Below are 72089 nucleotides of genomic sequence, written 5' to 3'. Positions count from 1 at the left end.
AACAACAACAAATAAGAGTAACATGTTTATGTTAAGATTTGCAGTTTCAAAAGTACCTTCATCATGGCAATTTGTGATTTTGATAGTTCAAATAATACTATCACGCTCATTCTGAAGATGAGAAAACGGAAACCTGGAGAGTTTAAGTAATATATCGTGTAACAAAAACTGCTAGGTTAAGGATTTGTACTAGAAAATCTTTTCTGTTTCTGTTAATATTTGATGTTTTAATGAAATATGAACAAGTGCATTTTGATTTTTTAATTATATTTACTTGGTGCATGTAATATGAAGTTAATCATCAAAATATATCCATAGAAAAAGATGTCATTTGGTCAAGAATTTATATTAATAAATAATAGATCAATAACCCAAATACTACCCCAGTATGCACAGAATCTTAAAGAACCTAGATAAGGCTTTTGGTTTACTGAAAATCAGATGTTCTTTGAAGCATTTATGAAAGAAAAATTATATGAGTTGCCCAGGGCAATACTGGTGAATGGTGCAGCCATATTGATGAGTCCATGAATTTATCCCCATTTTAAAATGTATATATCTTATTTCTTTGTTAGGTTAGAGACTGAATGTTACTTATACTAGTACAGTATTGTTATTCATTCCTCTAAGTCATTTTGACTCTTCATGACACCATTTGGGGTTTTCTTGGAAATATATCAGAGTGGTTTGCCATTTCCTTCTCCAGCTCATTTTATAAATGAAACTGAGGCAAACATGGTTACAGCATCTGCCCAGGGTCAGATAGCTAGTATGTATCCAAAACCAAATTTGAATTCAGGGAGAAGGGTCTCCCTGATTCCAGGTCCAGCCCTCTTTCCACTGTACCACTTAGTATAGTGTAGTGATGCTTAATAAATGTTACTTGAATTAATTACATTATAATTTGGGGGATGTCATCTTTATTAGCTTAGGTTATATTTGCTTAGAGGAAATGATAAAGTCTTTGAATTTTCTTTTTTCCTCATTTTTTTCCTCACAAAGTTTTGACTCTATCTTAAATGAATCAGAACAATCAGAAGTATGTGAAGATGCAAATTTAGTTAAGAAAATATATAACAAGAAATATGGTTACATTGCTTTAAATTTATAATGCACCTTTAATTATTTTGTTTTGTTTTCTTTATATTTTTTAGTATCTCACAAACATCCTATTGCATTATTTGTGTCTGTTCATATATGTTTGCATGTGTGTGTATGTGCATGTAGCAGGAGAACAAGGTCAAAGTCAAAGCAGCAATGTATTCTAGACCCTCACTTTCCAGATCAATAAACTGAGATCCAGAGATATGAAGTCACACAGATAATAAGTAGGAGAGTTGGGATTTGAAATAGGTTTCTCGCGAACTTAAAACAGTGTATAGTCTATTACACCACAAAATGGTATATTTGTATGATTTTTCAAAATTTATTCAATTATGTTTGATTTATTCAACTACAGAGATAACTTAGTCTACATTATCTTTGGAATCAGAGTACCTGAACTCAAGTTCTACATTACACTTTTACTCTCTGTGGGATCTGAGTTGAAATTTTCTCATTTATATAATGATGGAGTTAAATCAGATGACCTCTAGAGTTCCCTTTTGGCTTTCTGTCTATGGTCCAATAGAAATACAGGGAGATATATTCTTACCTATTACATTGGCTGCTGTCAGGGAAGATACTCTCCAGAGAATACAGATAGAAAGAGTTCTTATCAGGGGAGCGAGTCTCTAAATTTTCTTATTTGAAGATGACATATTGTCATTTTTTCCATGTTGGTTGAGGCCTCTTCATTAAATCCATGCTTATTTGAAAGGTATTAGTATAAGCACCAAGTGTGAAATAAATAAAATGTATGGAGAAATATTATTTCCTCGAGAGCAATATCCAATATGATGACTAGGTCTTTTAGCAGATCAGTATCTTAATAAGGTTATGTGGATGCATACTGAGATAGGTTCAGAATTGTATAGGAGGAAAATATTGTATTTAGATTTAAATTATGAAGCTGTTCAATGATTTCCATGATGGCAAATTTATCACTGCCATAGAATTATTTAATACAAACATTCTCCTGATGATTATATATGAATTTTTAGGAACATCAACCATAAACTTAAAAAAAATCAGAATTGTAGGTGATCCAAAAGGCATTTGAAAAAGGAAAAGTTGGTAAGAATAGACTCTATTGCTGTACATACATGAGCTGACAAAAATATAAGCAAAATATACGCAAAGAATTTTAAGGGCTTGAGGAATACTAGAAGCTTAGAGTTTTTAAGGAAAAAAAAAACTTTCAGGAACTGGCACCTGAGTTAAATTTTGAGAAAATCTATTCATTCTAAGATGCAGAAGAGAAGATATAAAACACTCCATCTAAGGGAAATTTTTTGTAGAAAATCATGAAGATAAATACTGAATGTTTTATACAAGGCTTAGCAAACGGACAAATGGTCAGAATGTATACTACGGGTACTAAAATGATGTGTAATAAAATTGTAAATGTGGACTGGAGTCAGTTTGAAAAAGGTTTTATATTTTCAGGGAAGTATACATTTTAAATTCAGTTAACAGGGAGTCATTGGATGTATATCCTTTGACCCAGCAATATTGTTTATAAGGCTGTATCCCAAAGAGATCATGAAAATGGTCAAAGACCTACATGTATAAAAGTATTTACAGCAGTTCCAAGAAATGAAAATCAAAGTGATGTCCATCAATTGAGGAATGACTGAACAAGTTGTGGTATATACATGTAATGGAATATTATTGTGCTATGAGAAATGATGAAGTCAGACTTTAGAAAAATCTAAAAGAATTATATGAACTGACGCTGACTGAAGTGAGCAGAACCAAGAGAACATTATACACAATAACAGCCACAATGTGTAAGGCTGATTTTGATGAACTTAGCCCTTCTCAGCAATGCAAGGACCTAAACCATTTCCAAAGGGCTCATGATGCAAAATGCCATCCACATCCAGAGAAAGAACTAGGGAGTCAGAACACAGAACGAAGTGGACTATTTTCTCTTTGTTATGTTTTGTTTTGTTTCTCTCATGATTTCTCCCATTCATTCTAATTCTTCTATGCAAGAGAACTAATGTGAAAATGTGTTCAATGTATGTATAGAGCCTATGTAAAGTTGTATACCATTTTAAGGAGAAAGGGGGAGAAAATTCAAAACTTGTGGAAGTGGATGTTGAAAACAAGTAAGTTAATAGTTTTCAGGGAAAAATAAGGAGTCATTGTAGCTTTTATCAACTCTTAAGTGACATCGGCAGACCTGTGCTTTATATTGTGGATATATTCTGGAGGGTCACACAGAAGCAAGTAGGCAAGCAGACAGTAAATAAGTACTAATGCTGAAAATGAAAGATACTTATAGGGACAGAGTATTGAAGTCTAGAGAATAAAGGCCTTTTTTTCCAAAATGGAATGCCTAGAATGTGACAAGTGCTATACAAATATACATTTTAATTTTCCCCAACAACTGTAACAGGTAGGTCAACACAGAGAAGTAGGTGCTTTGATTATCTTAATTTTTTCTTTGCAGAAACTGTGGAAAAAAGAAGTTAAATGACTAGTCCACAGCCACACAGCTAATAAATATATGAATTCAGAGTTGAACTTGGATCTTCCTCTCTACAGGCCCAACACTCTAACCAACACATTGCCTAAGCAGGAGTTCAATTAAAAGATTTATACACAACAAGAGATGGTGAGAAACTAAATTAGGGTGGTTATAATGTGAATAGATATAACGGGGCCAGACATGAGAGATATTGCAGAAGTAGAATTGGCAAGATTTAGAAACTGATGAGATTTTGCAGTGGAAAGGTTTAAAAGACTGTGACAAATAAATGATGATTTCAATATTGTAAACCTCAGTGACTGTAAAGAAACAGGGAGGTTAGAAAGAAGATTAGGTCATGGGGGAAAGATAATGAGTTCTGATTTGGATGTGTGTAGTCAAGTTGTTGAGTGAAGAATTTATTATGCGCTTACTAGGTGACAAGAGGTGTCCTAAATGTTAAAAATACAAATACAGGGGGGCAGAGCCAAGATGGCGGAGTGAGAGCAACGACTCACCTAAGCTCTTGGACAAACTCCTTTGGATACTTCTGAAAGGAAAATCTGACTAAATTTTGGAGGTGCAGAATCCAGTGGGAGACAGACTGTGATGGATTCGGAGCCCAGGTTAGAGTGGAAGGTCCACGGGAAGGATCTGTTCCACGGGGGTGAGCCCCCAGCACACAGTGCAGCATGGTCAGTGCAGCAGGGCGGAAGGGACCTGAGAAGCCCGAGAGTGGCAGGCGAAACCAGCGGAGCAGGAGACAAGCCAAACCGAGCCAGTCAGAGCCGCTGAGTGCCAGATATCAGCGCAGCAGCTACTGAAACCTTCACCCTGAAGATTCAACTTTGGTAAGTCACCTACTTAAACTTCCAGGATCCAGGATGGTGGAGTGATCAGTAAATGCTCTCTCCTCCTCTCCATGACCGTGAAAGAACCATAAAATATTTCCCCAGAAAAATCCTGCATCAGTGGGAACAGCAGAAGGGAGCAAATAATCTTATAACACCAGAGGCTAGGAAAATAGCTAAGGGGGGATTCCTTCTACCGTGGTGGAGGTGAACCAGAAGAACAGAGGACCCAGGGCAGAGAAAACTTGCACTAAGACCCAGGCAAGCCTCAGCGCCAGGAGAGGAGCCCCAGGAGGGGTGGGACCACAGATTAGCATCTAGGCATGCCTCAGCCCTCCAGGGGAAAAGGGAAGACAATAGGGAAGTTGGGATCACCATCCCTTGAGCTTGCCTTTGCCTCAGTTCAGTTGAGGAGATCTCCTGTGACCAGACCACTCCTCCCACACACTTAACAAGCTAACCCCAGGGTTGATCAGGGAAACAAAAAACAAAAACCTGCTTTTAGCTTTTTCACACATCAGCTCAACACAAAGTTCTGTAGCTTCTGACTGAAAGAATCAGAAGCTACAACACTCAGTCAACATCATGAACAGGAAAAGGCAGATGAAGGGTGAAAAAACCATAGAATCTTTCTATGGGGATAAGGACCAAAAGAGAAACACCAAAGAGGTCAGAGCTGAAACTGTACTTCCACCTGAAACTTCAGAAGGGACTATGAACTTCTTGCAAGCACAAGCAGCTCTCCTGGAACAGCTTAAGAAGGAAATAGAAGAAAAACTGGCCAATGATTTTAAAATTATAAAAAAGAATTCATTGATGAGAACATCATTTTGAAAAGGATAATTGAACAAATGGAAAAGGAAGTTCAAAAATTAACCGGAGAAAATATTTCCTTAAAAGGAAGAGTTGATCAAACGGAAACGGAAACCCAAAACCTAACTGGGAAAATTGGTCAAATGGAAAAGGAAATACAAAACCTAACTGGGAAAATTGGTCGAATGGAAAAAGAAGTACAAAAATTAACTAGAGAAAATAGCTCCTTAAAGGGAAAAACTGGTCACATGGAAAAGTAGATGCAAAAGTTAACTGAAGAAACCAATATGATAAAGATTAGAATTGGGCAAGTAGAAACTAATGACTCAGTGAGACAGCAAGAATCAATCAAACAAAATCTAAAGAATGAAAAGAGAGAACAAAATGTAAAATATTTAATTGGATAAACAACTGACCTGGAAAATAGAACCAGGAGAGGAAATTTAAGAATTATTGGCCTGCCAGAAACCCATGATGAAGAAAAGAGTCTGGACAATATCTTCCAGGAAATCATCAAGGAAAACTGCCCAGGAGTACTAGACTCAGAGGGCAAAATAGTCCTCGAAAGAATCCACCCTTCCCCTCCCAAAAGGGATCCCAAACTCAAAACCCCAAGAAATATCGTTGCCAAATTCCAGAGCTATCAAGTGAAGAAGAAAATACTACAAGCAACCAGAAAGAAACAATTCAAATATGAAGAACATACAGTTAGGATCACACAGGATCTTGCAGCTTCTACATTAAAAGATCGAAAGAATTGGAACCCAATATTCCATTAGGCAAAGGAGTTGGGACTTCAACCAAGGATCAACTACCCAGCAAAGTTCAGCATAACATTTCAGGCAAGGAGAAAGTCATTCAACGAAATAAGGGATTTCCAGAGCTTCCTGATCAAAACGCCAGCACTCAATAGACAAGTTGATCTTCAAATGCAGGTCTCAACAGAATCATAAAAAGGTAAACCGGGGGGAAAAACAAAAACAAAAAAAAAAAACTTATTACTCAATTAGGGCAAACTTTATACCTCCCTGTAAGGAAAGATGATACCTGTTAATCTTGAGAGCTCTGCAGCTATTATGATAAAAGAGATATACATAGAGGGAACAGGTATAAACTAAATGATGTCATGTCAATAATTTGATTTAAGTATGAGAAGGGATTGTAATAGGAGGTGTGAAAAGGAGGAAGCAGAAAATGGTAAATTACATCACAGGAAGAAGTACAAAATTATAGAAGAGGGAAGAAGGGGATCTCATCTGATTTGTTTAAAGGAGGGAACAATAATCTTAAGTAGATAATCCTAACTAGCTCTATAGGTAGTAGGAGGGGAAGGGGAAAGAAAGGGGAGGGAGGCTAAAAGGGGGGGAAGAAGCAATAAGAGTAAAGGGGAGTAAAAGGGAGGGGGGCTAAAAGAAGGAGGGGAAGGCTGCAGGAGGACGGGTTGAAAAGTGAATACTATTGAGGAGGGGAAGGGAGACGGGAGAGCTAAAAGCACAAATGGCAGGAAAGAGGATGGAGGGAAATACACAGATTGTAATCCTAACTGTGAATGTGAATGGAATGAATTATCCCATAAATGGGAGATGGATAGCAGAATGGATTAAAAGCCATAATACAACAATATGCTGCTTACAAGAAACACATTTGAAACAGGGGGATACACACAGGATAAAGGTCAAAGGGTGGAGCAGAATATATTGTGCTTCAGCTCATGTAAGAAAGGCAGGAGTAGCAATCCTAATCTCAGACAAAGCAAAAGCAGAAATATATCTGCTCAAAAGGGATAAGGATGGAAACTATATCCTGCTAAAAGACACCATAGACAATGAAGCAATATCATTACTAAACATGTATGATCCAAGTGGTATAGCATCCAGATTCGTAGAGGAGAGGTTGGGGGAGTTGAAGGAAGAAATTGACAGCAAAACTATACTAGTGGGGGACCTCAACCTACCCCTCTCTGAACTCGATAAATCCAACCTCAAAATAAACAAGAAAGAGCTTAAGGAGGTAAATAAAACTCTTGATAAGGTAGATATGATAGGTCTTTGGAGAAAATTGAATGGGAATAGAAAGGAATATACCCTTTTCTCAGCGGTACATGGAACATTTACAAAAATTGACCATTTACTAGGACATAAAAATCTCGCAGTCCAGTGCAGAAAGGTAGAGATAATCAATGCATCCTTCTCAGATCATAATGCATTAAAAATTACACGTAATAAAAGGCCATGGAAAGAGAAACCAAAAATCAATTGGCAACTAAATAATGTAATCTTAAAGAAGGATTGGGTCAAAGAAGAAATCATAGAAACAATCAACAATTTCATTCAAGGGAATGACAATAATGAGACAACATACCAAATCTTATGGGATACTGCAAAATCAGTTATTAGGGGAAGTTTTATATCTTTGAATGCTTACATAAATAAAATAGAGAAAGAGTAGACCAGTGACTTGGGCTTATTGTTGAAAAAGCTAGATAAAGACCAAAGTGAAAATTCCCAAGTAAATACCAAATTAGAAACACTGAAAAGCAAAGGAGAGATTAATAAAATTGAAATTAAGAAAACTATTGAATTAATAAATAAAACCAATAGTTGGTTTTATGAAAAAACTAATAAAATTGATAAACCTTTGCTCAATTTGATTAAAAAAAAGGAATAAAATCAAATTACTAATATTAAAAATGAAAAGGGTGAACCCACCTCCAGTGAGGAGGAAATTAAAACAATAATTAGAAACTACTTTGCCCAACTTTATGCCCACAAGTTCGATAATGTAAATGAGATGGATGAATATTTTAAAAAATACAAATTGCCCAGATTAACAGAAGAGGAAGTTGAATACTTAAGCAACCCCATCTCAGAAAAAGAAATTTAAGAAGCCATCAATGAACTCCCTAGGAAAAAATCTCCAGGGCCAGATGGATTCACAAGTGAATTCTATCAAACATTTAAAGAACAGTTAATTCCAATACTATATAGACTATTTTTGAAAATTGGGGAAGAAGGAGTCCTCCCAAATTCTTTCTATGATAGAAATATGGTTTTGATACCCAAACCAGGAAGAGACAAAATAGAGAAAGAAAATTTTAGAAAAATTTGCCTAGCGAATATAGATGCAACAATTTCAAATAAGATTTTAGCAAAACGAATACAGCATCTTATCACGAGATTAATACATTATGATCAGGCAGGATTCATACAAGGAATGCAGGGCTGGTTCCATATTAGGAAAACTATTAGCATTATCGATCACATCAACAACAAAGCTAAAAAAAACCACATGATTATCACAATAGATGCAGAAAAAGCTTTTGACAAAATACAACACCCATTCCTATTAAAAAAACTGGAGAACATAGGAATAAAGGGAACTTTCCATAAAATAATAAGCAGTATCTATCTAAAACCTTCAGCAAGCATTATATGCAATGGGGATAAGCTAAATGCATTCCTAAGAAGATCAGGGGTGAAAGAAGGATGTCCATTATGAACACTATTATTCAATATGGTACAAGAAATATTAACTATAGCAATTAGACAAGATAAAGGTATTAAAGGAATAAGAATAGCCAAAGAAGAAACTAAGTTATCACTCTTTGCAGATGATATGATGATTTACCTAGAGAATCTCAGAGATTTAAGTAAAAAAGTACTTGAAATAATAAACAACTTTGGCAAAGTTCCAGGTCACAAAATAAACCCCCTCAAATCTTCTGCGTTCCTATATATTAGCAACAAAGTCCAACAGCAAGAGATAGAAAGAGAAATCCCATTTAAAGCTAGGGTAGACACTATAAAATACTTAGCAGTTTACCTGCCAAAACAAACCCAGAGATTATATGAACACAATTACAACACACTTTTTACACAAATAAAGTCAGATTTCAGTAAGTGGAAAAACATCAGTTGCTCATGGGTAGGCCATGCTAATATAATAAAAATGATAATTCTACCGAAATTAATTTACTTATTTAGTGCCATACCAATTAAACTATCAGACAACTATTTTCTAGAGTTGGATAAAATAATATCAAAATTCATTTGGAAGAACAAAAAGTTCAGAATATCAAAGGGACTAATGAAAAGAAATGCTTGGGAAGGTGCCCTAGCACTACCAGACCTCAAATTGTATTATAAAGCTGCAATTATCAAAACCACTTGGTATTGGCTAAGAAACAGAGAGGTAGAAAAGTGGAATAGACTTGGCACTCAAGACACAGTAGGCAAGGAATATAGCAACCTCCTGTTTGATAAACCCAAGGACCCCAGCTTCTGGGATAAGAGCTCACTGTTTGACAAAAATTTCTGGGAAAACTGGATAACAGTGTGGTGGAAATTAGGAGTAGACCCATGCCTGACACCGTACACAAGAATAAAGTCCAAATGGATACATGATTTAGGTATAAAGACTGATACCATGAATAAACTGGAGAAGCGAGAAATAATGTATTTATCAGATTTATGGAGAAGGGAAGAATTTTTTACTAAAGAAGAAATAGAAAGCATTATGAAATGCAAAATGGATAATTTTGATTACATTAAACTGAGAAGTTTTTGCCCAACCAAACCCAATGCAACCAAAATCCGGAGGGATGTAGTAAATTGGGAAGGAATTTTTATAGCTAAGCTTGGGGATAAAATCCTTATTTCTAGAATATATAGAGAACTGACTCAAATGTATAATCATACAAGTCATTCCCCAATTGATAAATGGTCAAAGGATATGAACAGGCAATTTTCAGAGGAAGAAATTAAAGCTATCTATAATCATATGAAAAAATGTTCTAAATCACTTTTGATTAGAGAGATGCAAATCAAAACAACTCTGAGGTACCACATCATACCTATAAGATTGGCAAACATGACAGAACAAGAAAATGATAAATGCTGGAGAGGATGTGGGAGAGTTGGAACAATAATTCATTGTTGGTGGAGCTGCGAGCTCATCCAACCATTCTGGAGAGCAATTTGGAACTATGCCCAAAGGGCTACAAAAATATGCATACCCTTTGACCCAGCAATATCGCTACTAGGACTGTATCCCCAAGATACCATAAAAATGCGATAGGGTCCCACATGTACAAAAATATTTATAGCAGCACTCTTTGTAGTTGCCAAAAACTGGAAGTCAAGGGGATCTCCATCAATTGGGAAATGGCTAAATAAATTATGGTATATGAATGTAATGGAGTACTATTGTGCCATAAGAAATGATGAACAAGAAGACTACAGAGAGGACTGGAAGGACTTATATGATCTGATGCTGAGTGAAAGGAGCAGAACCAGACGAACTTTGTGCACAGCAACCACCACAGTGTGAGAGAGTTTTTTCTGGGAGATTTGGAATTTCATAATAACACAAGAACTTATTAAAAAAAAAATCCCAGTGGTGGTTTTCTAAGGCAAAATGCCTTCCACAGTCAGACAAAGGAATATGGAAGTCATTCGCAGAATGTAGGAGATCATGTTTGTGTGTGTGTGTGTGTGTGTGTGTGTGTGTTTGTGTATCATGTTTTGATTTTTTATATGATTTCTTCCATTTATTTTAGTTCGATTACATAGCATGACTATAGTGAAAATGTACTCAGTAGGAAAGTATATGTAGAACCTATACAGAATTGTATGCGGTCGTGGGGAGGGAGGGGGATAGTGGGGGGTATGTGTGTGGGGATAAAATCTTAATTTTATGGCAGTGATTGTTAAACATTAAAAATTAATAATAATAAAATAAAATTTAAAAAATAAAATAATATAGAAACACAAATACAATGGGGGACAAATGTCAATCATAACATTCTAATGAGGCAAAATGGCACATAAAAGGGGGGGAAATGAAAGCAGAGGATGCACATAAGTGCATAATGGAAAAATCCAGTGAATTAAAGACAAATGATATATCCCTCTTTTCAAAATGGAGATTATAGGAGACATATAGAGACATACCAAAGAGAGAACAAGACTGGAGGTGACAAAGTCTGGAAGTAAAGCATGCCTGTTCTAGACCCTTCCTTCATATGGAGATTCTGGAATGAACTCAGCAGTGGGATAACGGAGTCACAGAGGTAAAGAGAAACACTGATAAGGCATGCTAATGAATTTGGGATGCCTATAGTGTCGTCCAATTGGAAATTACTATTAAAATAGGTATGGGGAATTGATACATACATACATACATACATACATACATACATACATACATACATACATATATATATATATATATATCGAGAGAGAGAGAGAGAGAGAGAGATGGTTGAATGGATGGATGTAAGAGTGTGTGTGTGTGTGTGTGTGTGTGTGTGTGTGTGTGTGATGGAGTTGGGGGGGGGGAGGCACCGGGCTAACGAAAAAAGTACTAGGTCTTCTATTGTGCTTACCTCCCACCCTCATATGAGGGATATGACTCTTCTGCTGCTTCTCCACTGCATTTCTTGCATACCAGTCAATGCCTTTTGCTGTCTGTAGAACATGTGTTAGTCTTCATTTCAAGCTAGCAGTGGGAATGAGAACAGAAATAAGAAATTCCCAAGGGTGCTAACTAAGGAATACCAGTTTTCAGACTGCTCCCAAATTTCACCCCCCTGCCACATACAGCCATACTTCCACAGAATATGCTAAACTTGTTTTGTATCTACAGTTTGGATCTACATTGTTTTCTGCTTTGAGGAAGATATAACAATATCAACCAATAAAATCTCTCTTTTGTACATCTCTATCTCCATTCCGATAGGACAGTTTCCATTAGGAATAAGATACATCTCTTAACCTGTGCACTTCAGCACCCTTTGATTCTCCCTTGGTTGCAATTCCCCAATGAAACACAGAGGTTAGTTAGAGCGTTGTCTTAATTCTTATTTTTAAAGGGCAAAAATGTACATAAATTCTATATAAGTGGATCAACTTTGGAACAAATACATATTATCCCAACAAATAAGAGAATAAAGGGAAAATGGAATCATGATTTTGAATCTGACTAGATTTTCTTCTTGACCCTTGAGTCTGCAGAGTGGACAACCTCATTGATGCAGTTTGAATATCACTTTGAGAGATAGGTGGCTATAATGCTAGCTATGTTAGCATCTCTGGCTTGGTCTGTGTCAGAGAGTCAGGTACTAGGGGTTGATTCAGCCATGTGGCATGGTGGCAGGAGCAGCCATTGCAATGCAATGCCTACTTATGACCATTTATCTTGTTTTTAGCTCTCAACACTCTTGTAATGAGTAGGCAGGGGAAGGGTATGGGATGAAATGTAAATTATCATGGGTTCCATTGAGGATCATTGGCAAATTTCCTTCCTGTCAGTGGGTAATAGCTTGCAATTAACTCCTACACATGAAAATCGTTTCCATAGAAATGATAACTAAACCCAAGATAGGTGTGTTTCCATAGAGAAGGAAAAGGTCCAAGAAATGGATAGTAATGATGTAAAGGAAACTAGAATGATGAGAAAAATGGAAAAAAGAAAAAAACAGGAGAGAGTAGTGTCATAGAAGAAAATTGCAGAGTATCGATTGAAAGGAGATTGTGATCAACAGTATTAAATGTTACAGATGTCAAGAAGGATGGAGACTGAGAAGAGGCCATTGCATGTTATAATCAAATAAGCATTAATAATTTAGGGGGAAAAGGTTTCAGATGAGTGATGGAGTCAGAAGCTAGATTGAAAGTACAAAAGGAAAGAGAAAAGAGGATGCAGAAGAAACTGATATAGATAATATTTTTTCTTACAAATTTGACTGTGAAAAAGGAAAGGATGTATAAGATGATATCTTAAAGGAATAGGAGGAACAAATTATTGACAGTATTAAGGAATTTTGACATACAGAACAGGGAAAAAAGAATACTCATGGTTATTGTCTTCAATTTTCTTGGTAAATATTAAAAAATATATTTTCTCCAGCAAGGTGAAATAGAGAAGGTGTTATGGGATTTCTGAAGCAGAAGTGACTTGGGACAGTCATTAGGGTAAATAGGACAGTGAGTCAATTATGAAGTACTGATAATAAGATCATATATATATATGCATATATGTGCACATATATATGTAACCTTTACAGTTTGGAAAGTAGATAATATATATGTAATCCTATTTGATCCTCAAAACAATCCTGTGAAGTATATGTTATTATTATCCTATTTTGCAATTAGGAAATAGAGCCTGAGAAGTGTTTAATGGTTTACACAGGATCACATAGTTAATAATTGTCTGAAGCAAGATGTGAACTCGAGTGTTCCTGATTCCAAGTTTAGTTTTCTCTCCACTGTACCACCTAGCAGCCTGGAATACTAAAAAAAATATTGATTTCTGGTTCCACTGACAAGCAAATTGGTCCCTTTGGAAAACATTCCCTCCAAAAAAAAAGAAGGAAACTACACCAGATATAAAACAAGTATCACCAAATCCTCAGCATGAGTAGGATAAAATAAGATTCTTGTGAATGAATAGCTTTGTGGTAGGCATTATTTTTAAGACTGATGACCTCTGAGTTCAGTTTTAATGTGGGGATGAAATGAAGCACTCCTGATTCACTGAATATTTAACAGGGGAGGAGGATTACTTTCCCCTTACATGAAAAAATGTGACAGGGATAAAGTGGCACTTAGCTTTTCTAGAAGGACTCCTCCTCATATCCAGATATAGCAACTGATATGATTTATTTTATCTATGAAGTCTGAGATGTCCTGAGCCCATGGAGCTTGGACTTTTTGTTAACCCTAGACCAGGAAGCTACATCAAAGAAGTTGGAGCCAATCAGGTTTCTTGAAAGAGAGGAAGTTATACCAAGGAAGTTGCTACAGAAGGTGGGGCTGATGGAAGTTGTGTTGCAGGAAAAAAATGTACTAGGGAAGTTGAGGCTGAAGAAAGTTGTATGGTGGTTGTGTGTGAGAAAGAATCTGTCAGAGAGACCAAAGCCATAAGGAGGAAAACTCTCATCCTATCACAAACTGAGAACTTTAAGACTCAAAAGACTCACTCAGGACTTGTTCCCTTCATATACTTCCCTTCATACTTGTTCCCTTCGTTATATTAGACTTCATATACACCGCAATGAGTAAAAGTTACATGTTTGCAGGCTTGTAGGGGCCAAACGTAAATTTTGGAACTCTGGGGCTGTAAAGACTTTACTGATGCATCCACTCCCCACATTAAAAAGAAAGAAAGATGAGAGAAGCTCTCAATGGAAATAAGACTGAAATTAGATAAATGAAAGAGATCAATACATAGAAGCATTGAGAGACATAAGACATCAAGAAGGAAGTCAAATATATCGGAGTCATGGAAAAAGATGGGACCTTATTATAGTCTAAAAAGTGACCAAAAGAATATGAAAATAGCGTTTTCCTGTATGCCTGCTTTCCTTTTTGTTACATGTATCTATGGATGTATGTGTATAAAAACAGGTATTCTCTGCTCATTTATGTGTATGTTATGTTATATATAACATTCTATTCTATTTTATAGGCTCTTTTACAACAAAGCATCTCCCATGTATATTTGAATTAGAATCTCTTGGAAAGTGTAACTCAAAAAATTTTCTCAATTACCTTCTAATAATAAACAGGCATAGCACAAAACAGGAATATGTGTGCTCATCAAATACACTTCTCACATGATGGAGAAATTAATCAGGGATGGATTCTGGGTGGATGATGTGATCTGCCCAATATCCTTCTTTGTATGACATTGTATTGTTTGCATCCACCTCCCAAGACTCTGGACAGCTTGATGGAGAAAATATTGAATCACTGACAGGAGTATGCTATGTTCATTCATGCAACAAAGACCAAGTAAATGAAGAATATTCACATTTTAACGTGCATTTGGATGGATATTCTATGGAGCTTATCCAAAAGTATACGCATCTATGATAGAGAGTACAGATGGACAGTAAGGTAAGCCAACACTTGTACAAAGCAATGTGGATCACTTTGGGGAAATTATAAAGCTCTTTTACTGACCTTAAACTAATTCTTGAGAGAGTAAAAGCCTATCTATTCAATATTAACATTTTAGAAAGATTGTTATATTACAGTGAGGTATCTTTAGTTAAACAGAAGGAAATGGAAAAGTACATAGTTATTGTGAGTGGGCATAAAACCAGCATCCATATAACCTATAGCCACTAAGGTCATGGAGCAGTTCAAAACTCTTAGCTCCAAATTCATACTGAACCTAGTTTCTTCCAGAGCTACAATGCAAGTCAGTATCCCATAAGAAAGTGGGTACTGTAAATGGAGCTGGAATCAAATCTTCCACTTACTTTCTCTAACCTTTTTAAATCAAGTCATTTAGTCTCTGTGAGTCTCAGTTTCTTCACAAGTAAATTTATGTTGGGCTAGATATTCTCTAAGATCCTTTCTAATTTTAAATCTACGATTGTGTACTATAATGTGTCCAGAACTACAAATCACAATATTACAATTTAGAATTTCAAACTCCTTTCCCAACCCACAAGGAAATCAGTGTAGACATGTCAACACTATTTTACACATGCAAGAAGTGGCAAAAATGACACCAAAAGTGACATGTATGGTCAGAAGAGCAGGCGGAAGAGGAATTAAATGAAAACCAGGAATGAAAAAAGGACATTCTACGTACAGTGTTATACTGGTAATCCCTTAAAATATAAGAATCAGAAAAAGGCATCCAAAGTATTATGGAGGAGAGGGGTGGAGCCAAGATGATAGAGTAAAAGGTCAGAACTACTCTAGGTCTCCCCTCATAATCCTTAAAATACCTGTCAAAAATGATTGTAAACAAATTCTAAAGCAGCACTCACAAACACCAAGGACAGCTTCAAGCATCAGTAGGAAAATTCTTTCACCTGGGTGAAAGGGGAGCATGGTTCAGGCCCAGTTCCAGCCCCAGGGCAGCAGCAAACACTGCAGCAGCAGTATCCATTTTTGGAGCCTTTGGCCTAAGAACCCTGGGGGAATTAAGCTGCTGATATGGGTCTTACTCCTGAGTGACTACCTTGGATGAGGAGAAGCTCTGGATTGGCAGAGCTGGTGGGGCTGTGGAGAGGGAATCTTACTCACAGTTCCAGGGCAGAAAAGAGTGCTTGTGGTTGCTCACAGATAAGAGTACAGGTCAAGAAAGGAGTAAACTCCTCTCTCTTGACTATGCCACCTTGGAGAAACTGAGAACTCACAGGTCCCTAGAGATATATCAGGTAACAGCTGCACAAAACCTCTGAAGCCTGGGGTAGAATACCCTCCACTTGACAAAAGATTCAAAAGTCAATTAATTGGCTGGGAAAATGCCACAAAAGGAAAAAAGTAAGAACAGAAGATTTTTTTTTGGTGAAATGGCATCTTCTTCCATCCTTTCAAATGAGGAAGAGCAAAGCATACAATCAGAGCAAGACAGCAAGGTCAAGGTTTCTACATTCAAAGCCTCCAAAACAAATATGCAAAGGTCTCAAGCTCGAAAAGGATTTTGAAAATCAAGTAAGAGAGGTAGATGAAAAAAATGGGAAGAAAAATGAGAGCAATGCAAGAAAATCATGAAAAATATAAATATAAATTGCCCAGATTGACAGAAGAAGAAGTTGAGTACTTAAATAAACCCATTTCAGAACAGAAAATTGAACAAGACATCAATGAACTCTCTAGGAAAAAATCTCCAGGGTCAGATGGACTTAACAAGTTAATTCTATCAAATATTTAAAGAACAGTTAATTTCAATACTATATAGACTATTTGGGAAAATTGAGAAAGAAAGAGTCCTACCAAATTCTTTTTTTATGATACAAATATTGCTCTGATACCTGAATCAGGAAGAGTCAAAACAGAGAAAGAAAATTATAGACTAATTTCTCTAATGAATATAGATGCAAAAAGTTTAAATAAGACATAGCCAAAGTAATACAGTAACTTATCATGAGAACAATACATTATGATCAGTAAGGATTTATACCAGAAATGCGGGGCTGAGTCAATATTAGAAAAACTATTAGCATTACTGATCACATTAACAACAAAATTAAAAGAAATCACATGATTATCTCAATAGATGCAGAAAAAGGTTTGGAGAAAATATAACACCCATTCCTAATGAAAACACTGGAAGGCATAGGCATAAATGGAACTTACCATAAAATAACAAGCAGTATCCACCTAAAACCATCAGGAAGCATTACATGCAATGGTGACAAGCTAGATGCATTTCCATTAAGATCAGAGGCGAAACAAGGATATCCGTTATCACCACTGTTGTTCAATATGGTCAATAAGAAAAGAAAAAGAAATTGAAGGAATTAGAATAGGCAAAAAAGAAACTTAGTTTCTTTGCAGATGATATGATGATATATTTAGAGAATCCCAGAATATCAAGTAAAAACTGCTTGAAGTTATAAACAACTTTGGTAAAGTTGCTGCTTACAAAATAAACCTACACGAATCTTGTGCATTTCTGTATATTACCAGAAAAACCAAGCAGCAAGAGATAAGAAGAAAAATTGCATTTAAAGTTATTGTAGACACTATAAAATATATGGGAGTAGACTTGCCAAAACAATCAAGACACCACATGAACACAATTAAGAAGCACTTTTCATACAAGTAAACTCACATATAAGTAAGTGGAAAAACATCAGTTGGTCATGGGTTGGCCAAGCTAATAAAACAAAAAGGCAATTCTACCTAAATTAATTTACTTGTTCAGTGCCATGCCAATCTAACTACAAGATAACTATTTTCCAAAGCTAGAAAAATAATATCAAAAGTAATCTGGACGAATAAAAGGTTCAGAATATGAAGGGAACTAATGAAAAAAAAAACACTAGGGAAGGTGACCTAGACCTACCAGATCTTCATTTGTATTAAGTAGAAGCAATCATCAAAACCACTTGATCTTGGCTAAGAAACAGAAGGGTAGAACAGTGGAACATGTTAGGTACACAAGATACAGTGGTAATGAATATAGCAGTCTACTGTTTGCTGAACCCAACGACCCCAGCTTCTGGGATAAGAACTCACTGTTTGACAAAAATTGCTGGGAAAACTGGATAACATTGTGGTGGAAATTAGGCATAGACCAATGCCTGATACCATACACAAGAATAAATATCAAATGAATACATGACCTAGGTATAAAAACTGATATTATAAACAAGTAGGGGAAGCAAGGAATAGTGTGTTTGTCAGATTTATGGACAATGGAGAAATTTATGACCAAACAAAACAAAGAGAACATTATGAAGTGCAAAATGGATAATTCTGCTTGCATTAAATTGAAAAGTTTTGACACAAATGAACCCAATGCAACTATGATAAAGAGGGAATCAGAAAAGTGAGAAAGATATTTTGCAAATAGTATCTGTGATAAAGGCCTCATTTCTAAAATATATAGATAACTGAGTCAAAGGTACAAGAATACAAGTCATTCCCCAATTGATAAATGGTCAAAGGGTATGAATAGGAAGTTTTTAGAGAAATAAATTAGTGCTATCTATAATCATATGAAAAAATGCTCTATATCGCTATTGATAAGAGAAATGCAAATCAAAACAACTCTGAGGTATCACAGCACACCTATCAGATTGGCTAACATGACAAAACAGGAAGATGACACTAATTCACAAAAACACTAATTCATTGTTGGTAGAGCTGTGAGGTGAATCTATCATACTGGAGATCAATTGAAGCTATGGTCAAAGGGCTACAAAAATGTGCATACTCTTTGACCCAGCAACATCACTTCAGAGGCTCTATCCCAAAGAGATCATAGACATGAGAAAGTGTCCCACATGTACAGAAAAGTTTATAGCAGCTCTCTTTGTGGTGGCAAAAATTGGGGAATGGCTGAGCAAGCTGTGGTATATGAATGTAATAGTATACTCTTGTGCTATAAGGAATGATGAACAGGAATACTTCCCAGAAGCCTGGAAAGATTTCCATGAGCTGGTGTTGAGTGAAAGGAGCAGAACCAGAAGAACTTTGTACACAGCAATAGACACAGTTGTGAGTAATTTTTCTGGCAGACTTAGTTCTTCATTGAAGTGCATAGAGTTAAAAAATTTCCAATGGACTCTTGAGGCAAAACACCTTCCACATCCAGAGAAAGAACTATGGAATTAGATTGCATTTTCTTTTGCATTATGTTTTGTTTTCTTTTGTAGCTTCTCCCATTCATTTTAATTCTTCTGTGCAACATGCATTTAATAGGAATGTACACGTTGAACTTATGTAAGATTGTATGTTGTCTCAAGGAGAGAGGTGAATGAAAGGGAAGGAGGGGAAAAAAGTCTATGATATATGGAAATGACTGTCTAACACCGAAAACGAATAAATAATTCAATTTTTAAAAAAAGGAAACCATGAAAAGTGAGTCAACACTTTCCTAAAGGAGAACCACAAAAATACTGAAGAAAATAACACTTTTAAAAATAAATTAATCCAAATGGCAAAAGAGGTCCAAAAAGCTAATGAGAAGAAAGCTTTAAAAAGCAGAATTGGCCAAATGGAAAAAGAGGTTCAAAAGCTCATTGAAGAAAATACTACTTTAAAAATTAGAACGGAGCAGATGGAAGCTTATGACTTTAAGATAAACCAAGAAATTATAGAACAAAGCCAAAAAAAGTGAGAAAAAATAAAAGAGAATATAAAATATCTCATTGGAAAAACAACTGACCCAGAAAATAGTTTCAGAAAAGAAAATGTAAAATTATTGGTCTTCCTGAAACACATAATCAAAACAAGAGCTTTAGGCATCATCTTCCAGGAAATTATCAAAGAGAACCACAGTGATATTCTAGAACAAGAGGGTAAAATAGAAATGGAAAGAATTCACCTATCACGTCCTGAAAGAGATCTCAAAAGGGAAACCCTAGTAATAATTTAGCCAAATTTCAGAGTTCCCAGGTTAAGAAGAAAATATTACAAACAGCCAGAAAGAAACAATTCAAGTACCTTGCAAATACAATTAGGATAACACAGAACTTAGCAGCTTCTAGACTAAGGGACTGAAGGGCTTGTAATATGAAGTTCCAGAGGCCAAAGGACATTTGATTGAAACTGAGAACCACCTACCCAGCAAAACTGATTATAATACTTTGGGGAAAAATTGAATGTCAAGGAAATAGAAGACTTCCAAGCATTCTTGTTGAAAAGACCAGAGCTAAATAGAAAATTTGAATTTCAAATACAAGTATCAAGAGAAATTTGAAAAGGTAAACAGGAAAAATAAGCCTTAAGATACCCAATAAATTTAACCTGTTTAAATTCCTACATAGAAAGATGTTATTTGTAACTCATGAGCCTTTTTCAAATATTAGGGTAGTTACAAGGCATAGATATATATACATACATACATATATATATATATATATATAAATGTATGCATGTATATGTATATATACACACATATACTTATGTGTATATATATATATACATATTTACACACACACATATATGTATGAATATATATGCAAGTGCCTATGGTATGTGTGTATACTATATATGTGTAGGTACGTATATGTACATGAGTATATGTGTGTATGTGTGTAGATATATAGAGATATAGACAGATAGATTACATAGATAGATAGATAGATAGATAGATAGATAGATAGATAGATAGATAGATAGATAGACAGACAGATAGATAGATAGACAAATATAGCCAGAGGGCACAGGGTGAGCTGAATATGAGGGAAGAATACCTAAGAAATAAAATTTACTGTTGAGTGGAATGTACTAGAAGTAAGAGAAAGAGATAGGTAGAATGTAGCAAAGTAGCTCACACAGAAGAGCAAAAAAGTGCTTTTATAATGGAGGTGAAGAGGTAGAAGATGAAACGAAATGAGTACTCTCATGGGATTTGGCTTAATGAGGGAATAACACACACTCAATTGAATATGGAAATCTCTTTAACCCTCCAGCAAGGAAGGGGGAAAGGGGATAGGAGAGGAAAGATAAAAGAAGGGACAGCAAATTGGGGAAAGAGAAAATCAGAAGTAAACATTATTGTGGGAGGACAGGTCAAGGGAGAAAATGGAATAAATGGAGGACAGAATAGGACCGAGGGAAATCTGGTTAGTCTTTTACAACATAACTATTATGGAAGTGTTTTGCATGGCAACACATGTATGACCTGTATTGAATTGCTTGTTTTCTCAATGAGTGTGGGTGGGGAGGGAGGAAGGGAGAAAATATGGAACTCAAAGCTTTAATAATGAATGTTAAAAATTGTTTTCGCATGCAACTGGAAAATAAGATGTACAGGCAATGGGGTATAGAAATCTATTTTTCCCTACAGGAAAATAGAGGGGAGGGAGATGGAAGAAGGGGGTAACAGAAAGGAGGACAAACTGGAGGACGGTGTGGATGGGGTGCTTGTTATTCCGGAGTGTGGGGTGGGGAGAGATGGGTAGAAAATTTTTAATTGAAATTCTTGTTGAAGGGAATGTTGAGAACTGAAAAACAAATAAATTACATATTTTGAAAAATGTATCATGGGAGTCTGTACAATCTCACAGAACTGGTAGAAGGAGTAGCAACACTGTTGAGATTCTGGATTGGTGTAAGTATCAGAGCATATTCTTCTTGAGACCTCTGTCCTTGGAAAAAACTTTCAAATTACTCAATCAAGTAGTCTCTTTCTTCCTCAACATCACCACATATGCCTGGCTTTTGAAAATTCTCATATCAGTTACACAGATTTTTAATTGTTTCTCTTTTGTATTTCAATCTAAAGAACTATGTGAAGAACAATATAATAAATTCAGAGTATATAATGGTTTTTAACTATTTTGAAAATATTATGTTAACGTTTTGAAAGGAATAAGCTATGAGTGAATAATTTCAAAAATAGCAAACATAATTTAAATTCTTTGGATTATATCATTCATTCAAAAGTTGTCATACTCATACTGTTATCATATTTAAGAAAAGAACTGTGTCTCTCCAGCATAATTTTAAACTTGATATTCTCACAAAAATAATTCTGGCAAAGTTCTCTTTTAAGCTTAATTAAAAATGAATTATTCTATCTCTCAGTCAATTATTATATCTTAGTATCCATAAATAGACGTAATGGATCAAACTACATTTTCTCATCCATTGGCTTCAACATCAGTTGGTGAATTCCTGAAATGTGTATTTTCCCAAGGGATCTAAAACGATAGTTATTAACGCAAAGGACTCCTTATTCACCTAAATGGGAAATTAATTTCTCCCTCTCTGGTATCTTTTTTTTTGTATAGAAATTATTCACTAAAATTCATTCTTTGTCGTATGAACTATTATTCACTATCTTGAAACGTTTTCCATATTACATTTTTCTTCCGGCTTTGTATTCTTTGACTTGTAATAATATTCACTGCAGAAACAACAATCAGTTTAAGAGGCAAGACACTTTTGCATTGCATTAAAATGTGTGGGTAAAAAACATGGATAAAACCAGTACTAGAGTACTGGTTGTAGCGTTTGCTCTTGTTTCCTTGTCTGGTAAATTTCCAGGCTCCTTTCTAACCAGTTACATTTGCAATTAAGTATGATTAACTATATTGACTAATAACAACTTATATTGATATATAACTAAATTATGCAAACTGTCTGTGTACATTAACTTGTTTGATTCTTACAACCCTGTGAATTTCGTACTGTGGGTAAAATGAGGACCAAACATTTGGTCAAAAAATGCAGCTATCTCATGGTACAAAGAAAATTTCATAAAAGGAGGAATGAAAAGGAAAGGGGAAACAGTCCTTCATATTCAAGAAGTCAAGTCCATTGACATTTCTTGTGGATAAAAGTTCAACCTAAGTTGATTATTATGACCAGAATTTGAAGATATGAGCAGTCCTTTTCTAGAGCGCTTCTTTAAATGAGATGAAATGAAAAAGTATCTATTCATCGTATGACAGACTAAGAAACACCCTATTGGTATTCTGGTGCTCCTGAATTTTGTTTCTGATGGGTCTGCTCCTTCTTGGGTGTGTCACAGTTTCTGTGGAGTTTGTGATTTTTTACTTGCTGGGTCTTTAATCTTCTAGGGTACGGTGAGTAGAATTTGCACTGATGAGGACATGCTGATTCATTTTTATTCATAACCACTATACACAACCAAGTAAAGCTAGGCAGTGTCCTCAGACTAAGAGTAGGTCTGCTCTTTTCTGACCTCTCTATTTAGATAAAATGCAAAAGCTTTATAATTACTTTCTTACAGTCAACTACACTTGTGTACCCCAAGATCTCTCTCTCTCTCTCTCCCTCTCTCTCTCTCTCTTTCTCTCTCTCTCTCTCTCTCTCTCTCTCTCTCTCTCTCTCTCTCTCTCTCTCTCTCTCTCACACACACACACACACACACACACACACACACACACACACCACATACACACACATACACTTGGCTTCCTGGAGAAAAGATAGCACAGGAAGTCAAGGTTATTGTTCCCCATTCATCTTACCTAAGTCACTTTCTTTATTATGCACACTTTCATAATTTGTTGTTGTTGTTCAGTCATTAAGCAGTGTCAGACTCTTTGTGACCCCTTAGACCATATTGTTAATGGGGTTTTCTTGGCAAAGATATTGGAGTGGCTTGCCAGTTCTTTCTCCAATGCATTCAGTCAAACAGAAGGTAAGTATCATACCAGGGTCACATAGCTAGTGTCTGATGCTGGATTTGAACTCAGGTTTTCCTGACTCCAGACCCAATGCTCTATCCAGAGTCATGTCGTTGTCCTGATATCTTAACAATAGTAAAATCTAATCATTTTGTGGTTTATTTTCACTGAGGAAAAGTCTAAGTGTTCCTACACAAGAAAATAGGAAGAAAACAGAAGAAGAAAGGACAATGAATACCAGTGAAAAATGTTACAGCTGAGGGATCTTATGTACATGAGCAGGAGACAGCAACAAAGTGGATTTGGGACCAAAAGATCTAAGTTCACATCCTGGATCCTCTTTGTACTCTTTGGCAAAATTTTAACATCTTTGAACCTGAGCTTCCTATCTGGAAAACTGGGGGAATAATACTTGCAGTATCTAATTTACCAGGGTGTTGTGAGAATCATGAGGAATAAATGAATAAATATGTAAGCCAAGTATATAGACTATCCACTGATACTGTAAAATTTCTCATATGCACATGTGGACACATTACCTCTGAACTGGCTTGCTGACCCCAGCTTTCTCTCAGACTAGCACATCTAGGATCATAACCAAGCACAACTTCATTCAAACTCTCCCGTGGGTAATTCTGTTGCAGGAAAATACAGTTCCCGCATTCACTTTATTTTATTTTTTAACTTTTTTCTTTCTTTTTTTATTGAATTATTGTATTTTTTTCAGTGTTCGACAATTACCTCCATATATTTTAGATTTTTCCCCTCCCTCCACCTCACTCACCCATCCCTCCCTGAGACAGTGTACAATCTTATATAGGTTATACTCGTACTTTCCTACTAAATACATGTTGAATAGAAGAATTAAAATGAATAGGAGAAACCGTATAACAAAACAAAATATAATACCAAAAAAAAATGGTCTGTTTCTATCTATCTGTGATCCAATTCCATAGTTTTTTCTCTGTATGTGGAAGGTGTTTTGCCTCAAGAGTCCATTGGAAATTTTTTAAGTCCATGCATTTCAGTGAAGCATTAAGTCTACCAGAAAAATTCCTTGTACACTGTGGTTGTTACTGCGTACAAAGTTCTCCTCGTTCTGTTCCTTTCACTCAGTATCAGTTCATATAAGTCTTTCCAGGCTTCTCTGCATCTGGGGCACAGGAAGCTTTGTCCCACAGTTCTTGTGTCTAAAGCTTGAGGCTTCGTGTGTTGTGACCTCTGGTTCTTTCAACTAGAACCTAAAATTCTGCTATGGTTCTTTAGTGCTGTGTTCCCTTTCCTCTATGCAAGTAAAAGTTTTGTTCTATATCTGATTCACATTTCTTGATGGAAACTCTCTACTCTTCCCTATGGCCCTTCTTGGGAAAGGGCCCTTAAGATTAACATCCCAAACCAAGTCTGAGGTGGAAGAGGAATTAAAGTACAAGGAGCTGGTTTAATTTAAATTATTGAAGAGATAGGCAGCAGGGCAATGAAACCAATGCAAAGCTCAAAGGTAGGTAAAGGATTGCAATTAGCAAAAGTCACCAGACACTGTGGCCTCAGCAGCAACAACTAGCATTTATATAGCATATTTATCTTCACAACAACCCTGAGAGACAGGTACCTACTATTATTATCCTCTATTTTACAGCTGAAAAAAACTAGAGACAGAGCTTAAGTGGCTTACCTAGTCACACAGGGATGGAACCAGGTAAAAGTTGAACTCAGTACTTCTTGACTTCAGCACCAGTGTTCTGTCCACTGTGCCACTTAAGGCACAGTTAAGGTCTTTCGACCAGGCACAGTTAAGGTCTTTCGACCAGAGAGAGCAACAAAGATCCAGAGGCACTTCTCAGAGATAACATCTCTCTAAACTTGAAGGTGTCTCTGAAGGGTAATATTTTTAACTGAATATTTATGCCAATAACCTCAAATCTTGATTCATCCAGTTGGAAACTAACAACTCAAGGTTTTATTTCTGCTGATTGTTCCTCCCTCTGATTTCTCCAAGAGTTCTAACAGAACTGCTTATTGAACCTCTGCTGCCATCTTTGCTTCTCATTCTTGATCATCCAATCTGTTCACGTTCTTCTATCTTTCTGTTACCTGTTATCATTCTGCCATATTTATTGATCTCTTTATCTCACTTAACCTAGTCCTCTAAAGGAGACAATTATGGTCTGGCTGTCATTTGTGCTGTAGAGGACCAAAATGACATCACTATTTTGGGATCAAGGTATAGCGTGCCCAGTTGTGGGTAATCAGGTCAATATAAGCTCAGAAAGCTCTAACACAGGCTGGGCACAAGTAATCCACATAAATATTTGGAGTGAAACATGACCTTGAACTTGTGAATCTCATGTTTCTTTTGAGCTACTACAATTCTGCTTTACTCAAAGAGCAAATCACGTCTTTGATGCAGGCATGCCATGTTGTGTGCTCCTATGCCATTATCACTCGTGTCTCACAATGGATTCCAAAATTTTTCAGAGAGATCTTGAGTGTCTTTGAATCACTTCGTCTGATCTCCATGTGAGACTTGCCCTGTGGGAGTTGAAATTTCCATAAAATAGTCTTCCCCCAAAAAAATATATTTAGCATTTACACGTGGTCAGCCCAACAGAATTGTGCTCTTTGCAGTAGAGTTTGAATGGCCGGCAGTTCAGCTCAAGAAAAGACCTTGGTGTCAGGTACCTTATCTTGAAAGTGATCTTCAGAATCTTCCTATGACAATTCAAATGAAAGTGATTCAGTTTCCTGTTATGATGATAATATACTGTTTAGGTTTTAGAGGCATACAACAATGAGGTGAGCACACTTGTTCTATAGACCTTCATTGTGGTAGGCAATCTAATACTTTATCTCCCACACTTTTCATTGGAGGCCCCCAAACATTGAGTTAGCTCTGACAGTTCATGCATCAAACTTATCATCAATGTAGATCCACCTGACAAATATGCTGCCAAAGCAAGAAAACTTATCCAGAGCATTTAAAATGTCTGCATTTGCTCTAACTCGTGGTTTCACATATGGACGGTGTGGTGCTGACTGGTGGAGAACCTCTGTTGTTCTGACGCTAATAGCTAAGCCAAAATTAGCACAGGCAGCAGAGAACTTGATCCAGACTTAGTCGCATCTCCACCTCAGAGGTTGCATTGAGTGCATGATCATCTATAGATAAAAAAAAAAGTTACACACCAATTCTCCCTCCACTTTGGTTTTGGCTTGTAGCTTTTTCAAGTAAAATAATTTTCCTTCACTGTAGTAGCTCATCTTGATGCCATTTTAGTCCTCATTCAAGGCATCCAGCAATATTGCTAAAAAACATCATGCTAAAAGGCATGGGAGCAAGTCCACAGCTCTGCTTCACTCCATTGACTGAGAAAGTGCAAGAGTATCATCCTTTTTCCAGAACCAATGCAAGCAAGCCATCATGAACTAGTGTACAATACTGATGAACATCTCCTGGCAACCCAATTTTGCCTGGAGGAACTAAGTGGTGTAGTGGATAGAGTACCAGGTCTTGAGAAAGGATAAACTAACTTCAAATCTAGCCTTAGTGCCCTACTAGCAATGTGACCTAGCAAAGCCATTTAACCTGTTTCCCTCAGTTTCCTCAAGTGAAAAATTTGAGTAACCACACTCACCTCTCAAGACTGCCATAAGGATCAAATGAGAAATTTTTAAAGTGCATGGTCCTGTGCCTAGCACTTCCCTTCTATCCTCTAAAACAGCATCTCTTGGTAACCAGTGACTTGTATTCCATTCTAAATTTCACTAAATCTCTCCTATGAAGTCTACATTCTTTCATCATTACTCAGTCTCCAAATAATTATGAGTTTTAAATTTGTGGGTTTATGCTTCTAAATATTAAAATATTTAAGATAAGCAAATGAGCTTAGGGACCACAAGGCTGTTCTTCCTATCCAAAACTGTGCAGCTCCAGCCTTAACCAATTCTCAAAATAATGTCCCATCCCAATCTGTGCCAATGAAAACTTCTTCATTATATTAATAGTTTATTCATTTTTAATAAATAAAAAGTATATATCTGACCCTTTAAACCATTATACTCTTCTCATAAAAACGAAACATCATCCTACATCCTGGATGAGGTTATTTGTCTTTTTGGTTATCTGATGGGGAACGATATCCAGGGACAAATACTTTAGTTTGGAAATTCACATGACGAGAATAAAAAATGGGATAATCAATGAGACGCCCTTTGGAAAGAAAGTGGTAGTATTTAATAGATTATATTTCTCAGAGCAAGAGGAAAACATGTGGTGGGATAGAGTCATCCCAGGGAGATCAGAGCTTAATGATTTAATTCCTATTGGGAACAGATTCCAGAATTTCAATCTGGAAGGTGAAATAGTGATATCACAGCACAAAACAGTCATGCCTGTGTATGATCATGCATGTGATGTGTTTTCTAAAATTAAAGCCAATGGAGATAATGAATTATTTCTACTTAATTATAACCCTAAATTCATCTCTGCTAAAATAATTTAAAATTGCAGAAAAAGAAATCAAATGTAAAAGGAATTTTGTCTATCACTCTGATGGACATTTGTGAACCAAATGGGATGTCATGTTGTTAATTAGGGGCATGAATAAAAAATTAAAAAAAAAAACTCAAGCTGCTATAGTGGGTAATTGCTCATGCTTTAGGAAGGTTAAGATGTCTCTTATTTTTTAAAGTATCTGTTAAGTGATTCCAAGAACTGACACACAAGACAATGAGTACAACATCAAAAAAGGCATGTCAAATTGTGCCCACAAATCCCCACAGCTTCTTCCTGACTTAAATTGATCACTCTCTACTCTCTTGCTCAGCTTGATTACCTCCCTATCTGTTTTGAATGCAAAAATTGAAAGTGTTTGATGTTACAAAGAACATGAAAGGACTTTTGTAAGACCACCCATTGAATTCCTATCCAAAAATCAGGGTATCTTCCTCCTGAACATAAGCTGATGCCTCAGGAATTTTTCTGTCCACAAAGTGCTATAAGTGTAATTCATAAGTATGTTTTGATGATTTATTTCTTTTCGCAAAATTTTGGGTTACAAATTTTCTTCCCTTTTATCCCCTCCCACCCCAAACACCAAGCATTCTAATTGCCCCTATCACCAATTTGCTCTCTCTTCTATCATCCCCCTCTGCCATTGTCTCCGTCTTCTCTTTTGTCCTGTAGGGCCAGATAGCTTTCTATACCCTTTACCTGTATTTCTTATTTCCTAGTGGGAAGAACATTACTCGACAGTTGATCCTAACACTTTGAGTTCCAACTTCTTTACCTCCCTCCCTCTCCACCCCTTCCCTTTGGAAAACAAGCAATTCAATATAGGCCAAATCTGTGTAGTTTTCCAAATGACTTCCATAATAGTTCTGTTGTATAGGACTGACTATATTTCCCTCCATCCTATCCTGTCCCCCATTACTTCTATTCTCTTTTGATCCTATCCCTCCCCATGAGTGTCGACCTCGAATTGCACTCTCCTCCCCATGCCCTCCCTTCTATCATCCCCCCCACCCTGCTTGTCCCCTTATCCCCCACTTTCCTGTATTGTGAGATAGGTTTCATACCAAAATGAGTGTGCATTTTATTCTTTCCTTTAGTGGAATGTGATGAGAGTAGACTTCATGATTTTCTCTCACCTCCCCTCTTTATCCCTCCACTGATGAGTCTTTTGCTTGCCTCTTTTATGAGAGATAATTTGCCCCATTCAATTTCTCCCTTTCTCCTCCCAATATATTTCTCTCTCACTGCTTGATTTTATTTTTTTTAAGATATGAGCCCATCCTTTTCAATTCACTCTGTGCACTCCGTCTTTATATATGTGTGCATGTGTGCATGTGTGTGTGTGTAACCCACCCAGTACCCAGATACTGAAATGTTTCAAGAGTTACAAATATTGTCTTTCCATATAGGAATGTAAACAGTTCAACTTTTATAAGTCCCTTATGACTTCTCTTTGCTGATTACCTTTTCATGCTTCTCTTCATTCTTGTGTTTGAAAGTCAAATTTTCTTTTCAGCTCTGGTCTTTTCATCAAGAATGCTCGAAAGTCCTCTATTTCATTGAAAGACCAATTTTTCCCCTGAAGTATTATACTCAGGTTTGCTGGGTAGGTGATTCTTGGTTTTAGTCCTAGTTCCTTTGACTTCTGGAATATCCTATTCCATGCCCTTCTATCCCTTAATGTAGAGGCTGCTAGATCTTGTGTTATTCTGATTGTATTTCCACAATACTTGAATTGTTTCTTTCTAGCTGCTGGCAATATTTTCTCCTTGACCTGGGAACTCTGGAATTTGGCCACAATGTTCCTAGGAGTTTCTCTTTTTGGATCTCTTTCAGGCGGTGTTCTGTGGATTCCTTGAATATTTCTTTTGCCCTCTGGTTCTAGAATCTCAGGGCAGTTTTCCCTGATAATTTCATGAAAGATGATGTCTAGGCTCTTCTTTTGATCATGGCTTTCAGGTAGTCCCATAATTTTTAAATTGTCTCTCCTGGATCTATTTTCCAAGTCAGTTGTTTTTCCAATGAGATATTTCACATTATCTTCCATTTTTCCATTCTTCTTGCTTTGTTCTGTGATTTCTTGCTTTCTCATAAAGTCCTTAGCCTCCATCTGTGCAATTCCAATTTTGAAAGAACTATTTTCTTCATTGAGCTTTTGAATCTCCTTTTCCATCTGGCTAATTCTGCTTTTGAAAGCATTCTTCTCCTCATTGGCTTTTTGAACCTCTTTTGCCAGTTGAGTTAGGCTAGTTTTCAAGGTGTTATTTTCTGCAACATTCTTTTGGGTCTCCTTTAGCAGGGAGCTGATCTGCTGTTCATGCTTTGACTTCATGTCTCTCATTTCTCTTCCCAGCTTTTCCTCTACCTCTCTAACTTGATTTTCAAAATTCTTTTTGAGCTCTTCCATGGCCTGAGCCCATTGGGTGGGCTGAGACACAGAAGCCTTTATTTCTGTGTCTTTGCCTGATGGTAAGCATTGTTCTTCCTCATCAGAAAGGAAGGGAGGAAATGCCTCTTCACCAAGAAAATAACCTTCTATAGTCTTATTTCTATTCCCTTTTCTGGGCATTTTCCCATCCAGTGACTTGACCTCTGAATATTCTCCTCACACCCACCTCACCTCCTGATCCTCCCAGCCAGCGTTTGGAGTCTGAGATTCAAATGCTGCTTCCAGCCTTAGGGCTTTGGGCCAGGGCAGGGCTGCTATTCAGTGTGAGATTAAGTTCAGGTGCTCAGGTGGGGGCAGGGCCGCCTCTCAAGCTCAGTTCCCTCAGGGTGTTTATGCACAGACCTTCCACAATGGATCCAGGCTCCTGCCCCTTTGGGGAGCCCCGATCTGCAGCCGTCTCTCAGCTTCTACCTCCCGGGGGGACCTGAGTTATGGGTGCACCCCACTCCCCCCTCGACCCGCCAAAGAGACTCTCTCACCAATCCCCGTCACCTGTGGGTGGAGGGACTTGTGCGGCTGCTGGAGATCCCGTCCCTGAAGCCTGCTCGGATCTGTACCTCTCGGTGCTGCCGCTGCGGCAGGTCTGGATTGGGCTCCGCGTCTGCAGCGCGACGGACCTTTTGTGAGAGGTTTGCAGGTCCCTCTGTGGGTGGAGGGACCCACGTGGCTGCTGGAGATCCCATCCCTGAAGCCCTCTCAGATCTTTTCCTCTCGGTGCCATGACCGCGGCAAGGCTGCATTCAGCTCCCAGTCCTGGTGCCCAGTCCGCAGTCCAACGGACCCCCCCCCCCCCCCCCGCGAGAGGTTTGCAGGTCTCTCTGGAACAGAAACCTCCCTCGCTCCAATGTTCCGTGGCCTCTGGCTGCAGAATTCGCCGTGAGTTACTTCCCTGTAGCTGTTCTATGGGTTGTGGGTTCGGAGCTATGTGTATGTGCGTCTTTCTACTCAGCCATCTTGGCTCCGCCCCATGATGATTTATTTCTATGAATGTGTAGAGGTATGGCTGTTTGCTATGAAACTACAGCACTTCTCATAAAGCCAGCAAGACATGATTCCTAAACTTTCTCCACCATACTTTCCCAGAGGTTTTTTTTTCACTTTTTTTTAGGTGATTGCCCCTGAAAAACATATTATGGACTTGCCTTCTTAATCCAAGTTTAGCAAGAGTAGGATAATAGGCTTCAATTAGTATCCAGTCTCAGTGTATTTGAATATAGTTTCAAACTCATCAGAGTATCCTCTATATTTTTTCCATAAAGATTAGACATCACCATATCAGGCTTGCTTTTGCCTATTTAATCAATATTCTATTAATTTGCCCCAGTTTCTAGACAATTGTCCTACAGATCTGAACAATTCCATTTAGGTTATTATTCAGCTTTTACTGAAGTATCATCCCATGCTCTTGAAATCTGCTCAATCAGAATTATGTCTGAGAAATGACCTGGCATACAATATCAGTGGCACTTTGATAACAAAAGGTGCCTCATAATAAATTGACACTCACAAGAAATGAACTCACAGACTACTCATAGGGATGGGCTCATGATATCATCTACTCAGAATCATTGCTTGTTTAAATTCAAGGAAATTCTCAGACCATAGCTACAGGGATTCAGAGACTGTCAGAGGATTATTAATTTTCATTCCACCTTGCCTAACTTTCTGCCATCTAGCCTGCATAATATTTTACACTCTAGAACACTAATTCTGCTTTCCACACCCACAGGTGTTGTCCTAAGATAAAGAAACCTCTCAGCGCTGGAACTCCTATTCAGGACACCACACTCTAATGATTGCTGCATATGTCACAAGACTCTATATCTAACTGGCCCCTACAATTTACATTTTCTGCAGACTATTCCCTTATATGTACCATCTACCCTACAAAACAAGGGAAGTTCCTAGAAAGAAGAGAGTCTGCAATGCTCAACAAATTTCTTGCCACATGTGTAAAAAAGTATCAAGTAACAAACATGTGTGTGTAATGTGGAAAGTAGGTCTATCCCAGACTTAGAGGGTAACAGTTGGCTTAATCTTGCTTAGATTGTCAGCTTAGATTTTCTTCCTCACCATATGTTTGTTACACAAAGAGATTATTACTGAAAGTTAAAAATACTTATCCAAGTCAGGAAGATAGTAATCAGAAAAATTATAATTGATAGAATATACCAGTATTAGGGAGCTTTCCAAATAGGGAGAAAAAAATCTCATGCTAAATCCACTTAGTCATCTTTGCAATTATGTGGGACCTGGAAATCAAGGGGCATATTGGGGGGCTGGCTTTTCCCCTCATGCCTGTGAATTTGAGAAATAACATATTCAAAATCTATGCCTTCTCTCCTTGATTTTCTCTCTTTTCCTTTCTCTTTTAGAAGTCTCAGCCCATTGGGAATCATATCTGTCTGGAAGTAGGGCTAAATAAGATAGTCACCTTAAAACATCATTCATTTATTCATGAGGCATTCTGTAACAAAACCTGTCTCCCTTTTTCTCTCCCTTTTATTATTTCTCCTCATCTAAACATTGAAGTTCTTTGTTTTCATTATTATAAAAAATAAAGAAAAAAATCACTGATTAATAGAAGGTTTACTCCTGCAGAGAAAAAGAAATGTATTAGCCTTAGAACTTGGAGGGTCAAGAAAAAAAGGGGGAAAAACAGATATGTACAAGACCGATGAAAGCAAGGCTTTCATTGTGATATGAGAGCTACTGAGCACACAAAATGGACTCAAGAACTCCTCCAATCATAGGATGATATCTTACACATGCTAACTAGTTTGTTTCTTCCCTTTGAGTATAAGAGCTCCCAAATAATCAAAATCATACTTAGTAAACTGGATGAAATACTGGAAATTTTCTTGTATTTTACATCAGAAGTCCTAGGTCCAAATTCTATTTCTGCTCTGTACTATCTGGGTTAATTTGGGCAGCTGATTCTCCCACAAATATACCTCCCCTCATGGGTCTTCATTTGTAAAACCAAGTCCCTGGACTTGCTATTAACATTCCTTTGAACTCATTAGATTATAAACTCCTTGAAGGCAGGGACTGTTTTTTGTCCTTTTTTTTCATCAGTGGTGCTTAGCACATTGTCTGGCATGTGGCAGGTGCTTGACAAATGTTTACTGAATGAATGAATGGTCTAATATACAACTAGGAGATTCCCCTTTGCTTGTTTATGCCAGAGCTTCCAGAAGTGTCCATGACCTTAAGAAGCAGCAACGAGTTCATAGTGTCTTTCCAAAGTGAGAAAAAAGAGCTGCTTTCCAATTTATATTAGGGAAGTATGAAATTTAAAAAAATATGTTCTCCACAATTTCCATTTTTATGTTCATTGACATGTAGGAATTTTATGTCTGAAAGCTACAGTGAATCCCTATTTGCTCTGTGTATTTCCTACATGATCTTAGGTAGATCATGTGACCAGTGTCCTGGCCTTCATTCTATTTTTCCTCCCATACCTCTCCCAGAAAGGAGGTACCTGGTACAACAGTCTAATAGGTACCATGTTGGCTCTTTATCTCAAGTCATCATTTTAACGTTTAAATAAAAACACGCTCAATAATAAAGAAAAGTAACTGCAGGGATAGTTGTCACTTAACATCTTAGTTATCCAAAATAGCAATCAGGAGCCTACACAAACAGATGTCCCTGGTTAACACTACAAGAGAAGACTGTTAATGCCTAAGATTTTGCTTCACTGCATGGGGAATGAGATATACCTGATCTGTAAGCTAGCCTCCTGGTGGGAGGTTATGCCCTTTTAGTGGCTGAATCAGGTTGATTCTCAGCAGTTTGAGTATTTGGTACAATTCACAAAGGCAGGAGCAATATGTCTTGGAAGTTTTTAGTGGAACGGGAGAAAATGGTTAATATTTCCTAACTTTATTTCATCGTACTGTTTCAACATATCTAGCATTATCTATACCCCTGCCTCACTTTGAACCTCTGTCTTCACTCTCCCTTATCCTAGCATCAAGCCCCACAGGTCTCCAACTGTTTACTCAGCCTCACCTTTTCACCCATCAATGCAACAGAACAGTTGCCCTAAAGATAAGCCACCCAAAATTTGGAGGTGTCGGAGTGGGGAAAAAGAATGAGTCATACTGAGTGAAAAGTCGCTGTGGGTGAAAGAGAGTTTACTGGATCATGTAGAGGTCACTGAAATCACTGGAAATAGAGATTTTTCCAAATTCCAAATAATCATCTTATTTATCATCTCACTCTAAGACTTATTCATTTTACCGCCTTATCTTTCTTCCTATCTATTTAACTGACTGTCAGTTTCTGGCTAACCTTATTTCTTCTTACTGAAGACTTGAGAGAATGATGTCTTCCTTCCTGGTTAGGAAAAAAAATCATATGTCTGAAATATCACTTTTCTTGCTTCAGAACTTTTCTTTATTTTCATGGCCTTACAATATTATTTTTTCTTCATCTAAAACAAATATTTTATCCCACTCCTTCCTCTCCTATAAGTTATACTTATTATATATCTCTAGGATTCAATCTTGAACTGACCCTGATCCAGAGGCCATTTGAATATTCAGTTGTAACTATTTTAGTTCCCTGTTCTACTGTCTTCCTTTGTCTGGTTTCTTTAAGCCTCTCTGTTTCAAGTTAGAGCAATAATCCCTTATTTTCTCTTTCACCTTCATCATGTTCCTTCCGTTGATCTAAAATCTATTTCAAAATAATGGCTGGCTTCTTAACATCTCTCTAGTTTTATCCCATCATAACTGTTTATACTATGGCCTCCCTAGCCACACTTACCATTTCCATTTCCCTCACTGTAGAAAAAGTTCTGTTCAGATAATCTGGACAATTCATTAGAACACATCTTCCATTCTAACAAGCAATAATATTGTCATTCTATAATGCAATTTGTCACTTTATACTATACTAACTTCACCTAACCTTTCTTCATCATTGAACAACAACTAGCATTCTTTTCTAACCTTCGCTGAGAAATTACAATGTAATGCTTCTCTTATGTTCTTCCCACCTCCCCCCTCTCCAGCCCCGATCTGATTTGATTTTGTTTTGTTTTTTTGGTTGGATGGAGTTGCTCTGCTGCACAGCCATATGCTATTGGCCTCTTCTGTTTTTGTTCAATCATTTATCTTCAACTATCTTCTTTCTTTGATGTCTCAACACTGATTTAAATTCAACCTAGGAGTAAGTTCCTAATCTTTTCTCTTAAGCTTTTCTTCTTTTTTTTTTTCTGTCACTGTCAATATTTCCATTATCCCTCTAACTCCCCAGCCTGGATTTTTTAAATTACCTTTAGCTCTCCTCTCTCTCTTTTCATGCCTCTAGTTATACTACAGCAACTTTACTTTCTTTTTCTATCAAAGATCAATAAATTCTCTTTCTGTTTCTCTCTCTCATATGCACACACACAAGCTACATAAGTAAAAAACAAAATTAAGGATGATTTTCATTTTATTATTTTATCAAGAATAAAAATACAGTAAAATATGTATTTGATAGATACAAAATTCCTTTGATTACAATGAATTGATGGATAGGAACTATATGTAGAGAACAAAAGAAGCATTAAAGTAAGGAAAAGATTGAGATAGAGAGAGTCAGAGAGAGATGCATATAGATACAAACACAGGAGGGAGAGAGAAGTAAAGAGAGAGAAAGTGAGAGGGGAATACAGATGAAAGAACACAGAGAAGTATAATTTCTAAATTTCTTTACTTCTCTAGACCTCATTGAATAAAACAATAAGATGGATTTGTCCTGCATTTCACTGAGTTATCTTCTAACTTAACACTTTATGAACTTATAACTCTATAAATAAGTCAGAGAAACAGCCACATATGCAAAACGTAGTCGACATAAAAAGGAAACTTTGAATATAGATCCTTAGGGTGTTTTAGCTAAACTATATAAGCTATTTTTCATATTTGTAACTTCAGTCATTCATTGAATGGTAGCTCTTCTGGGGTTAGATGCAATAAAACTGAGGACTGATCCATAGCCTGGAAACATAACCACTGATCTATATGCTACTAATTAATGACTTTAGTTTTCTCCCCCTTGTAAATGTCTACAAGTTTGCAATAGATCATGGTATCTGGTGTCCAAATATCTGGGACCATATCCCAGATATACTATTTACCACCACTATGACCTTCAGAAAGTTGTTTCTCTCCTCTAAGTTGCCATTTCCTCCTCTAAAAATAAACATTTAGGAACAGGATGATCTCTAAAGTCCCTTGCAGATTAAATAGTGTGGTATAAACTCTTGTTAACATTTTGGAGAAAATGACTTGAACATTATAAGTTTGTCTGTGTGGCCCCCTTCTCTATTCAGTGTTCATGGTTTAAATAACATCTGTCTATCTATCTATCTATCTATCTATCTATCTGTCTGTCTGTCTGTCTGTCTGTCTGTCTGTCTGTCTGTCTATCTATCTACCTGTCATCTAAGGGCTTACTATATGCTGAAACCATCCTACGTGCTTGGGATACAAATATAAAAAGATTTCCTTCCTTGCCAAAAGGAATTTACATATAATAGGGGAAGATAATATATTTAGGAGAGTCAAAGAGATTGTCAGTGGATTTATATGATTCACCCTTTCTTGAAATTATAAACGTATTAGTTTGAGTACTGTGCACAAGTAAAGCAAAGGACAATAAGGTGAGTAAGGTACAGGGTGTGTGTGTGTGTGTGTGTGTGTGTGTGTGTGTGTATGTGTGTGTGTGTGTGTTTGTATGTGTGTATGCATACGTGTGAACAAAGGGACAGGAAGTTAGTAAGATGTCCTGGCCTGAAAAGCAGCTGGGATATGAAGATACAACATGACCTAGATTTACCCAGTAGATAAAGTAAGGGCAGTAACCTATCTGGTATTCTTCCATTCACCAATCAATTGGGTTGGGCCCTAGGGTGATAACTGCATAGATGAGTTCATAGACATCACTAGAGCATGGAGTATGTCGGTTCCAGTTCAAAAGTCCCAGTTATAGGAAAGACGATGTAAATCGGGAGGAAAGAAGCAAAGCATCAGTAGAGGAAGGTAAATCATGAGGAAACCTGATTGGATGGCTAGATACAAGGGCAAAGTCCAGACCCAAGGGCCAGCCAATAGATGCAAGGGACAGAATACCTTTTTTTTGTGGGGAGTACATGGTTACGTATAGCACAGTGCCGGCCACATAGTGGGGGCTAAATAACTCTTTGTTGACTGACTGGCACATAATAAGAGGTTAATATATGCTTAGTGACTGACAAAGAAGTTATGTAGGAATCAATTATTGTTTGTTACTTTTATCATCTCTATTCAAAATATTCAGAATATTACTTCCAAAATTTTTTCTGTCACTGAATAAAGATCATTCTCTTTATTAAGATTGTTTTTGTTTGTTCTTTTCTGACTCTTCTTTGAGGACTTAACTCTGACTCCGCATCTACATAAATATTGTTTCTCAGTATCCTTCCACATACTTTTTTCCTTTGACTGAGGGTCTTCCTTTTCCCAAATTTGTCGGTTTTTTTTCTTTTGGGTTAACTGACCCAGTGATAGAAATGTGATCTGTTTGACTCTTAAAGGGAAAAAAATCATTGCAGTTCTTGAAAAAAATTCTAGTGATTCAATGACATGAAGATGACTTTTACATACAGATCTGTTGCTGTCTCAAGTTCGTATTATTTATACTGTGGATTTTCAATACGATATTTTCAATGAAACATTCAATTTTATGGCTAAAATATACACAAAGCCTAATTTCCACTTAAATGAATTCCCACATACAGATAACTGTTTCACAGAAAATAGATGTTATTGTCGCTACTATCTTCCAAAAGTGAGATTGGGGTGAAAAATTCAGGCACAAGATATGAAAACGGTTTGTTTAGTTTATTAGAGAAGGGTTTTTCACAATAGATTAATGCTCTCCTCTTTTATAAACAATAAATAGCCCAACTTACAAAGATGAGTCTCCATAAATCTTTCTCTTGATTTTGTGTCCAAGAAATTCATCACTTTCAGTTCCAGCACTCTCATACAATTGTCAGTGTAAATCACCAAAAGACCAGATGCAGCCTCTAGAATAACATCTGCCATGATTTGGCAGATGGGTTCTGTAACAGACATTGAGAGATAAAAGAAAGCAAAAGTATAGTCTGACACATGACCTTGCTTTACTTTCACTAGGTAGTACGATTATTCCAAAGACAATAATTTTCAGAAGATTTAAACTTGAAGTATATTTTATCATGTGGTTTTAGCATTTGTAATCATTTCTCTGGATACTTATGACACACTTTTTCTCTAATAACTCAGAAATGATTTGCTCTACCAGTCTCACTACTAGTCTAACTATAAAAATATTTGAGGATTTTGCTTATATCACCTTAAAGGATATCAATAATTGGTCAATCCAATACATTTATTAAATTCTTCATATACGCAAAGCACATTGATAACAATGATAAAACCTAGGGAGTTCCTGATACAAATAGAGATTAAGTGGTATGTCTATGGTTATGCAACTGGTATATATTAAAGATGGGATATGAACAGAAGTGCTTTTAATTCCAAGCTTAAAATTGGTCCAGTGGCACACTGTGCCTTTCCTCTAGCCTAACCTTAAGAATCTATTAATATTTCTGATAGATCAGTTTATTTGTTTAGCCCCACTCAATATTTTGTTATTTTTATGAGACTTCATGCTTTACTTATTGAGAAAATTCTCTATATAGTCTTTTCAATGCATACCATTTCATTTCTATTTTTTTCTTAAGATGTCTTTCATTCGTTGTCCTGTCTGACTATCCATTACCCCATGTATAATAGAACACCAGCCCTTCTATACTTCACTATCTCCCAAAGTCTTTCCAAGTTCATGTTCATTACTTCCATGACACTCTCCATTTCATCCTCTGCCTTTCTCTTTCACTTTCTGTCTTCAATCATCAGGGTTTTATTTTTCATTTATTCCTGTCTGCTTATTATGTGACCAAAGTATTAAAATGTCAGCTCCAATATTTGACCTTCTAGAGAATAGCATGAATTAATTTCTTGAAGTACTGACTGATTTGATTTTGTTGTTCAATGAACTCTCAAAAGTTTTGTCCAGAAGCACAATTCAAAATCATGGATTCAGAGTTGTTCAGCTTTCCTTATAGTCCAACTCTCAAGCAAAAACAAACAAAACAAAAAAGCATAGCTTTGACTATACGGAAGTTTTTTCAATAAGATAATGTCTCTGCTTTTCAGTATGTTGTTAATATTTTCCATAACTTTCCTTCCAAAGAGCAAGCATCTTTGAATTTCATGGCTGCAGTTACCATTTGCAGTTATCTTTGAGCCCAACAATATAAAATCTGATACTGCTTCCATATCTGCTCTCTCTGTTTCTCAGGAAGTGAGGGGGCCAGTTGCCAAATCTTAGTTTTTGTGAGGTTTTTTTGGAGGGAAGATTGGGGTAGGTTAAGATTCAAGCCAGATTTTAAAGTCTCCTTTTTTCACCCTCGACAAAGACTTTCATTTTTTGCCATCAGAGTGGAATCATCTGCACATCTAAGACTATTGATATGTCTCCAGGTAACCTTAATTCCAGATTTTGATTCATTCAACCTAACATTTCACAATGGTATATTTTATGTAAAACTTAAATAAAGTTGCAATTTAGATGCCTCCCTTACTCCCTTTTCTGATCTTAAACCAATCAACTGTTCCATGATCAGTTTGAAGTCTTGCTTCTTGGCCCATGTACAAGTTGCTCAGGGGACAATTAAGATGATTTGGTACTCAGATCTCAGGACTTTTTGTTGTCATTGTTTTGATCCAGAGAAAGGCTTTAGTGTAGTCAATGAAGAAGAAGCAGACATTTTTCTGGAACTCTATTGCTTTCTCCATAATCCAGGAAATGTTGGCAATTTGGTCTCTACTTCCTCTGCCTCTTCAAAATCTGCCTGCTCCTCTCATAATTCTCAGTTCACATATTGCTGAAGCCTGGTTTGCCTAACTTCAAGCACAACTTTGTTGGCATGAGAAATTTTCAGTAACTTGAATATTTCTTCGCATTGCCCTCCATTACGATTGGGACATAAAATGATCTTTTTCAATCGAATGGAAATTGTTGTTTCTTCAAAATTTGAGGGCATATTGAGTGCAGCACTTCAACATGTTTTAGGATTTTAAATGGTTCAACTGGAATTCTAACATGTCCACTAACCTTTTTGTTAATAATGCTTCCTTAGGTCCACTTGACTTCCTTCTCTTAAGATGTTTAGCTCTACATCAGTAACCACACAACTGATAGGATTTTTCTTGTAAAATTCTTTTGTATATTCTTGCCACCTCTTTTGTCTCTGTCAAACATTTGTAGTTTTTATTAGGTTCATTTTTGCATTAAATGTTCCCTTGATATCTCCAGTTTTCTTGAAGACATCTCATCTTCCCCATTCTATTGTGTTCTTATATTTCTTTACATTGACCATTTAAGAAAACTTTCTTATCTATCCTTGTAATTCTCTGGAAATCTGCATTCAATTGGGTATATCTTTCCCTTTCTCCCTTCCCTTCCCTACTTTCCTCAGTTATTTGTAAAGTGTTACCAGACAGCTTTTTGCTTTCTTGCTCTTCTTAAGCTTTGGAATGTATTTCTCAAGAAATAAATGTTATTTATTATATTCATTTAATTTTCTATTTGCAGTCACACCTATTAACATTTATTTTGTTTCAAAAATATTACACTTTGTAAAGAAAGACAAGGTGAAATCATGGAAGTGAGGAAAGGACTTCGAAAGGCTATCTGCTTTAGAATACTTCCTAAAAGATGACTTAGCCAGAACCATTTAAGACATAGAGTGTGCTTTTGTTTGGTTGGTTTTTGGAGGGGGTTATTCTCTGAAATTATGAAGGGGAGAGAACTTCATCATCTTCCTTAATAACTTTTTCAACTATTTAAAAGAACTGTATGACAATGTTATTTTCTTTTATAAATGTTAGCAGAATCTGTCATGATGAAAATTGAACCTCAATTAAAAAATAAAACAGGTTTTCAATATCCTTCATATTTTGATACATCTATTTTGTTATATTGATATGCATATCTTTATCTATCTGTATATGTGTAAAACTATATGTGTGGATATATGTATCGATATGTGTGGGTGTATGTATGATTTTCTGTGCATATATACATACATGCTATATATGTACATATGTGTGTTTGCACATATATGTGTATATGTGTGTATGTATATATTTATATGTACATATAGTGCGTGTGTGCATATAAACAAAAAAAACCCACTATATTGGTCCAGGTTTCACAATATTATTTTAACACCTTGGTAGCATAAGGATTGGAATTTTCAGGCACTTTCCCTACAAGTGAGTTATATGGATGAAATGGAACAAATGCTGAATTATATTGATTTAAGAAATGGTTATGTATCCCCAGAGCTCCATCTACCTCATGACCTTTCATCTTCAGAATAGTTGTCCATTGTCATTTTTAACTGTTTCATATTATTATGAACATAACATGGGCAAGATGTTGGCATGAAAAGAATAAAGTTGGAAATTATATGGGAAATTGTGAGCTCCAGCCATGTAGACTTTCAGTGTATATTAAACTGGAGATGGTATTAAAAATAGTTCCCACTTATGATCTTTATTATTTTTCCTGTTTATTTTTCCAAGTAGACTCTAGTTTATTTATTTTCAGTTTTATTAACTCATTTGTTTTCAGTTTTTCACAGCTCTTAGATTTTCTCCTCCTCTGTCCCCAGTCCCTCCCTGAGATGACTTACATGGTTTCTATACATACATTCTTATTGAACACATTTTCCCATTAGTCACATTGCTCAGTCTGAGCAATGTGACTAATGGGAAAATGTACTCAATAATAAGTGGGTGGATACATGAGAAAGAAAGAAACAAAACAAAACAGAACACAGGAGAAAATATTCTTCTTCACTGTGCATTCCACTTCTATAGTTCTTTTTCTGGATGTGGATGGCATTTTGCCTCAAGAGTCGTTTGGGAAAGTTCCACATCCCTGCAATGCTGTGAAGGGCTAAGTCTGCCGGAAAAATTTCTCACACACATTTCTATATATTTTATTATAGAATATATGTAATATTTTTATAGAATACATACATGTTCTCCATATATTAATATATAGATATATTCTATATAGTTTAGGAATAAGACCTCATTTCTAAAATATATGGAGAACTGAGTCAAATGTAGAAGAATACAAGTCATTCCTCAATTGATAAATGGTCAAAGGACATGAACAGGCAGCTTTCAGAGAAAGAAATTAAAGCTATCTATAGTTGTAAAAAAAAATGCTCTATATCACTATTGATTAGAAAGATGCACATCAAAATAAATCTGAGGTACCACATCACACCTGTCAGATTGGCTAACAAGACAAAACAGGAAGACAATAAATGTTGGAGAATATGGGGGAGAGTCTGGACACTAATGCACTGATAGTGGAGGTGTGAGCTGATCCAACCATTCTGGAGAGCAACTTGGAACTATGTCCAAACGGTTGCAAAAATGTGCACACCCTTTCACCCAGCAATACTGCTTCTAGGACTGTATCACAAAGAGAACATAAAAATAGCAAAAGGTCCCACATGCACAAAAATTTTATAGCATCTCTCTTTGTGCTGGCTAAGAACTTGAAATTGAAGGGGTGCCCATCAATGGATGAATGGCTGAACATGTTGTGATATATGAATGTTATGCAACACTATTGCACCATAAGAAATGATGAACAGGAAGACTTCAGAGAGGCCTGAAAAGACGTATATTAACTGATGCTAAACGAAAGGAGCAAAATCAGGAGAACTTTGTACACAGTGACGACCTCAGTGTAAAGGGAATTTTTCTGGTAGACCTAGCCCTTCGTAGCAATGCAGGGACATAAAAAATGCCTAATGGACTCTTGAGAAAAATGCCTTCCACATCCAGAGAAAGAACTATGGAATTTGATCGCAGAATAAAGCAGACCATTTTCTTTGTATTATGTTTTGTTTTGTTTTATGATTTCCCCCCATACATTTTAATTCTTCAATGCAACATGACTAAGGTGAAAATGTATGTAATAGGAATGTGTGTGTAGGATCTACATAAAATTGTATGCTGTCTCAGGGAGGAAATGCAGAGGAAGAGGGGAAGGAGGAGGAGAGAGGGGAAAAAAATCTAAGGTATATGGAAGTGATTGCAGAAAACTGAAAACAAATACAATAATTTAATTTTAAAAAGAAAAGAAAATGAAGCACTTATCACAGACATTTGCTGCAAAAATTCTTTCCCAGTTTTCTGCTTCCCTCCTAATCTTGGCTGCGTTGAATTTATTTGTGCAAGTACTATTCAATTTAATGGAAATAAAATTATCCATTTTTAACTTCATAATTTTCTCTCTCTTCTTTGGTCATAAATTTCTTCATTCTCCATAAATCTGACAAATACATTTTCTTTGCTCCCCTAATTTGTTTATAATATCAGTCTTTATACCTAGATCATCTATCCATTTGGACGTTATTCTTGTGTACAATGTCAGGCATTAGTCTATGCGCAGTTTCCGCCACACTGTTATCAGGTTTTCCTACCAGTTTTGTCGAACAGTGAGTTCTTATCCCAGAAGCCGGGGCCCTTGGGTTTGTCAAACAAGAGACTGCTATATTTATTGACTATTAGGTCGTGAGTACATAACCTATTACACTGCTCTACCACTTTATTTCTTACCCAGTACAAAGTAGTTTTGATTATTGCTGCTTTATAAAACAATTTGTGATCTGGTAGGGCTAGTCCACCTTCCCCAGAATTTCTTTGCATTAATTCCCTTTATATTCTGGATGAATTCCAGATGAATTTTGATATTATGTTTTCTATATTTTCTGATAGTTTGATATGGCACTGGGTATGCAAATAATTTAGGTAGAATTGTCAGTTTTCTTATATTAGCTCAGCCTACCCTCGAACAACAGATGTTTTTCCAGTTACTTAGATCTGACTTTATTTGTGCAAAAGAGTATTGTAGCTGTGTTCATATAGTCCATGGTTTTGTTTGGGCAGGTAGACTCCCAGATATTTTATAGTATCTACTGGAACTTTAAATGGGTTTTTTTCTTTCTATCTCTTGCTCTTGACCTTGTTAGAAATATGCAGAAATGCAGATGATGTATGTGGGTGGATTTTGTAACCAGAAACTTTGCCAAAGTTGGTTATTGTTTAAAGTAGTTTTTTACTTCATTCTCCAGGATTCTGTATTTATATGATCATACTACCTGCAAAGAGTGATAAATGGTCACAATGAAATAGAGGACTTTCTAGCATGCTTGATGAAAAGACCAGAGCAGAAAAGAAAATTTGGCTTTCAAACACAAGAATCAAGAGAAGCATTAAAAGGTAAACAAGAAAGAGAAATCACAAGGGATTTACCAAAGTTGAACTGTTTACATTCCTACATGGAAAGATAACATTTGTAAATCTGGAAACTTTTCTCAGTATCTAGGTAGTTGGAGGGATTATACACACACACACACACACACACACACACACAGAGCACAGGGTGTGTTAAATAGGAAGGGATCATCCATAAAAAATAAAACTAAGAGGTGAGAGAGGAATATATTGGGAGGAGAAAGGGAGACATGAAATGGTACAAATTATCTCTCATAGAAGAGGAAAGAAAAAGATTTCCCAATGGAGGGGGAAAGGGGGTGAGGAGAGAGGGAAAAAATGAAGCCTACCCTCCCCACATTTGGCTCAAGGAAAGAATAACATGCACACTCAATTGGGTATGAAAATCTATCTTACGCTACAGGAAAGTAGGGGAGAGGGTGATAAACAAGATGGGGGGGGTGATGGAAGGCAGGAAAAATGAGAGGAGGAAGCAATTAGAAGTAAATAGTCTTAGGGAGGGACAAAGTCAAAAGAGAGAATAGAAGAAATGGGGGGCAGGATAGGATGGAGGGAAATATAGTTAGTCTTAATGACAGGACTGTTAAGGAAGTCATTTGCCGAACTATATACTTACATGTATGTGTATATATATATATATATATATATATATATATATATATATATATATATATATATATATATATATATATATATATATATATATATATATATATATATATATATTCTATATTGAATTGCTTCCCTTCTCAGTGGGGGTGGGTGGGGAGGGAGCAAGGAAGAGAAGTTGAAACTCATTCTAGAAATAAATGTTAATGAATGTTTTTGTGTACAACTGGAAAATGAGTACATGTAATGGAGTATAGAAATTTATCTTGGCCTACAGGACAAGAGAGAAGATGGGGATAAGGGAAGGGAGGGTTGTTAGAAAGGAGGACACATTGGTGGAAGGGGCAATCAGAATGCAAGGCACTTTGGGGTGGGGGAGGGGAGAGATGGGGAGAAAATTTGGAACTCAAAATTTTGTGGAAATGAATGTTGAAAACAAAACAAATAAATAAATAAAAATAATTCATGAATTAAAAATAAAAAAAAAACTGAAAATAATTAGAATTTAGACAAGATGGAACTTTTGGAAGCCCAGTTGTTATAATAAGAAGCAAGTTGCTCTTTCTTTCCATTATTGACCTCTGAAAGTCCAGAAAATATTACCTGAGGAAAAACCCTGGAACAGGTGAGCTAGTTGAAAGATGGGATGCAGCAATATTGAGCCCAGGAATTTGGTGGATTAATGGGAAAGGACCCTCTCACTCTCGATGGAAGGAGAGCAGTGTAGGACAGGAGGCATCCCAGTTAGCCAGCAGCATACCCTACCTCAGCAAAGCAAGGGCAGATCCTGAGCCCCAGGGTGGTGGAGCAGGCACATGCCAACACCAGCATCCCATTAGTACCTCATTACAGGCAGGAAAACTGGTAGACAGCAGGTGGAAAAACCACCACATGCAGTGGTGGGCAGGAATTCTACAGCAGCCAAATCTCCCTAGTATTTCAGAACAAGTCCAGGAAACACAACTCCATCAGCCACAAATACAGGTGGGTAATCAGACATCCTGCATCAATCCAATCTCTCAGTGCTTTAAAGAAGCCCAGGTGAGCAAGCATCCTCCAGGAGCCAGTCTCCCCTCTCCAACACCAAGAGTTACAGTGTTGTTGACCCTAGATCAAAACCAGATAAACTGTCAGATCCTACAGCCTCCAGGTGACAGCACCTGAGACCCAAGAAAACAAAACTAGTGATTAGTTCCCAAGCTCCCAGCATGAGAAGGTTGGATCAGTGTCCCCTGTGCTCCAGCTGGAGAGCTCAATTTTAAAAGTCAGAAAATAGGCAAACATGAGCAAAAAGAAGAAACAGGCAGTGACTGTAGATTGTTATAATGGAAACAGGGAAAATCAAGGCACAAACTCAGGAGAGAACCACATTGTCAGTACACCTACATCTAAAACCTCAAAGAGGAACATGAACTGCTCTCAAGTCCAAAAAAGTATTCTAGAAAGAGCTCAAGGAAGATTTTAAAAGTCAAAGAAGAGATAGAAGAAAAATTAGGGAAAAAATGAAAGGTATGCAAAAGAGAGTCAATAACTTGGAAAAGAAAGGACAAAAATTGACAGTAGAAAATTAGTTCTTAGAAGTTGACCAAATTGAAAAAAAAGTACACTGAAGAAATCAAATCCTTGAAAAAATAGAAATGGTCAAATGGAAGAGGAGATACAAAAACTCACCGAAGAGAACTTATTAGAAACAAAATGGGCCAAATGAAAAAGGAATTTCAATATCTACTTGAAGAAAACAATATGTTAAAAATTAGAACTGAGCAAGTGGAAGGTAATGACTCTATGAGATATCAAGGACCAGTCAAGCAAAATCAAAAGCATGAAAAAAAATACAAGAAAATGCAAAATCTCTCTTTGGTGAAATAATTGACCTGGAAAATAGATCTATGAAAGACAGTTTAAAAATTATTGATCAACCTGAAAGTCATGATGAACAAAAGCACCTGGAGAACATCTTTCAAGAAATCATGGGGTGGGGGTGGTGCATGGAGCCAAGATGGCAGAGTAGAACGATGGACCTGTAGAAACTCCCCAACGTAACCCATAAAATAGCTGTAAAAAATGACTCCAAACAACTCCTAGAGCAGCAGAAGTCACAGAATGACAGAGTGAAAGAGATTTACAGCCGAGGATAGCCTGGAGAGCTGACAGGAAGGCTCTATTCCACTAGCATGGAATGGAGCACAGCCCAACCTGGGCTGCATGGTGTGGTGGGGACAGGACCCAGAGAAGGCTTCAGGGAGCTACTGGCAGCAGCAGTTCCCACATTGCTTGGCCCACAGATGCCACAGACAGCTTCAAGGTCAGAAAGAAATCTCCATCACCCAGAAGGAAACATGGTCTGGACTCAGGGCTACTGCTACTGCAGTGGCAGCATCCATTTTTGGAGCCTTCCTCCTGGAGCCAATGGGGGAATTGAGCAACTGATCTGAAACTCAGGTCTGACAGAAGCCCTGGCATGAGGAGGAGTGCTGGCATGGTGGACTTGGAGCTGGTTGTGGAGAGAGAATTCTACTCCCAAATCCTGGGCAAAAAAGTTTTTGGTTGCTCCCAGACCAGTGCACAGAGGAGGAGAGGAGGAAACTCCTCTCCCTTGATTGTGCCACCTTGGAGAAACTGAGAACTTACAGGTGTCCAGAGTATATAGTCCTCTTGAGAAAGGACTCAACAGTCAAGTAACTGGCTGGAAAAATGACCAAAATAAGGGGAAAAAATAAGATTATACAAAGTTATTTTCTTGGTTAACTGGTATTTCCTTCCATCCATTTGGATGAGGAAGAAATATGCTTACCATCAGATGAAGTCAAGGCTTCAACATCCAAAACCTCCAAAATAAATATATAACAATCTAAGACCATGGAGGAGCTCAGAAAGTATTTTGAAAATCAAGTAAGAGAGGTAGAGGAAAAATTGGGAAGAGAAATGAGAGCAATGCAAGAAAATCATGAAAAGCTAGTCAACAGCTTGCTAAAGGAGACCCAAAAAATGTTGAAGAAAATAACACCTTTAATAATAGGCTAACTCAATGGGCAAAAGAGGTCCAAAGAGCCAATATGGATAAGAATGCTTTACAAAGTAGAATCAGAGGAAGATGATAAATGTTGAAGAAGATGTGGGAGAGTTGGAACACTAATTCATTGTTGGTGGAGCTGTGAGCTAATCCAACCACTCTAGAGAGCAATTTGGAACCATGCTCAGAGGGCTGCAAAAATGTGCATACCTTTTGACCCAGTAGTACCACGTCTAGTACTGTATCCCCAAGAGGTCATAAAAATAAGAAAGAGTCTCACATGTACAAAAATATTTATGGCAGCACTCTTTGCAGAGGCCAAAAACTGGAAATCAAGGGGATGTCCATCAATTGGAGAATGGCTGAATAAATTCTGGTATATAAATACAATAGAATATTATTGTGCTATAAGAAATGATAAACAGAAAGACTTCGGAGAGGCCTGGAAAGACTTACAAGATCTGATGTTGAGAGAAAGGCGCAGAACCAGGAGAACTTTGTACATAGCAACAACCAGAGTGTGAGAGAATTTTTTCTGGTAGGTTTAGAACTTCATTGCAATGAAAAGGCTTAAAAAACTTTCAGTGGTCTTTTAAGGCAAAATTCCTTCCACATCCAGAGAAAGAACTATGAAATTCAATCGCAGAATGTAATAGATCATTATCTTTTGTATTATGTTTTGATTTGTTTTATGATTTTTCCTATTCATTTAAAATCTTCCATGCAACATGACTATGGTGAAAATGTATTTAATAGGAATGTATATTGAGAAATTATATAAAACTGTATGCTATCTCAGGCAGTGAGAGGGGAGATAAGGAGGAAGGAGAGAGAGGGAGGGGAAAAAAATTAAACCGCATGGTAGTGATTGTAGAACACTGAAAATAAATAAAATAATAAAAAAATTTAAAAAGCAGAATTAGTAAAATGGAAAAGGTTGTTCAAAATCCCACTGAAGAAAATAGTTCTTTAACAGCTAGAATGGAGCAGGTGAAAGCTAATGATTTAATGAGAATCCAACAAATTATAAAACAACAGGAAAAGAATGAAAAAAATAGAAGACTGTGAAATATCTCATTGGAAAAAACTACTGACCTGGAAAACAGATTCAGAAGAGACTACTTAAAAATTGTGGCACTACCTGAAAGCTATGATCAAAAAAAGAGCCTAGACATCATCTTTCATGAAATTATCAAGGAAAATTGCCCTGATATTCTAAAACCAGAGGTTAAAATAAATATCTAAAGAATTCACTGACTACATCCTTAAAGAGATTCAAAAAGAGAAACTCCTAGGAATATTGTAGTCAAATTCCAGAGTTCCCAGGTGAAGGAGAAAATTTTGCAAGCAGCTAAAAAGAAACAATTTGAGTATTGTGGAAATACAATCAGGATAACACGAGATCTAGTAACTTCTACATTAAGTGATCAAAAGATTTGGAATATGATATTCCAGAAGTCAAAGGAACTCGAATTAAAACCAAGAATCACCTACCCAGCAAAACTAAATATAATAGTTCAGGGGAAAAATGGTCATTCAATGAAATAGAGGACTTTCAAGCATTCTTGATAAAAAGATCAGAAATGAATTGAAAATTTGACTTTTAAACACAAGAATCAAGAGAAGCATGAAAAGGTAAACAAGAAAGAAAAATCATAAGGGACTTTTTAAGTTGATCTGTTTGCATTCCTACATGAATAGATAATATTTGTAACTCTTGAGGCATTTTTCAGTATTTGGATATTTGGAGGCATTATACACACACACAAACACACACACACACATACACATACCCACAAATACATACATACATACATACATACATACATACATACATACATATATATATATATATATATATATATATATACAGAGAACATAGGTTGAGTTGAATAAGAAGGGACCAAATCTAAAAAAATCAAACTAAGGGGTGAGAGGAATATGTTGGGAGGAGGAAGGGAGAAATGGAATGGGACAAATTATCTCTTATAAAAGAGGCAAGAAAAATTTTTCTATGGAGGACAAAAGGGAAGAGGTGAGAGGGGAAAAGTGAAGCTCAGTCTCTTCACACTTGGCTTAAAGAGAGAATAGCATGATCACTCAATTTGGTATGAAAATCTATCTTACACTACAGGAAAGCAGGGGAGAAGTGGACAAGTGTGGTTGGGGAATGATGAAAAGAAAGACAAATGGGAGGAGAGAGTAATTAGAAGCAAACACTTTTGGGAAGGGTCAAGGTCAAAAAAGGAATTGAATAAATGGTGGGCAGGATAGGATGGAGGGAAATATAGCTAGTCTTACACAACATGACTATTATTGAAGTATTTTGCAAAGATACACATAATTAGCCTATATTGAATTGCTTGCCTACTCAGTGGGAATGGGTAGGGAGGGATAAAGGAAAAGAAATTGGAATTCAAAATTTTAGGAATGAGTATTGAGAATTGATTTTGCATACAACTGGGAATAAGAAATACAAGTAATGGGGTATAGAAATCCATCTTGTCCTACAAGAATAGAGAGAAGATGGGGATAAAGGAAGGTGGGGTGTGATAGAAGGGAAGGCATATTGAGGGAAGGGGTAATCAGAATCTATGGTGTTATGGGGTGGGGGGAGGAGAGATATAGGGAGAAAATTTGGAACTCAAAATTTTGTGGAAATGAATGTTGAAAACTAAAAATAAATAAATTAATAAAAAATCACCAAAGAAAACTGTCCTGAGTTCCTACAAACAGAGGATAAAATAGTCATTGAAAGGATCCACCAATCCCCTTATGAAAGAAATTCATATTAAAAGCACCTATAAATATTGCAGCAAAATTGCAAAAGTAACAGGTCAAAGAGAAAATACTGCAAAGAGCCAAAGAAATTAAAATATCTTAAAATATCATGAAACCATAGTCACAATTATGGAGGAAATTACTGCTTCTACAGTAAAAGATCAGGACGTTTGGGTTATGATATTCTATGAAGCAATGGGACTTGGATTATAACCAGTCAACTATCCAGTGAAATTGAATGTAATCTTTCAGGGGAGGAGATGGACATTCAGCTAAATAGGATACGTCCAAACCTTCCTGATGAAAAGCCCCAAAATCAGCAGAAACTTTGATCTTTGTATACAAGACTCAAGAGAGGCATAGAAAGAAAAATAGGAAAGAAAAGAGAAAACAATTATGTTATTGCTAAGAGCAGACTGTTTACTTCCCCACCAGGGAAGATGACATTTTTAACCCTTAAAAACCGTATTGTTATTACTGCATTTAAAATGGGTATACGTAGATGAAGGGTGTGGTTATAAGTTGACTTTGATGGGATGATAAAAAAATAGACTTAACTAATGAGAAGGGATTGTACTGGGAGAAGAGTAAAGAAGGAAGTAGACAAGAGTAAATTACATCACATGAAAAGGCACAAAGGCTGTTACAGTAGAGGGCAAGAAGGGAGGGAGATAAGTATTGTTTGAATTTTACTCTCATCAGATTTGATTCAAAGAGAGAATAACACAATCAGTTAGGCACAGAAATTTAACTTAGCCTATAGGAAGTAGGAGGAGAAAGGGAAAAGAAAAGGGAGGAGTAGATAGAAGAGAAGGAAGAAGTAGTAAGGGCAAAGGAGAAGGAAAGGGAGGGAGTTGATAGACAATTGATAGGAGGCAGACTGATGGAGGCCATGGTCAAAAGCAAAATTCTAATGAGGAGGGAAAGGGAGAAAGGAGAGGGAAATACATAAACGGGGAGAGAGGAATAGGATGGAAAGAAAGACATGGATATCAATCATAACTGTTAATGTGAATTGGATGAACACTTCCATAAAAGAGAAGTAGATAGAAAAGTGGATTAAAAAACATAATCATACAATGTGTTGTTTACAAGAAACACATATGAAGCAGAGGGTTGAACACAGAGTAAAGGTAAAAGGTTGGAGCTGAATACACTTTGCTTCAACTGAAGTAAAAAAAGGGAGAGTAGCAATTGTGATGTCTGAAAAAGCAAAAAACAAAATAATTTTAATTGAAAGAGATAAGCATAGAAACTGCATCCTGCTAAAAGGTTCCGTAGACAATGAAACTATATCATTAATAGACATATATGCACCAAGTGTAATAGCATCCAAATACTTAGGAGAGAAATGAAGAGAGTTACAGGAAGAAATAGACAACAAAAGCATACTTGTGGGGGACCTCAATTTCACCTTCTCAGAATTACTATAGATAAATCTACTCCCAAAATAGCAAGAAAGAAGTTAAGTAAATGAATAAAATTTTATGTATCAAATATGGTTGACCTCTGAAGAAAATTGCATAGGAAGAAATTTACTTTTTGCTTGGTGGTACATAGCATCTATACACTAATTAACCACATATTAAGGCACAAAAACCTCACAAACACATGCAGAAAGACATAAATATTAAATCCATCTGTTTCAGATCATGATGCAATAAAATAAAGGATAACCACACTATCTAATCCTTAAAAAAATGAGTGGGTCAAAATATAGAAACAATCAATAACTTCATCTAACAGAATGACAATAAGGAGACAACATACCAAAATTTGTGGGATGCAGTAAAATTGGTTCTCAGGGGAACTTTTATATTTCTAAATGGTTACATGAATAAAATAGGGAAAGAAAAGATCAATGTATTGGGCACGCAACTATGAAAGCTAGAAAAAGACATTTAAAAATCTCCAATTAAATACCAAGTTATAAATAGCCTGAAAACCAAAGGAGAAATTAAGAAATTAAGAAAAGTGAAATTAAGAAAGCAATTAAAGTAATAAAGCTAAGAGCGGGTTTTATAAAAACACAATGGAATAAATAAAGCTTTGACTAATTAGATTTTTAAAAAAGAAAGAAGAAAACCAAATTACCACATCAAAAATGAAAAGTATGAATTCACCATGAATGAAGAGGAAATCCAAACAATAATTGGGAACTAGTCTGCCAAAATCCATGCCAGTAAATTTGACAATTTTACTGAAATGGAGGAATATTTCCAAAAAATACAAGTTGATCAGATTAACAGAAGTAGTAAAATATTTCAGTAATCCCATTTCAGAAATAAAAAAATTGAAGAAGCCATCAATGAACTCCGTAAGAAAAAAATTTCCAAGGCCAGATGAATTGACAAGTGAATTCTATCAAATATTTAAAGAAAAATTAATTCCAATACTTTATAGGCTATTTGGGAAAACAGGGGGAGAAGTCATATAGAATTATTTTTTATGACATAAACATTGTGCTCATGCCTAAGCAGGGAAGAGCTGATAATTATAGACCATTTTCTCCTATGAATATAGATGCAAAAATTTTAAACAAAATATTAGTAAAATGATTATAGGAAATTATCTAGAGGATAATACACTATGGCCAGGTAGAATTTATATCAGTAATACAGTACTAGCTCAATATTAGGAAAACTTTTCAGGTAATTCACCAAATCAACAGCAACAACAACAACAAAAAAAACTAACAGAAACGATATACTTATCTTGATGTAGAAAATGTATTTGACAAAATACAATACCCATTGCTATTAAAAACAATAGAGAACACAGGAATAAATGAAGTCTTCCTTCAAATGATGGGTAACATCTATCTAAAAATACCAGTAAGTGTTGTATGTAATGGGGATAACCTAGAAGTTTTTCCAAAAAGATTGAAGGTGAAACAAGCTAGAAATATGAGCTCTAACAGTAAGAGAAGAAAATGAAATTGTAAGAATTAGAATAAGCAAAGGACAAACAAAGCTATCACTCTTTGCAGATGATATGATGGAAAACTTAGAGAATCCTATAGAATCAAGTAAAAAATTATTTGAAATAATAAATTTTGCAAAGTTGCAGGATAGAAAATAAACTCACATAAATCACTGACATTTCTATGTATTACTAACAAAACCCAACAGCAAATGACAGAGAAATTCCATTTATAATTACTGTAAGCATCATAAAATATTTGGGATTCTACCTGCCCATACAAACCAAGGAATCATATGAACACACACACACAAAGAACCTAAACATCATCTTTCAAGAAATTATCAAGGAAAATTGCCCTTGTATTTTAAAAGCAGAGGATAAAATAGAAATTGAAATAATCCCCTGATCATCTTCTGAAAGATATCCCAAAATGAAAATTCCCAGGAATTTTATAGCCAAATTTCAGACCTCCTAGGTCAAGAAGAAAAATAGTACAAGTAACAAAAAGAAACAAATCAAGTCTTGTGGAGCCACAGTCAAGATAAGACAAGATTTAGCAGCTTGCACATTAAAAGATCAGAGGACCAGGGATATGATATTCCAGATCTAGGATTAAAACAAAGAATCACCTACTCAGAAAAACTGTTTATAATCCTTTTGGAGGGAGGGGAATGGTAATTCAATAAAATAGAGGACTTTCAAGCATTTTTGATGAAAAGACCAGAGCTGAATAGAAATTTTGATTTTCAAATATAAGACTCGAGAGGAATAAAAAGGTAAACGGGAAAGTGAAATCATAAGGGACTTATTAAGGTAAAACTATTTCTACATGGGAAGATCATGTTTGTAACCCATAAGGCCTTTTTCATTATTAGTTACAAGGAGTATATATAGACAGATAGCATAGCTGTAAATTTAATATGAAGTGATGATATGTAAAAAACTAATATTAAGTGGTGGGAGAAAAATATATTGAGAGAAAGAGACAGGGAGAAGTAGAATGGGGTACATTATCTCACATAAAATAAGCAGGAAAAACTTTTACAGTGGAGAGGAAGAGGATTATATCTGCTAATAGAACAGAAAAGGAAAATGACAAATATTGGGGAGAACATATGAAAAATGAGACATTAGTGTACTGTTGGTGGAGCTGTGAACTGATTCAACCATTCTTTACAGCAATTTGGAACTATGCCCAAAGGCCTATAAAATCATGAATACATTTTGATCTAGCAATACCTCTACCAGATATGTATGCCAAGTGAGACTGAAAAAAAAAATGATCTACATGTACAAAAATGTTTACAGCAGCTCTTCTCTGTAGGTAAAGAATTATAAATTGAGGGAATACCCATAAATTGGGTAATAGATGGACAAGTTGTAGTATGTGATTATAATGGAATAATATTATATCATAAGTAATGATGATCATGATGCTCCCAGAAAAGCCTAGAAAGACTTGCATTTGCTGATGCAAAGTGAAATACACTGCATACAAAATAAAAACAATATTGCAAGAATTATGTAGTTTTCTCAGCAATGCAATCATCCAGGTCAACTATAAATATCATGAAAAATGCTATCCATACCCAGAGAAAGAACTGATGGTGTCTGAATACAGATTGAAGCATACTTTTTTTCACTTTATTTTTTATGTTTGTTTTGTTTTTTCTATGTTTTCTTTCACCACATGACTATTATGGATATGTTTTTCATGATTACACATATAAAACCTATACCAGATTGCTTGCTTTCTCAGTAGGGGTAAGGTGAGAAGGAAAAATAAAAATGAATACATGAAGACAACTTTTCTACCCCTCTAGATGCATATGCTATCTACTCTTTAACCCAGAGCCAAAGATAAAAAGAATCCAGCATTAGTAAGCCATCTCTACCTGTGTATACTGTAACAGTTTTTCCAGTCATACTTCATTTCTATGATATAATTGCTCTGTTTTGCTTCTTCTACTCAATTTTATTGTTTTAGAAATCATCTCATTTTTTTAAGAATCAACCCCAAACTTTCTATCGATGTATACCCTTTTAAACTCCCAAGTAACAATATCATTCTAAAGACTACAGATAACATTTTCTCATATAAGAATTAAACAGTTTGACCTTACTGAGTCTCTCATATTCGGTCTTTAATGTTGAACTTTTTCCTAGATCTTTTTCAGAAATTTTCCATTGAGTTCTGTTGTTTCTGTCACAAATACTTGAACACTTTTCAATTTATTAAATGCCATTTTTTCATTTCATTTTATTTTCATTCAAATCATTTTCATTTCAATTATACTCAGTTTTGCTACATGTATCCTTAATTCTTGGATGCAAGTGCAGCACCTTTGCTCTTCAGAATATGACATCCTGGGTCCTTTACTTCAGTATAGAGGCTGCGCAGTCTTGTGTTATCCTGATTGTAGCATTTATTCTTTGTTTCTCAATGTTTGTAGTATTTTCTCCTTAACGGGGAGCTTCAGAACTTGGCCATGATATTCCTATACATTTTCATCTTGGGATGTCTTTTAAATAATGATTGATTTCTTTTTTCTATTTCTATTTTACCTTCTCTTTCTAAAATGTCAGGGCCATTTTTCCTTAATAATTTCTTGAAATATTATATCTAGATTCATTTTGTCATCGTAATTTTCAGGTAGTGCAAGAAATCTTATATAATCTCTCCTCAATCTGTCCTCTAGCTAGATTAGCTGGTTTTTTTTTCCTGAGATGTCTCACATTCTTTTCTATTTTTTCATTATTTTGATTTTGTTTTATTATTTCTGGGTGTTTTATAACATCATCAGCTTCCCCTTGTCCAATTCTAGTTTTTAAGGACTTATATTTTTCCTTACATTTTGGATCTCTTTTTCCCTCAATATGTTGACTTTCTTTCCACAATTTTCTTGATTTCCTTGGATTGCTCTATTTCTTTTCTATTTTTCCTCAACCTCTCTTACTTGATTTTTAAAGTCCTTTTTAAGTTCTTGCAAGAACTCTTCCAAGGCTTGTGACCATTTGACATTTTTAAAAAATGGAAATGGATTTTTAAACTTCCCTATCTTCCATGTATGAACTCAGAACTTCTCTATTCCCATAGTAATTAAGTATGGTTAGGTTCTTTCTCTTTTGCTTACTCATTATTACTGGTTTTAGCAATTTATTTTTATAGTTAAATTCTAATCTTTAGATGTGGGGCATTATGTCTCAGACTTCAGGGTTTTTCTTTTTTACCACTGTTTTCAAGCTCTGTCTCAGCACCCAACTTCCTCTATGAACCTAAGTCACAGCTAAAGCCATCAGCCATGATGCCGCTACAAAAGCTATTGCTCCTTGCAGTCTCTCTTGCAGGTAAAAATTTTGACTCACTCCTCTGCCCTGAAATTGAAACTAGGTACTCCATGCTTCTGTACTTGCCCACAGCCAGAAGGATGCTGTCCCTCTGTTGTCACACTCAGCAGATATGTGCTTGCTAGTTCTTGCCCACAGCAGCCCAAGAGGTGAAAGCTCCTGAAGCAGAGGCATCAATCAGACACAGCTTGCCCCAGGTCTTGTTGCTTGTTGATTCAGCAGTCTGCTTGGAGCTGTTTGTATTTCAATTGATCAAACCTCCTCCCCAGAGGTAAGGTCTTTCTTAAAGTCCTCAAAGTACATTTTGAAATGAAATTTTACTTTATTTATGGGAGAAATTTGGAGATCCATGTAATTTTCTGTCTTATTTCACAATCTTCCCAGAATCCTCTGGAAAAATTAGAATTATCAAGGAAAAGTTTCACAGAAAAATGGACATGAGAGAAATGGTAGGGATTTAACCAAAGTGAAAGAGATTAAGAAGAGGTGGATAGAATACACAAAAGAACAATACAAGAAAGATCTTAACATCACCAGTAACTACAAATATGTGGTTACTGATCTAGAGTCATATGTCTCAAAGAATGAAGTCTAATGGACCTTAAGAAACATTGCTAACATCAGGATTCATTGGAAAAGACCCAGATGTTGGAAAATATTGAAAGCAAAAGAAAGAGAGGAAGGCAGAGGATGAAATGGATAGATATTTTCATGGAAGTAGCAGAAATGAACTTGGAGAGACTTCAAGAGGATAGAAGGACTTTGCATATCATGAAGGATCAGACTTGACTGAGCAACTTTTTTTCTCTTCCTTGTTTAGCAAATTGTCCAGGTACGAACTGCTAGGCTGATGCCACAGAGATGTGTCACTGTTAATAATCTCCATTCTTTATGCATCCTAATAATTTTCTCTGAGATTTTTGCTCTGGTATTCTTTATTGACTCAACAGGGAAATTAACCTTCTTACTATTTTAATTCCATGCTCTATTTGTAGTCTCAAAGAAGGATTCTACATTTTTTTTTCCTCTCTCTTAAGGATCTCCTCCTGCAAGGGGTAAGGGTAATAATAATGTTTTCCAGAGTATACACATCAATAATGTGTAAAACAATGAGCTTATTCCCAGAGAAAATGTAATTGCTAAGCATTTATAGAACAGAATCTAGTAACTTACCACTAATAGTATAATCCATTTAGAGCCTAATATGCAATACTTTTGCACCATTTGCTACCAGGTGGGGTTGAGGAGTCAAGCATTTGTACATGGAAGTGATTAGGTTTGGTATTTGTCAAATTCATAAGTTTAGTTCTGTTCTGTTTTTCCTTAACAAAATTATGATATCATCAAACGAATTTATTTTCTTTTCTCCTGACCTAATTGACAGAAATTTTCTCTTCTGCTGGTCAGGATTCTCTTCAGCCTCTCTCAGTTAGCTTTCTCTTAAAATTAACATAACAAAAGAAGCAATATGGAGTAATCTGGAAGAATAAAGGTACTATAATACCAAAAAAAAAAATGGATTTCTTAAGGGAATATCCAGATTTAGAAAACAATCGAATCAACTATGAAAAAAAAAAGGATAAAGAAATCAATAGGGGGTTTATATCACACTAAGAAGCATATATTAAACATTTACATAATAGGGCTAAAACATTGTACTTGCTACTCTGTTAAGCTAAAGAAATTGATAATATTCCATGGATCAAAATAAATGGAATCAGGAAGATGTTTTCAAATGAAAGAATTGGAAAATGTGTGAAAAGAATGCAAAAATGTGAGTCATTTTTTAATTGTTCATGTGCCATCAACTCAGTAATTCCTAACTTGTAGAAAGGGTATTTATTTAGTACCCTCACCTTATCCCGTTTGAAGGTAGACATTTTACAAATTTTTCTTGGAAGCAGTTATGTCCTACCCAGTTACTGCACTGAGAATTCCAGAAGGTAAACCCATTGAAGAAGTGGTTAAATATTAATATGTTGCCTCGTAAACTAGAGATTTTGAATAGTTAGTATAAACTTACAAATCACAGAGCTCCCAAGTCTTACAGGGAGGAGTTTTCATAATTTTGTTTTAAAGTTTATTTTAGAACAAGTAAATAGATATTGGTCTATGTTTCATTTTGCAACTCTAATGACAATTACATGTATTAGTTTCATTTTGTTTGGGATTTTTTTTCAACTCTTCCATGACATGTTATTGTGCAAATGGCAAACGGATAAGATCAGACTGAGCTAACGATTGACAAAGGCTATCCAATACCGTAATGAAATGTTAAAATCTCTTTCCTCCCTCCTTCCTTCCTCTTTCCTTCCTCTCTCCTCCTCCTCCCTCTTCTCCTCCTCCTCCTCTTCCCTTCTCCCTCTTTATCCTCCTCTTCTTGTTCCTCCTATTCCTCCTCTCTTTCTCCTTCTCCCTCTTAGAGAGGAAGAAGAGAAAGAGAGAGAGAGAGAGAGAGAGAGAGAGAGAGAGAGAGAGAGAGAGAAATGACTGTAGATTACAGAGAAGTAGCTTTGGAAATCAAGAACTTATCTTCACAACCTGCCCACCAAAAATACTAAGGTGAGGGGGACATTGTTTTGCTATTTAAAGAAAAGAGACTTTGGAACTCATAATCAGAATCAGGGAGATTGTTTGACTATATGCATGTTCTCTATGTATATGTCTCCCTACTAGTCTACTCAGAATTTGACCTCATTTTTCCTCTGGTGTGGGAGAAGATGTGTAATGACAGAAATGAAATCTGTGGGAATTACAAGTCAGTATAAGTCATCTTTATGCTTTTAATTAGTAAAAAAATTTCCTTGAGGAAGTAAGATTTCAGGAATTTGGTCAATATGAATAAGCTGTCACATTAGCCATTCTTGATGTCATTTAAAATGTACAACTTGGTTATAATTCAAACTAACATATAAAAAAGTCTCATATTTTAAATATATATGCTATATGGTCTATTGAGTGTATTGAACAAATATGTGGAAAATATATTGTATTCTTTTCCACATGGAGTACATAATGCCAACACTTCCAATCTATATCATAGTTAAGGTGTTAGAGAGAGGAACGTGGAAAATGTGAAAAGAGAATTTATAAGTACTTTTTTCCCACAGTGAGATACTTTGATACACCTGTTTCTGACATAGATGTTTATGGGTAAGTATATATATATATATATACACACACACACACATATATATATACACATATATACATGTACATACATATATTTCTCATATATATAAATCCATATGAAATATAAAAGCTTATGCATATCCATTGGTGGAGAAAAATAAAGTATTACAGCTATATGTATTCAACTTCAACTAATATATACATATATATATATACACATCGGTAAATGACTTAATTAATTCCTAGAAGAGATGAACAAATCAGTAAAATGGTGGCTTTTGTACCTTTCCATTTCTTAAAAGTTGTATCCCTTTGCAGGCATGAAACTTTGATTCAGCACTCACCTTAAAAATAGCTGATGTTTGCATATCACTATAGAACTTATAAATAATTTTACATATATTTTATTTGAATTGTACTTTATTCCTCTTTACTAAATGATATGCATTATCTATGTATATTTTACAAATAAGAAATTCAATGTTCATCACGATTTAGTGACTTACTCAAATTCCCACAGCTAACAATTGCCCAAGGCCAAATTTAAACTCACATATCTCTGACTACAACACACACACACACACACACACACACACACACACACACACACACACATATATATATATCTTTTGTCCAGATATATGATTTCATCAGTGAAGTAGCTTTCCAGGGTAGAAATATCTTCTATTAATGCAGATAAGAAAGCTTGTCATGTTCCTACTCTAAATATAGCTTTGCTCTGGGATCTCTTGGGATCACCCAAGCTAATTGTTACTAAGATGGTGCTAAAAAGTGAAGAGAATGGTGATTCTAGTGACTTGGTTCTATTCAACATACTCTACAAGTGGTATGATCATGTAGTGGAAGGACAACGCACAATTTATTTCACTTTCCTAGCTACAATTTCTTACATCTGAATGCATGAACTCTTACTTACTGATTTAGCATAATAGCAAGCTCCTTTCATTTCACAGCATTCCATAGTATTTGCAAACATCTGTAAATAAGTTCCTTGGCCAGTGACTAATACAGCCACACTTAGAGTGCACTGCAGTCATGGTTTAGTAGTGAATAGTAGTCATCTTTCCGTGTGTGTGTGTGTGTGTGTGTGTGTGTGTGTGTGTGTGTGTGTGTGTGTGTGTGTGTGAGAGAGAGAGAGAGAGAGAGAGAGAGAGAGAGAGAGAGAGAGAGAGAGAGAGAGAGAGAGAGAGAGAGAGAGAGAGAGAAAGGCAGAGGAAGAGGCAGAGGCACAGAGACAGAAACAGACATACAGAAGCAGAGATAGGGATAAAGGCAGAGAGACAGAGACAGGGAAAGGTAGAGAAAGGAAAACAAAGACCAGTCCAAAGAAAGAAGCATCAGACTCATTCAAGAAGGCTTTCATCTTTGAGTGTATGGAGTGTTCATGGTGGATTGGCACCTCTGGTGTGAGGGATTGCTGAATCCTTTGCAGATCTGCTCCTTCACCTTTGGTGTCCACCTTCACCCAGCTCTCACCTGTGGCTCTAAGAAACTGTAGTCTGTGCAGTGGTCAAACACCATAAATTATCTAGACAGACAGGCTAAATTAGGTTGAGGGTAACTGATAGGCCCCAAACCCACTGGAGTTAGAGGGATGTCTACAACAAACATGTGAAGATTTCTTCAAGTAGAATGAATGGATAAAACAATTTGTTCCGAAGGTAAAGAAGGTGACTGAATCAGGTGCTATGGAGCACTTAGAGCTTGGTGAAACATTGAAAGTAATTCACTGCATCGAGGACCATCACTAGTTTGACTTTTGTCCTGCCACTGGACTTCAACAGAAGAGAGAGTGAGGCTGGTGACTTTATGAAACTCTGCCTCAATTTAATGCAATTTACACAAAACTCAAGACCGCTCTATGTCATTGGTCTTCTTCAAAAATTAAGGATGAACAATAGCAACAACAAATATGCATAATTATTCTTATTTATGTACATAATTGGGAAGCTGAGCTGCCTGTATGAAAAATGTAGTGGCCATGGATATGCTGATCAGGGAGAATAGTCTATTAATGTTTAATGAGCACAATAGTTGGAGTACCTATATGCTACGTCAGATAGTTACTATGAGCTTACATTTAGTTCTCTCACTATTTGTTCTCAGATTTTTGTCATGAGAAATTATTTCTAAAATACTTTCAGCAGAAAGTGATTTAGAAAAAAGTCATTGTCCTCTAGAGAGCAACAATCTCACGCATATAAACAATACAGACATAGAGTCTATTTAAACTCTTTTTAACTGTTCTAATTATTGTAAAGTTCTTGGCAGTTACATGTATTTCCTTCCCATATAGGAATGTAAATAGTTTAACTTTGTTGGGTCCTTATGATTACTCTTTTCTGTTTACCCTTGTATCGCTGTCTTGAGTCTTCTGTTTGCCAATCCATTCAGTTCTGGGATTTTCTTCAGGAATGCTTCAAACTCCTCTATTTCATTCTCTGTCTATTTTTTCTTGGAGGATTAAGCTCAGTTTTGCTGGGTAGATAATTCTTCTTGCACTCCTACCTCTTTTGCCTTCCAAAGTATTATATTCCAAACCATCTGATCCTTTAATGTGGAAGTCTACAATTCTTGGGTTATCTTAACCTTGACTCCATGACATTTACATTGTTTCTTTCTGGCTGATTTCAATATTTCCTCCTTGACTTGGAGACTCTGGAATTTGTTATAATATTCTTGGGAGTTTTAATTTTGTGATCTCTTTCAAGAGATGATTGGTAGATTTTTCCAATTCCTTTTTTACCCTCTGGGTCTAGATTAACAGGATATTTTTCTTGAGCAATTTCTGTACTTTTTAAATTAAATTATTTTACTTATTTTCAGTGTTCTACCATCACTTCCATATATCTTAGAATTTTTCTCATCCCTCTCCCTCCTTCTTGCCTCCCTCCCCATTCCCTTCTTGAGATGGCATGCAACCTTATAAAGGTTCTGCAATACATTCTTATTAAACATGTTTTCACCTTAGTCATGTTGCATAGAAGAATTAAAATGAGTGGGAAAAATTATAAAACAAAACAAAACAAAACATAATACAAAAGAAAATGATCTGCTTCAATCTGTGATCCAACTCCATAGTTCTTTCTCTGGATATAGAAGGCATTTTGCCTCAGGGATCCATTGGGAATTTTGTAAGTCCTTATATTGCAATGAAGTACTAAGTTTACCAAAAAAATTCCTCCCAAACTGTGGTTGTTGCTGTGTACAAAGTTTTCCTGGTTCTGCTCCTTTCACTTAGCATCAGCTGAACAATTTCTTTAAAGATGATGTCTAGCCTTGTAATTTTAATCATAGTTTTCAGATAGTCCAATAATTCTTAAATTATTTCTCCCAAATCTATTTTTCATGTCAGTTGTTTTTCCAATGAGGTATATCACCTTCTCTTCTATTTTTTTTTTGTTCTTTTAGTTTTGTTTTCTTGTTTCTTGCTGTCTCACAGTCATACACTTCCACTTGCACAATTCTAATTTTTAAGAAACTATTTTCTTCAGTGAGCTTTTGTTCTTCTTTCTTTTTTCCATTTTGGCAATTCTACTTTCTAAGGATTTCTTTTCTTCATTGTGTTTTTGTACCTCTTTTACCATTTGACCTGTTTTATATTTTAAGGTGTTTTCTTCAGCACTTTTTTCCTCCTTTACCAAGCTGTCCACTATTTGTTCATGGTTTTCTTGCATTATTCTGAATTCTTTTCCAAATTTGTCCTCTACCTTTCTTACTTGATTTTTAAAATCCTTTGTGAGCTCTCCCATGTCCTAAAACTAATTCACATTATTCTTTAAGGCTTTGGATGTAGGAGTTGTGACTTGGTTGACCTCTTCTGAGTGTTTGTTTTAATCTTCTCTGTAACCATAGTAATTTTCTATGTTAAAGATCTATTTTTTTTCTGTTTTTGCTCATTTTCCAGGCTATTTCTTGACTTGTAATTCTTTGCTAAAGTAGGGCTCTTCTTCCCAGGTGGAGGGAGCACCATCTTGATCTTCAGATTTTTTTGTGTATCTGTTTGCTGAGGTATCTCTGGGGATCTGTAAGTTTTCAATTCTTTTAAGGTTTACTACTATCCTCTACTTTTCACTAGTCTGTGAGTGGCCACAATCACTCATTTCTACCCTGGAATTGTAACCAGAGTCTCCAAGCTGTGTGTCTGCAAGCTCTGGTGTGTTAGTGCTCCTTCTTGCCCTATGACTAAGACCTGGGTCTGCGACCCAGATCCAAATATGGGCAATGCAATACAGTCCTGCCCCTGGGGTCAGCAAAGAAACTCCTATAGTTTTTGACTAGTTGTTAAATCCCTTGCTGTCTGTTGCCTGAGAGGTCTGAAACCTCCTGTACTGCCACTGATTCAGTTACCCCCAAGGCCTGCTCCTCATTGACTGGTAGTGATCTGACTGGTGAAGCCTGAACTGGACTATGCTACAATTTCATCCCAGGGCAAAAGACCTTTCCTGCCAACGTTCTAAGTTGTCTCAAGTTGGAAAATTCTTTCACTCCATCCTTTTGCGTGTTCTGCAGTTCTGGAATTTATTTTGATGCATTATTTAAAGATATTTATAGGGAGTGGAAGAGAGTGGAAAAGACACCCTAACTTTTCTATTTCATCTTACTTATCCATCTATGGATTACTGTTAAATTAATTTTAATCTAATTTTGTTAGATGTCCCTTTCTTGACATGTAGTATTTACTCAGTTTTTCCAGGCAAATTATTTGTAGTTAATGGTGTATTCCAAGATCTCTGCTCCTTTAAAATATAGTCTTTGAATTTTGTTTGATCCTGATTGTTTCTTTGGTATGTGAATTCTTTCTTTCTGGTTGCTTGCACGACTTTTTTTTCTTTGACCCAAAAGCTCTGAATTTCAGCTACAACACCTCTGAGAGTTTTTATCTTGGGTTCTCTTTAAAGAGGTTATTGAATGTTTCTTTTTTCACTTTGCTCACAAACTCTAATCATGATTTTTTGACGTAGATCCATTCTTACTTGTTTTTCATTTCTTTTCTCTGGAGATCCCATTTCATTTGTGATATATATATATATTTAATCTCTTGCCTTATTTATTCCAGGAATTCTAATTGATCTGTTGATTAAGCTGTGTTTTTCTGTGAAGCTTTGCTCAGAGTTAGTTTGAAACTATTCTCTTCTGGATTCGGCATCACTGACTTTGATGTATTGTTCACATGAGACTTGCACCCCCACTACTTTTCCTTTATTATTCTTCCAGTCTTACACCTTAAGTTGTAACTAGCTATTAGGAACAAGTTCTGCTCTTTGGTAGGGAATGTTAGGGTCTGCTGTGGTCCTGGTCAGCATTGTGCACAGTATATTGACACTGTGTTCTCCAGGTATTGAGTTCTATGTACTTCAAGATCTCAGGGAAACTTCAGGCCAGGTACCTGCATGGTTTTAGCACAAATCTAAATATTTTGATCTAGGGTACTGTCTGACCCTTCTCTTTCTGGTCTGAGTTTTATAGTCACTGCATGTGGATTTGGGACTGGTCAACACAACTGCAGTTCTTTTTTTTTTTTTTCAATTGAAGATCTAATAAACAGTTGCAGGTGCCAGTTTCTGTTGACTAACTTGAAGGCTCTACAGGTTCAGCCTGATGGAACTGTAGGTTCTTCTGCTCTATAGCCCCACAACTCTGTCCTGATCATTCGTCTGAGTCTCCACTTTTTCTTTCTCTATCTAAATCAAAGCAACAGTGCTATAGACATATTTCCTTGTCTATACTAGAGGTCTCAATCAATGATCCTACACCAGTGTCATATCAGTAGTCCTTTAAACTCAACCTTGCTGTGGCCCCTTTTCTGTGGGCTGAATTCACTTTCTTGAGCTAGAAAAATGATCCACTGTCATTTCCTCTTGGATTTCCTTATAACTACTTTTGTTTGTTGTAATAGATTTTTGTTAATATAGTTATGGGAGAAAGCTGGGGTATACTGCTCCCTCCTTTTTGCCTTTCTCTCATTCTGACACATTATCAGATATTAGTATCAAAATCACTACTATATAGTTCATAATTCTATCTTTTCTCTCCCCCTTTATTGAAAACATGGGACAAAATGGATATTTCCTAGTATGGTAACCCTTCCTTTCTTTATGATATTTAAAATAGTAGTGACAGCAGCTTAGTATTCATATCCTTTAGTATCTGAGAATGAAGTTTATCTGATATAGGTTATTTGAATTCCTGAAAGTCAATTAAATAGTCTCTTACTAGCTCACTATTTGAGAAATACCTTCTATTAGCAACATGGCTTCTTCCTTTTTAGTTTAAAATGAATTCTCTTTGACAGAGAAAGCAGAAGCAAACTATAAATTAAACATCTCTCTCTTCTTTCTGTCATCATTTATCATCACCTTCACCACAATAAGAAGTGCTCCTAAATCTTTTTTACCTTCTTTCCATGAATGTAGATTATTATTACATAAGACTTCATTTTCTTGTGCTTTGCTTTATTGTACTTCATAGATATTGCAGGTTTTCAATTTTTTTTTTTTGCAAATTGAAGCTACCTTGTATGGAACAAGGTTATCATTTTTCAATTATCATGTGCTCACATCATGTCTCTGTGTCACATTTTGGTAATTATTAGACTGTTCAAATGTTTTCATTATTATTATTATTATTACATCTGTTACAGTGATTTGTAATCTGTAATCCTTGATGTTTCTATTGTAATTGTTTTGGGATGCCACAAACAACATTCCTATAAGATGGGAAACTTGATCAGTGTTGTATGTGTTCTGACAGTTCCACTGACCAGCTACTCCCCACCTTTTTTCCTCTCCTCTGGACTCCCTATTCCCTGAGACATAAGAATATTGAAGAATATCACATAAACTTAGTAGATGAAGCATCAACAGGGTTAAAGAGGATTAATTCCAACTATGAAAGTTCTACTATGGGTAAAATTCTATCAGATATTATCACATGCTACAGAGAAATATTTTGTGAAAGGAAGAGTCAATCAATTAGGCAAACTTCACTGTTGTCTCATTTTAAGAAATTGCCATAGTCACCCTAGACTTCAGCAATAGCCATCAGTCAATAGCCATCGACATCAAGGGAAGACCCTCTGCCAGAGAAAAGATTGTGACTCAATAAAGGCTCAGATGATGGTTAGCATATTTTAACAATAAAGTATTTTTCAATTAAGGTACATACATTGTATTCTTAAACATTAAATTATTGCACACTTAGTAGACTAGAGTATGAGTATACACATAACTTTTATATGCACTTTGTAACAAAAAACAAAAACTCTGTGACTCTGTATTGTGATATTTGCTTTATTGAACCAAGCCTGTAATATCTTTGAGGTATGCCTGTGCAACTCTAAATCAATAATTTGCTAATATTTGTTAACTTCTTTTGCATCTCCTAAAGGACTCCTCCAATGTCTCATTGTGGCAGGGGGACTCTGAGTTCTTTGCAGCTATGTCAATGGAATGTAAACCTGGAAGATCCAAATTGGGAAAGATGGGCCCCTTGGTGGATTGCATGCATGCTTGTGGTCTGAGGATCAGTCCAGCTATGGACAGAAAAGACTCATCACTAAGATGGTTGTAGGATAGGTGGAACTTCAGGTTAAGAAGTTCCCTCCACTAATAGCAATCAGCACCTCTGCAATTTAGAGTCTTAGAAAGTGTCCTAGGCAGAGCTTCTTACACTTTTTCTACTCAGTGCTTGACTTTGCATGGCCTGAAGGCATGGGCAGTGCAACATGTGCATGCTGTGTCATGAATGTAGCTTTAAAAAAAATCCCTTTGTTGTCTGTGAGTTTCCTTGTATGCCAAAACTCATTCTGAGATTTAGCATTTTTGACACTGTTCTTATAGGCATTGTGCCATACTTTTATATTCCCCTTCTTTCCCTGTTCTTCTCTTTTCTGTATGTTTCTTCAATCTAAATCTAATTTTTTAAATCTAAATCTAAATTCAGATATTTTCCTTTATTTCTCTTCATTTAAATTTTATCTATTCATGTCTTTATAATTTAGCTATTGAAAACTTCCTATTCCTTCTTTATTAACTTTTTTGTATGAAAGTTTAATCCATGTAATACCAGCATTCTTTCTTTTGAATTCATTGAAATATATCTGTCCAAAATGTAGCCTGTATACAAAACTATAACCAGTTTTCCCCTCCTTTTCCATCACAAACATGAAAAAAGTTGAAGAGGGAGTGATAACTTCCCTTAGAGTTTTCTACCCATTCTACCCCAGAAACAACTTCCTCTCACTTGATGAGAATTAGTTACAGAATAGAATTCCCTCTCATTTTTTTGTGGTTCTTCCACCTTTTGAAGGAAGAAAATACTAAGGAACATAATATTAAGAACTTTGCAAGTCTTAAAATATTATGAACAATAATAACATTATTATTTTGAAGTATTTAGTATTGTTGTTATTGAAATGATATCAGTATTTTAATTAATAATTATTATTTTGTTGTCATCATCATTACTTCAATACATTGTTAGTTGCTTTGCTTTTTTCAGACTATGAGTTTCAGTAAATTACCAATAACTAAAATCTTTATTTTATCATTCACTACCAGACTTATGATCCCTTCCCCTTATTTCTCCCCTCTATATAAATGACCTAGTATTCTCTGATTCTGAAAATGACTTGTTTCTCCAGCCTTTGAGCTTTATCTAAAGGATCTCAGTGTTATGTGGGTAACAACCTTCAGCTCTCCAGAAAAAAATGTATTGCTAAACATTTTAGGTTTAATCTGCATAGTTAACATCTTTTCCATCACTTTCTCACATCTAGAAATCGCCAAAACACTAAATTAAGTCCTGTTTTGTTTCATTTATCAATTTATGATACATAAGTGTTAACTCTGAAAAGTTCCTCTGAGCTAATTCAAACTTGTTCTAACAGACTTCTGATCTCTTCCATTCTGGGCTCCCAACCCCAGTTCTTAGATTTCATCATCATATGATTACATCTTCTTACTATAAAATTCCACTTCCTTTCACTTTTTCCTGCTTCCTTTCAACGGAAAAATACCGATATAGAATTATATGATAATCTCACCAAATATCGGTGATATTTTTGACTTTTAATTGATCTTCCCTATAGCTATATTTTGTGTCTGTGTATTTGTGTTTAGATGTTTGATGATGGCATTTGACAGTGATTTTCTGCTGGTTCCTTTCACAGATTTTGTGTATCTTCTCCTACCCTTCCTACATGGGAGATTCTTTCTGTGAGAATATGAAAGCAGAACTTTTCTCTATCCCATGTCCTTTTCAGTGGAAAGAACTTTTTAGACCTTTTCATCGTCAAGACACTATGTCTAAATTTCTCATTTCATAAATAAAGTAACCCAAAAAGAAATTACTTGTTAAAGGTTACACAGAATGTGGCAGTGCTAAGTCTAGAACACAAGATTCCTTATTTCCACCTGAGTATTCTTTTCACTTCAGCACATTTTCTCCATGACACCAATCTTCTGTGTTGTACAGGGGCTATTGCTTGGTTGAATGTGGATAGAAAAAAGCCAAGAGTAGTTTTAGAGGCTGCTACCTTAAGGATTGATTCTATCTTTTAAAACTTTAATGATGGTTAAGTTAAATTTACTGCTTCTGCTAACTATTTATAGATTTCTTCTCTGTTCTGTGCTTCTCTGGCCTATTTCTCATTTGCCAGGATTTCAATCTGTTGAGGTCCAGAGCAACACCAACACAGGACATTGAAGAAAGAGGTAATCTAACTCTCTGCTACCATAAAAGGACAGTCTCAGATGGAGAATTTGGGTGAGATCAACCAGATATATACCATTTCCCTTAAGAATATATTCTTCTTTATTCCATGCTGAATCCCCAGCTTTGGTCATTACTACCAACTCCTTTTCATGCTTCCTTAGCATTTGTTGCCCTGTGAACTCTGGTTTGACTCATCATACCTTCTTTATTACTCTAATGCATCAGGATTTTTCATCAAGTGAGTTTCTTCTCCTTGCCCCTTCTAAATTTGACTGCTGTCAAAAGCACTGGAGGATATTAACTGTACATTAGGCTAAGGATTCAATGCTATCTGTTGAATTGGGACAGTTAGGCAAAAAACTATCTTATGTAGACAGGATCCTTGTTCATCTTGAATGTCAATTATAATTGGAGACTTGAGTAAGAAAAAGTTGATAGATGAATAGGAGTAAGAGAAATAAAACAAAATAAAACAAAAAAATAAAACAACTCTGCCCCTCAACCCCACCAAAGAATAATCTCTCTGTCATGTCCCAGTATTTAGAGCTGAAGTTTTCAACCTGGGGTTTAAATCTTGCATATTTTATTTAATCCATTTAAATAATTTATTCTGAGAAGTGTTCTGTGGACTTCACCAGATATCAACACCTTTCTCTCTTTGTTGATGTCTCTGTCTCCCTCTGTCTCCCTCCCTCTCTCTCTCTCTCCCTCTCTCTCTCTCTCTTTCTCTATGTCTGTCTCTCTGTCTCTCTGTATCTCTCTGTCTCTCTGTCTCTCTCTCTGTCACACACACACACACGCAAACACATATATATGTATTAAGACCCTTAGAGACTATTTTTAAAAAATCATGTCTTCCAAAATAAATTACCCAAATGATGCTGCAGTGTGAAGTACAAGAGTGTGAAGTACAAAGAGTCCTGAAACTACCAGCCCTAATAATAACAATTAAAATTAACTTAATGATGCAGAAAATACTTTCCTAACAAGCACTTGTATTCATATAATATTTTTAGTTGCCAAAACACTTTAAATGTATTACTTTATTTGATTCTCAAGGCACACTTTTGAGGATGTGATGGAATGATTCTTATTTTACAGATGAGAAAAATGAGGCTGAGGAAAGTTAGGTGAGTTCCCAAGGGTCACAGAAATAGTGTTTGTCTTAGCTAAGATTTGAATTCAAATCTTCCTAAATACAAGTTTAGCATTCTATCATTGTACCAACCATCTGTAAAGCCAGCAAATATTTTCATCTATTTTATAGATGAGGACAAGGAGGTTCTGAGAAATTATATAACTATATATATATATATATATTATATATATATATAATATATATATAA

Source organism: Notamacropus eugenii, chromosome 3, assembly GCF_028372415.1.
Source record: "Notamacropus eugenii isolate mMacEug1 chromosome 3, mMacEug1.pri_v2, whole genome shotgun sequence".
In the NCBI taxonomy this organism is placed as follows: Eukaryota; Metazoa; Chordata; class Mammalia; order Diprotodontia; family Macropodidae; genus Notamacropus; species Notamacropus eugenii.
Note: the sequence above shows the minus strand (reverse complement) of the source record.